Source organism: Dromaius novaehollandiae, chromosome W, assembly GCF_036370855.1.
Source record: "Dromaius novaehollandiae isolate bDroNov1 chromosome W, bDroNov1.hap1, whole genome shotgun sequence".
In the NCBI taxonomy this organism is placed as follows: domain Eukaryota; kingdom Metazoa; phylum Chordata; class Aves; order Casuariiformes; family Dromaiidae; genus Dromaius; species Dromaius novaehollandiae.
In genome coordinates, this window is record NC_088130.1 from 51,643,537 (window position 1) to 51,715,625 (window position 72,089).

At 39.5% G+C, this 72,089-nt stretch overlaps 2 protein-coding genes and 1 long non-coding RNA gene across 3 annotated transcripts; 1 reads left to right on the forward strand and 2 right to left on the reverse strand.

Annotated features, from left to right (window-relative positions):
* Positions 1 to 7,404: 7,404 nt before the first annotated feature.
* On the reverse strand, positions 7,405 to 30,940 carry LOC135324451 (sorting nexin-18-like). Its single transcript, XM_064500861.1, has 2 exons — positions 28,990 to 30,940; positions 7,405 to 9,840 (listed from the first exon to the last, which is right to left on the reverse strand). Exons 1-2 carry the CDS (start codon positions 30,557 to 30,559, stop codon positions 9,587 to 9,589), a joined length of 1,824 nt encoding a protein of 607 aa, XP_064356931.1. The 5' UTR covers positions 30,560 to 30,940; the 3' UTR covers positions 7,405 to 9,586.
* On the forward strand, positions 30,920 to 35,015 carry LOC112995753 (uncharacterized). Its single transcript, XR_010385829.1, has 3 exons — positions 30,920 to 31,193; positions 32,050 to 32,168; positions 32,568 to 35,015. It is a non-coding gene; the product is annotated as an uncharacterized LOC112995753 (long non-coding RNA).
* Positions 35,016 to 47,261: 12,246 nt separating this feature from the next.
* On the reverse strand, positions 47,262 to 49,375 carry LOC135324263 (heat shock protein beta-3-like). Its single transcript, XM_064500148.1, has one exon. The coding sequence runs from the start codon at positions 48,008 to 48,010 to the stop codon at positions 47,561 to 47,563; it is 450 nt and encodes a 149-aa protein (XP_064356218.1). The 5' UTR covers positions 48,011 to 49,375; the 3' UTR covers positions 47,262 to 47,560.
* Positions 49,376 to 72,089: the final 22,714 nt, after the last annotated feature.

Genomic DNA, 72,089 nt, shown 5'->3' on the forward strand with positions numbered 1-72,089 from the left:
CAGGACTGAGTGGTGGCTGAATAGGGTATTTTAAGTACATAGTTTGGGAATTAGGTGCCTAAGTGCCTCTTTGAACATAGTCCCAAACATTCGAGTTCTGCAGCTCCCCGTAGCAACCTGTACGGCTGGCTTGCAACACGTCACTATTTTGTAATTTGGAACACACCTCTGCTGTGGGTTGCTTGGTGTTGGTTTCATCCAAACATTAGGGCCCTGAGACAGATTTAAAAAAAAAAAAAAAAAAAAAAAAAAACTAGGTTATCTCCCTTCTTATTGCCGCAGATTAGGTTCTGTTCATCTTCAGACTACTTTCTAATGACAAACCTTTGAGCAGGAATTAAAAATAAATCAATAAAGAGTTCAAATTTGTCACTGAACCAATATCTCAATGACAATTATTCACAAGAGGAAGAAAAAGCACCATATAGGTAAAATCTTGAAAAAGGGTTTCATGAATGATTAATATAAGGTCTAAAAATGTAGCCCACCAAATTAGAGTAAAAAAGTGAATGTAGAAATGATGCGTGTTAAAATTACAATAAAGTGGAGCTGCTACAGACCGAACGTGCCTGTCATTCCAATAATAAGGAAATAGTTGGGTCACCTCTGCCCACAAATGCAGAGCTAAGTCTGCCACACGCAGCCAGCTCCACAGACGCCAGCTCCTGGCTGCCGCTGTACCTCCACCCGCCCGCGGTGCGCGCTCTCCCCGCCGGGGCACTCCTCCCGTGGCAGCGTGCTTGCTGACCGCTGCTGCGAGGGGGCAGCTTGGTAAAGGGCTGCTACAGCCGCGGTGCAGCATGTCGGGTGGGAAGGGCAGGACTCGTGCCACCATGCCCCGCGGCGCAGGCCGTGCAGTACTGGAGTCATAGCAATGCTGAGGAGCACAAAGGAATGAATGGCATGTGCTGCGTGACAGCTACCTTTCCCCCCAAACACACACACACACTTCCTGTGGTTTTGAGACAGACATGTAGATACGCGGCTACAGATCCTATTGGGTATCTGATCCAGACTAGAGAAGTCTTAGCCTAAAATACCAGCTTAAAATAGATGTGAAGTGTGAGAAAAAGTGCTTGGATTTTGTAAAGGTCACAGAATGTATGGCAAACTATTTTGGGGCTTTTCTACACAGGAATTATTCTGAATAGCTAACATGTGCTAGTTAAGTATGTGAATTAAGAATATTAAGCTACATACCTCCCTATGGGAACACTGGACATTCTTGTTCAGAATTAAAGTAAACTTAATTTGATCTGCTTTAATTTATTAGCCAAGTAAATTAAGCTAAATGGAAATAACATTAATTGTGAATGAGAACATCTGCACAAGGCTTTAATATGGTTTAGCTAATCTACTTTAGAACTAATTTGGATGAATTTTCTTGAGTCTCCAAGTAGACAACTGTTTAAGGCTAGAGCCTGTAAAGACTGCAGATCCTGTAGTCCTATCTTTAAAGTGCCTGGCTTGTGGCGTGAACCTCTGTGTGATTTGGCTCCCTACACACTTTGTACACACAGTCCCAAGGAGACAAGCAAAAGGACACGTCGAACTAGCCCCTGGCACAAGGAGCACTGAGCTCATGCGAAGCACTGCCCTCTCTGGAGCTTACGTGTTTCCTTCACGGCTTCAGAAGAATGTTTTCATAACATTGAGGTCTACAGCCTGGAGTCCTCTTTTGCAGGCGGGCACCTTCTGTATTTCCTTTGAAGAAGGGCATAAAGCTCAGCCTCTTCAGATCACGGTGGGAGTGCCACCTACCTTTTACATACTGCACTGGCTAGCAGCTAAGCAGTTTCACCCACACAACAGGGAATCTAAGCTCCTTCAGCCTCAGAGGTTCAAGCAGATATATCCCAGCACCAAGTGTCTGCTGCAATCAAAGTATTAGCTAGGGCACTTCCTTCTTGCTGCCTGCAAGTGCAGCAGAGTGCAAAGGGAGATTGGGAAATGGCAGCATGACCCTGAGGCCTATTGCGCAGGGCATTTACTGGTCATGGTTCTGGTTCCCACGGCTGTTCCTGTATTTTACACCAAGCAGTTATTTGATAATGTTTTTGAAGGAGAAAGCAGCCACAACTGCCTTCTGCAGGAAGCCTCACCCTTTGGATGGGCACTGATGATTTCGGAGCAGCCCAGAGCAGTCCAGAGTTCCCAGCTTCCTTGTCTGGCCTTCAGCAAACAACTCCCCAGTCGGTCATCTGCTTGGACCACAAGGACAGAGAAAATCACTTCCTCCTTCCTGTCTTCCCACCCTAACAAGTTCTAGTCGAGCTTTTCTTGCCACCTTGGTACACCAAGCACTGTTCCACCCTGCAGAGCTTGCCCTTCCTCTGGCTGCTTTTGTCAGCAGTCACATTTCTCTCCTCCCCACCCCCAGGCATGGGGACGCACGTTGCTCAACCCCTCTGGCCAAACACACTTCAGCTATGGTTCAAAGTGTGAGCAATGGATTCTTAAACCGCGACGTGTCCGTCCATGGGGCACGCTTCAGCAATGTGTACGCTTTGTGTACGGACACCTAAGCCTGGAAAATTACCTACTGAAGAAATTGCAAGACCAAACAATTGTTGTTGCTTACGTCCACCTGGAAGAAAAGACAGGCAGAATGGGAAAACGGCTCAAGCAACCAAACCACTGCACAGTGAGCCACCTTGCTATTCAGGGTTTAACTTGCACCATTTCGGTCTCATCTTCAATCTGACTTTCATGCCACTCAAAAATCAGTTTAAAAGCATACTGACACATTGTTTAGCTTAATCAGAGCAGCGAGCTAGCACATTTTACCAAACAACTTTTGAATATATGTTGCTTACAGAACATTTCAAACTGTCTCAGACTTTGTCTGTACTTTGATCACAAAGCGAGTCCCAGGCAGACAGTGGGAAAAGGAAAAGGAAAAAAAAAAGAAAATGTGTACATAAATCTTTGAAATTAAAGACTCTGCTAAATAAAGTAATTGAACTTGGGTAGATAGACTTTAGGCTCTCAACACTATTTTTCTTTTAATTGTATGAAGTGAAATTTACCAACGATAGATAAAAATTGGCACAAAACGGACACGGCAGAATTTGAAACCGCAGCATGGGCCTCAATTTCTATGACTTAACAACTAGAGTAGTCCTCCTGTCTGCAACATTTCTTTGAGCAAAGCAAAATGACAGGAGTTGGATATGGCAGAATTCTTCCAGGAGGACACCTCAGGAGCCTAATGCTTTCGATTTTGCAAGTGAAATTTTGCAACATTCCTGGTATGCTTGCTACCACATTAGAACGCCTGACAAACTGAAACCAGCATTTGTGCCTCTTGCCCTTCATCAGCTGAAGAGGCTTCGTGGTGATAGGGCCGGTTAGGATAGAGAGATACGGATGAGAACCCTTTGAGCTCGGACAAGGAACTGAACCTGGCCTCCTACCATTCTGATCTGTGAGACAGTGCTTAAAAAAAGGGTGGGTGTGCCTACTTTTCTCATACAACTTTTATTAAAAGGACAGACCCTTGCATTTTTTTTCCAAAGGGAAAATCTTAAAAAAAAAATACCATGAAGGGAACTAATACCAAGCATGAGAAATCTAGCCACTCTAACTCATTATGAATGAAACTTTATACTATCTCATCCATTTTATTTTATTATGTATTTGTGTTATTCTCCTCAAACACAGCATTATTTTGTCAATAAAAAACTAGCTGTCAGTGTCAATCATACAGATCAAAAGAGAAAAAAAGACTGAAATTAAAAATTCCTGATTTTATCTTCTGACAGAAAATGTTTTCATGCTCCTTGGAAAACACTATTTAAAACTAAAAACAGTGAAAAAAAGTTCCTTCAGATTCCTTATTTTATATGATAATTTCATATTCTCTAAAATAAGAGTGGATTTTTATTAAAGTTATAGAAAAGCTCTTTTTGACAGGGATCTTTAAAATTCTGCATCTTAAATTAAATTATAAATTAGAAAAAGCAAAGGAACACTATAGACTGAATGTTGCCTGGATTGACTACAGGATTTAATTTAGATTCACAGAGCCTGATATTCCTCCCAGTGGAGTCGGGTGAAATAAATTCCCCTTGATTTCAAAGAGGAACAAAATTAAGTGCTTAGTCTTAAATGTAGTTGCAAAGTGTCACATCTATCAGAAGGTTGGTACTGGAAATGTCTTTTAACTTTAGAAAATAAGAACTTTTTTACCACATCTAACAGTATTATGTATTGAAATTAACTGAAGGCATGCCTCAGCTCTGCCACTGACTGCAAGTCTGAAATAGGCTGAAATTACATCACTTGTATAATTACACAGTTTATGTTTTAGTGTATAGTAGCTACTATCCTGTATTGTATTACATTGAAAAATTACTAAATTACAAAAATAGTACCTCAAATATTAGGAAATGTCAGAATTAACGCAGACCAGGCAATTTATCTCAGCTTCCTTGTGAATACATCTCATGAATGGACTCCAATCACACAATCAGATATTATTTTTCTTTTTTTCCTTTATCCCTTTCAGTTCAGTGAATGAATAGTAACTGAGTGAGCCCTCTCCAGAGGCTTGTTTTGCTTCACTGCTCTGCACATGGCCCCATACTTTATTTCCCAAATAATATTCACGCCTCATTTGGAAGACAGAGTATTAATTTCCTTATGATTTTTTTTTTTTTAATCTCAATAATGCAATGTCTGAAAACTCTATTTAAGGAGTTTATATTCACAACATTCCAGAAAGATGAGCTGGTTTTATTATTCCCCTTTTGCATCTGATAGATTAGAACTCTGTTTTAATATCTGGTGGTCAACTTAAAATCATGAATTCCTGTTTTTTTCAGAGAACTTTGCATTTTGTAGCTGTTCAAAGCAGAACTTCCATAGCCTTCACCAAAACCATGAATGCCCAGCACTTCTTCAAATTGGGTCCTGGGTCTTAATGCAAGCCTACATAAAATGAAAAGTACACTCTTAATGCAAATTATTTGTCTTGTGTGGCTTATATTGCTCAGAAGAACTTGGGTACAGGCAGGGACAGACTCTAGTTCTCTGAGCACCACCCAACAGGCTGAGTGAGCTACCTCTTTGGTCTACACACTGCCCTTTTTTCTCACCATGTACAGTCCAGCCGATGCAGTAAATGAAGTATGGATTATACAGACAACACTCTCACTGATGAATCCTACTAACTAGTAGACCTATATAGCCTGTGCACTGAAGCAGGCAGGGAAATGTTGGGAAAACAGTATGTGGTCATGTATCATGGTGTGCCTAGACATAGTAGTTATACTGGCAACTTTAATTCTGAAATTTCCTAGCTTTTTTTTACTAAATTGTCAACTTCAGTATTCTTTAACATAGTCTTTCCTTGTGCATAACTTCCTAAATCAATTCCCTCTTTCCTTGCTCCCTCCTTCTCAAAAAACCCCAGATAATACAGCACAAGGAACTCTGCTGACACCCATATAACTACACCATAGAGCTGCATTACGCCGTCTCTGCCAGTCCTTAAATCTACAGTTCATCAGCAAGTTTAAAGCCTTTTAACTGCCATACCAGACCTTTGATCCTTGAGCCAAGAAAGCAGTCGATAATGAGGGAAACAAAAAGTCGCCATCCTTACCACTAGAGGAAGTTAAGTTACCATTTTGCATCTGCTTATTAGAGCTATTTTAGTGACACTGATGCTTTGGAAGCCCAAGGTCTAATCAGGTACAGGCTTTTGTAGTCAAAGGGTGTCTGTTCCAGCCCTTTTCTGATCTTTGTCCCTACGTGGTCCTCCTCCTTGCTTTAGCTGTCAGGCCCCACTTGAGACAGCTTGTTCTTTCCTCTCATGTCCTCAGACAACATCTTCGCTCAGTTTCTGGTCTGCGAGATTCTGCCACTTCTGGATGAAGGGAAAAACAGAGAAATCTCACCTAGCTTCAGCTGATGAAGATCAAAACCTGCCTGGAGCAAATAGAAGCTACAGAAAATTTATACATCAAACTTCAGCACAGTAGGGCTAGAGAAGCTGTTAGTTTAACTTGGAAGTATTTGGAAGCAACTCAGGAGAATTTTCACAGGAAGTGCAGGAGGCATATCTCAGGATGCAAAAGGTAAAAATTCCGCCAAATTCCAAGTCCTTGTTCCAAAGTATGAAAGAACTAGAGCTTTTCAACAAAACCATTTAAAGATATCAAGACAGAAAAGAAACATTTTTTCTGACTTCATTCTTAGAAATAGCAGAACAACTCTCATTTAAGTTTCCCAAAAGAATTCAGGCTGGAGCAGACAACCAGCATGAAAGATGTGAGCTAGAATAGAGAAGGTCTGGCAAAATAATGAGCTACTGCAAATAAAATCTTGGAATTCACCACAAAGATACTCGTGCCTTATAAAACACTGTACATGCTTTCACTGTATGCAATTCATTAATATTTTCTAAAAGCATATCAATTTTTTATGCAACATATTGAAATCAATTTTATATGCAACATTTTGAAAAAATTCTGAAATTCTTTGGTGCTTGAGTGTTGCATCATCACATAACTTTCCTACTGATCTCTCTAAGCTGGGTTGTCCATGATACACTCCTAAATAAAGTGTACATGCCATTTGACCCTGAAGCTGGCAGAGAGAAACTAGAAAATATGCAAAAGTCATCAAGCGAGGCAACTGTCTTCTATGCAATCATAATACAACAAAAGGGCTAGGGAACAAACTGATCTAATCATTTTAGCAGGTTGTTAATTATTAAATCGAGAAACTACAAGTTAGTTAGAGACATTCACACTCCATTTGCTGGTCATTTTAAGTAGATATATTCCACTTATGAGTTTATTCTACAGTTTTCCATTGGATTCAACATTTTCACAGAAACCAGTACCTCGGTGGGTCTGCCCTGCAGCTTTCAAGAGTTCATCCTTCCTCTCTCTCAACAAGCATACCAGATACTTATTATCATCAATGCAAAAACTGTTAAGCATCTAAAACAAGTTACAGGAACGGTACAAAACAAAGGCATTTAACATTAAGCTATGGAGCTAAATTGCTCTCCCCATTTACTGATTTTACGAGAGTCTTGTTAGATTTCATTTGATGCATTTGGAGTGCCACATGATTTGCATTCGCCTTACTGCAGAGTATATCTGGACCTCAGACCACACCATCCAGTAATCAGTCAGTCATGAGTGGCCAACATAATACTTGTTCCGAATAAAATTAAAACTATAGTTCCCAAGTACTGCTCCTATCTCAGGTTAACTCCAGCTCCCTATAAGGAGTGGAGGAAAAAAAAGAAAGAATGCTCATATGGATGCACATTTGAAACTTTTCAAACTCTGAAACAATTCACATCCAGGATTCCAGTCAAGCTTTGTTTGTAAATCACATTTAACAAATTTAAAACGCCACGCCAAAAATTGACAAATGAGAAAGTAAGGTGAAGGCCATGACAGTTTATTTGGGAAAACTGTACCTGTCTGATAATGCTGTATGTATACATATCGCAACTTAATTTCCCCCGGACATGTACATTTCATTAATACTAACCTCCTAAAATGCTTCAGCTGGACCAAGATCAATTTCTGAACAGGTCTTAACACCTCCATGTAGAATGAATTTGATTGTAGTCTGACCTAATTACTGCAAAGATATTTAATAAAACAATACCTGGCTTAAGCAAACACAAGCCATGGAAACCAGCTCAGCACTAGCTCATGACCATCTCAAATAACTAAACTATGTACAGGAAGTTGGAGTACTATACGGGAAGGACTACTGTGGGAAGCAGTGAGTTTTGAATGTAGAATGAGACATCATGAGGAAAATAAAGAGTGAGTCAGCCCTAGGACCATGGTCCGTATTTTATTTCCTCTATGTTGTTTTTTGCAACATTCTTTTAATAGCTTGCAAACGCTTGCCAGCTTGCTTTCCTCATTGATTGTCCTTTCTTCTACAAATACTGTTTTTTCCACTTCATCATTTTGTATTTTTTCTCTGGGTACATATTAGCAGCACTGCTATATGCAAAGTGCTCAAAATGGTAATCTCAAAGCATTTTGGGATGAATCTTAAAAACGAAAGTACTTTCTTAAATTTATTCCTTTAGAACAGTGGTTGTGGGGTTAAGCTAGAGAAATTGACATTATCTAGTGGCAGAGCTGTACATTTCTGAGATACAGGGGAGGAATGATTCATACTTGAATGTAACTATCACTTAACTTCATCTTCCAGGCTTTTGTTTGTGTAAGCTACCTGTGATTAATTTAATTAAAAACAAAAAAGTAAACATTTTGCTTCCTTGGAAGGTTTTGTTATTTTTGTTTAAGAGAAAAAAGATAGGATAAATAAAAACTCTCTCTCATACTGACCTATAAGAAGGGAACCAATAGGTTAAACACAAACTTCAGACTTAATTCAAGGAAAGTAAGTCAGAAAACTCTTTAAAAAGATAGTGTTTACGTATATAAATGCACCCTGCTTGTCAAAAATATTTATATAAAAATTAAGACAATTGTTAATTCTTGAGTGTTATGAACATAGAAATGCCACCTGTTTTCCAAGTCAGTTCAGTCAAGACTGATTTCAGATCATTTATGTTGCTGAACATCCCTGAAAATCTGTAACTTAGTAAACTAATGAATCACAGTGGAGTCTCAGTTCAGTCAACCGGCAATGTAGATGCAAGTCTGAAATTAAACTGGATCAGCAACTGAACAATTAGCAGATCATTTGAAACGTAAAAAAAATGTTTTAGCCATTTAGCTTGCATTCATATCCCCTTGATAAACATAATTTTCTATTTGGCTAGCTCTTCAAATTTTCACTTGCACTGATGTTTTGTATCACAAAACCTCTCAATATAATATTCTTTCAGGAAAGGGGATTTAGTGGTGTTGTATTTTTGTATATGTGCTTGACATCCTAGTACATGTAACAAGTAGTCTCCATTTTCAGGGAAAATGTGAATTGATTTTAAAATCTCCTTTTTGAGACGTTTGTTGAAAGACAGAACTTGCTGTGCAAACTAGATGGCAGCTGATTTTTTCCAGTCAATATGAGGTTTCATAATCAGTTCCTGTCATAGGCATCAACCCTTCATTCATTCGATCTTAAAAATGTGACTTACTAAAAGAGGAAAAATAGAGTCTAAAGGCACAGAATCACATAGCTGCTCTAGTAGGAGTCTGTAAACAGAGAATTGTTTGAATTTAGGAAATCCAAATCTAGGAGAGTAAAAAGGCATCTGAAGCAGGCTTTTCTCTAGCCAGCTTCCTTAAAGACCCAAACCGTTTTGAGGTCTACAAAGTATGCACTAAAATACCATACTTCAAAAAGCAATAAGGCAAATAGTATACTCATTATTTCAAAAAAGTTACAATGGTAGTGTCGGCATACACAGTATAACTTAGTTACAATGCGTGGTACTGTTTCTACTACATAGCCATATAACTGTTTCTTTCTACATAATCAGATTAAACTGGGATTCCAGGTGAACACAAAACCAATCTTGTACCACCATCTACCACTGGCAATATTTCTTTAACAGCAGCAATGTTTGCTCTGCTACTGAAGTCATTTTCATATTGAGGAAAGTTCACAGATCAAAGTTCAGAGATTAAACACTGTCATACTTGTGAAGAGCTTCTTCTAACTTTTGTGTCACTTTTTGAAAAAAGAGTATTTGCTGTTGCAAGAAATGTTGCATCTGTGATTTAAAGTCCCTCACACGAATTTTGTGGAAATGATTAATTTCTGCTAGGGTTGCAAAAGAAATAATGTTACAGCGTTCTTGAATGCCCTCAGCTTTTTGGAGCTCCATCTTCCCTTCTTCCACATGCCGCTTACTCTCCTTTACCTTGGTAAGGGCTCCTGTGTAAAGAACAAAATAAAACAGTTGAACTGTGAGGACAATGTGAACTTTACTATATTTTAACAAGTGATTTAATAGATATACACACACACACATATATATACACTAAGATGTTTTTACAACTACAGTACTAAAATCTGTAGCATAAAAATTTCACCACTCTGGATATTACGTTTGGAAAAATCCAGAGCAATGATTAGCTGCACAGATAATTAGCTGTTAATAAGATTAGCTGCCAAAGATTACATTACCCAAGAATATGTAACCTAAATCACATTCATAAATTTTTTGTAGGAAAGCATAAAGAGTTGACATAAAGGTGACATATAAGCAAGTAAGCTTTAACAGATAAAACAGGCCTGTAAAAGAGAAGCCACTCAAATTACATTCTAACTATATGGAGGCTGAATGATTATGCCATGGAACATAAAACAGAGAGCAACTGTAGAACTGACTTGTCCAGGACTTAAATTTACCAGAACAGAGTGAAGAGCATGACCCTGACGACTGCAGATCTCAGTTGTAGTCATGGGTTTTCACTGATAGCAATACACTCTAAAAGATCTTAATAATAATGCTGAAAAGCAATAAAAGCTTTTTCAGAGTAAAAAATCACAGAATAGTGAATGTGGTCAAAAAAAAAAACCCAATTTTTTTAAAGAAAGATCTAGCTTGCAAAAGCTAGTAAAGGACAACATTTGTATTTCACAATCTTAAAAATCAGATGGTGTCCTTTAGAGAATGACTGATAAATATACAAGCGGTGGAAAACATTAAAGCCCTAGAAAACTAGTCAGATGGATTTAAGCCTACGTAAACACCATAAAAGTAACCTCATACAGAAACCTGACTTTCAATAATGTGAGACATCAAAATAAGATCTCAATACACAAAATCTGACACACTGTGCTTTTACATTCCAGATACCCCCAAATTAGTCCCTTAGTACTACAGAATCTAGAAGCTTATTTCAAAGTTATAGAAGTCGAGGTGGAGATAACACAGTCCTGTAGGAGCTCGAAGAAAAATAGAGCAAAAGAACTGATAGCCTTCCTCCTCCTCCAAATAGCTAATTAAAGCACACACTTCTTGCAAAACAGAAGAGTGCCAAAACCAGGCTCAAATACTGACATAGAATACTAAGTTGTGTCCTAGACATTCATTTTCATGGACCCAATTTCCCCAAATTGAGGAACTCCATAAATATTACATAAATATTTTATTCATATAACTAAAGACAGTCATACCAATACTGCTTTTATCTTCTCACAAAATTTTAGTCTTATGACATTTTTCACAGACTTTATGATCACACTAAAGTTACTCGTTCCTTCACCTATTTGTAATGTCTTAAATAACTCTGTCCTTTCATATTACACTTTGTATCACACAAGTGACTACACTTCAGTGACAGTCCTCCCCTTACATTTCCTTGAAGAAACGCTTTTCTGTGCTCCCTACCATCAGCAGAAAGTAGCCTGCAAGCTAACAGAGAAGCCTCTCTGCCTATATATCTTTAAGGGGGACAATCTCCTATCTATCTGCTGGGAGAGAAATCTTGTCAGCCTGAAACCACACATGTAGTAAACAGCATTAAACAGTAAGAATACAGTCTATCTATCAACGGTAATATTATCTATCTTCCATTCTTTCCTTGCTGGACTTTTTAATCTGCCATGGTGAATACTCCTTCCCCAAGCAACCTGACACACACACTCTGCAATTTCGAGTTGCTGCAGTGGAACAGGATCCTGCGCGCAGCTACTTTGGGGGTTGCTGCACGCAGCAATGTAGGAGGGCAGCCGGGGAGCACAGGCACCGCTCAGGGCTTTGCATTCAAAGGCGTTTGGCATCCCACTAGGTAGAGCACGTCATCTTTTGTCCTGTCTCTGATGTCTCACCAGGGAACGAGTCAGAACTGAGGATGAATGTATGCTCACACTAGAGCCAAGTTAAATACCAGATGATACGGTAGACTTGGGGAGCAAAGTTTGTTTCATTTTTGTAATGGAGTAGGGGCTGGTGTCTTATAAATAAACTCTGGAATTCCTAAAATCAGAGATGCATGCATGAATTTTCTTCATTAAATATCTAATGATTACTTTTTAATTGGGGGGCACGTGGGCTGTTTTTCTTTTATTTTAATAACCAACACTTGGAAAATATACCCTCTGTTATCAGTACTTCTCTACTCTTAAACTCATGTTCTTTTTCTCCTTAATTTGCATTTAGGCTGCACTCTACGTGGCAACTTCTCTGTTTGCAGTCCCGGTATAAGCTCTCAGCCAAGAGCTTAAGAAATTCCTCTCTGTGGTGACGTACGTGCAGAAAGACCATATGGACCCCCGCCCCCTTATTTTTTTTTTTAACTGTGGCAGTAATGTTACTAACAAAATAAGTGTAAAGCGAAGACTGCGTTCCGGCTCTGAAGGCAGCGCGCCGAGCAGTTAGAGAGGCCGAGGGCAGGCGCTGTCGCCGGCCGCAGCGAGCGGCACCGCCTGACGCAGAGCTGCACCTTCCCCGCGTGGCACCTACCGCTTGGCACCGGCTGCTGCAGCCGACTGACCTCATCATCTCCAGCCTGGCCCAAAAAAACACAACCGAGAAACCTTTCCACATGCAGCACAGCAAGCAACGGGACGCAAGTCTGTGCCAGAAGATCTCTATTTTCTCCTTTAAAGAGCGAGGAGTCTGTGAGGCAGAGCGTGCTCTGAAAAATCTCTGTTAACTCCCACTTGCTCAAGAAGGACACTTCTTTCAACAAACAAAAGCAGTCTTAGTAAAAATTTTCTCTACATTTTGTTTGCATTGCAAGAATCCATGCAGAACTATGAAAAACTGAAAATTGGGACTTACTGGAAGCCAGATGGAGTTGATTAAATAAATATGACAACTCTTTAGTTCTGGTGTGGGGAAACAGCTTTAAATGTTATTTCTAAGATGACCAAACTGGAAAAAAAAATACTGGAACTTACAGCATCAGCAGCTGAAAGTGTAATTAAATTTCTTGGCCTGTACAATCTTTGAATTATTTTACATCTTTAAAAACTATATATTAACAAACATGAAAACCCTCCATAGTAGAAATATTATGCATTATGCCTTTTGCTGACATTAAAGATGCATAATTAAGAAAAGGAATCCAGAGGGAAAACTTGCAAGCATGAATACTGTTGTGTTAATGCATATGGATTCATGCTGACACTATAATGGAACTGCCCTTAAAATCTAGGTAGGTTACAACTGGAGGTCAGCAATGTATGACATGAGTTTATACTTACGCTTAAGCATGAACTCGATTGCTTTTTGAAGTACCTCCAAAATCAGTGTTGAATTATTAGCAAAACTATGTTAAAGTAACAGAGGAAAAATTTTGGCTTGTTTTTAGGGTAAAAAAAACCCTTCCCAAAACACACAGAAAAAAAAATCCCATTTATCTTATTTTAAAAAGGAAAGTAAATCATTTGTTCTAAAATACCATTTGTAATTTGCTCAGCATCTATTTCAATATGTCTTGGCAAAAAGTGTTGTTAGTTTGCACAGCTTTGCAAATAGCTTTACTAACAATAACATAACATTTTTCATCTCAAATTTTCTCAGAGTATGTCTTTGTAGCCCACAACCTTTTTATTTGAATCTGTATGAGCAAAGCTCTGAGTCTCAGCAGAGATTCCTTGCCTTCAGGGGTGCAAGAATCCAAGCACAGGCAAGGGCAGGATTGTTTGAGGCTTGTGACACTGATACATTGTTATTTCTCCCTTTCAGCAGTGATTTGCAACCCTATTTTCCCCAAAACTGGGGGAATTAGAAGCTTTAGAGAACACAGGTCAAATAATTTTAAAATTACAGAAAAATTAAAGACCTGTTTTTAAACTCAGCAGGTCACACGTTTCTAATTGCAAAAGAGAGAAGGACAGGGCAAGGGAAGAGGGGCGAAAAGAGTAGCTCCTACTGTGCATCCCTGCCCAAAAATGAAGGTATTGGTCAGAGATGTCTGGGTGGGGTAAGTGTCCCATGGTAACCCAACACCTCCTGACCCACAACTTGTAACCCTTCTCACCACAGCCTGTATACCATAAAACCTCACCCTCCACACATTTTCCCCTCATCGCCACTAATCCATCCATTGCCGCCAGTACCTAATTCAAAGTCTTCACTCCTGGCTCTGCCCCAAATCCCTATATTCCTCTGCAATGCCAAACTCCTCACCCTCCCCTTGAAGCCCCCTCTTACCCCTCCAGCCCTGCTGCTGCCCTCGCAGGCTGCTGAAGCTGCCCCCCCAGCCTAACTACACCTGCTGGTTTCTGATTTTAAGGATCCTAACTTATCAAATATCAGTTTAGACAATCAAAAGAGCAAGACATATTTCAAGGAAAATTATGGTAGCCCTAGAAAAAGCTAAAACACATTTTAAGGAAAAGAAACAGAAGCAGCCTCCTCCCAATGCATATTAGTTTAAGGAAATCTGCTAAATACATGTCTGGGATAAATATCCAAGAAAGCACTGTTCCAAGAGTGATGGAACACACGCACACAGACACACACGTGCGTGCGCATATGTGTGTGTGTTTTAATTCCAGCTCTAAAGACTCTGTAAAAACTTGCCTCTGCATTTAAAGCTTCCAGTCCAACAAAAAAGACCGTTAGGAGATCTGGTTCCACTAATTAGGACTAGCTTTCAAGCAGCAAAGAGGGCCTGGATCAAAAATGCTCAAAAAGCTGCCCTATATCAATTTCTGTTTTTAAAGGTGGGGAAAAGCAGATGCAAATGCTGTTTTTCATTGTCCAAAGCCTGATGTTAAACAGACATTGATGCTCACTGAATACTGTCAAAGGCTTAAGAGAAACACATAGGTTTCAGTGCTTGTTTTGATCTATGCAATTAGACAATGCAAAATTATGTAAACACATTTAATATGGGACATTCATAATACAATGCCAGCAGCCAAGAAGACATGGACAATGTAAAATTCCTGAAAGAAATAAATACTTCCAATCTGTGAAATACACAATATGAATGACAACTTAAATAGGTGTTGAGGAGTTATCAGGAAAAGAGAAAAAAAGAGTGTATAGAGCCAATAAACTGGCAGGCCTTGCAAACATATGAGGCTGCAACAAGGCTGAAAGAGTCAAATATCTTAAAAAAAAAAAAAAATCCTGAACTTGCAAGCACTCAGGTTCGGGGTAAACAATGCATTTTCCTATCACTTGCAGTTTTTTTACTACTACGAATGCTTTAAGAGGGTGTGAACAGTTAACTAAGAGTGGGTTTGAATCTGCTCTTGACCTTGTGCTCACTTTCCCCCTGCACTGTAAGTACACATATGAACACGAAACTCACGCGAATGCATGCGTGTCACCAAGCTCTCCGTTCTGCATGTGGAATGGATTGCATCCAGTTGCATGATATGATCAGTCGACCAGCAGTGACCCTGCACTGGTTCTTCACATGTTCAGCAGGGATGTCACAAGCTCAAGTTGCGGCCCGCAACGTGACAGGAAAGCAAACGTCACGGGGCTCAGCTCCCGAAGACCTGCAACCACGACTGCTCTTCACCCAACTCCTGCATCTCATTCAAAGCCAAATCTCCCCTGCACCTGCCAGCATGGGCAATCAGTAGCCAAATAACGGTAGTAACTTTTAAAAGCGTACCAACCAACCTCACACTGCCACGTGTCCACCCCTCCTCAGTGCAGCACCTCAACATCAGCTTTGGAGTTTGGCATACAGCAGTCAAGAGCAAAACTTCAGCTGCATCTTAAGTTAGTAATACAAATAAAGACAAGCCTAGAACTAGGAAATTCACTGGGGCAAGAGCCCCTTTTTGCTCTGCATTCGTACAGCATGTAGTACAATGGACATCTGTCCCATGGGTGGGCTTGCTGGATTCTTAAAAAACAAAAGCAGTAATGAGCAATACTGTTTATAACTGCATCATTCTTTTCTGAAATACATCTGAGAAAGTACTGCAACAGCAGTGATTTGACCGCGTACAGCAACATTGCGTATGGGGAGGAATATGGGATCAAACACAAATGAGTGAGCTCAACACCTTCTCTAAAAGACAGTGCAACAGTAGCAAGTATCCTTTGAAGTGACACAGGTCTGCAATTCACAGTCACCCACTAAGTCACGAATATAGCAACATCTTCAGTATGTTAGTCCAAAATAATGAACTTCAAAATTCACCTAGCTTGTAAAAGCCAACAAGTTAATTTTTTAAGATCCTATAATCTAATGCTTTTATGACTGCAGTTACTCGAGTATTTCTTTCACTTTGGTGATGAATTGTGCTAAAACAGAGCAAATAGATTTCTTTCACTAATAGCCAGATAACAGAAATATATGCAAAACTATTATGATTATTATAACACTATTTCTTTTAGCAAATACCCATGTTTTTGTTATTGTTAACACCTCAACTTAAAGATTTCAAAATAACTGCAAAGGGAATGAAAGGAGACATGGGAGAAAAAAGAGGGAAGTTAGTCCTGCAGGTCCCCAAGATACATTACAAAAATTTTCTGGAATACATTTTTAATGGAACTTGGGGAAGGGGGGGGTGGGAGGAGGAGTGAACTAAGTTCAGTGCCAGCCAAGCAGTACGGCCTGCATCTCACGTGACAGCTTTTGCCTTTCACTAACTGGCTTCGGCAGGGACAGAAGGGACGTGTTTGCTGCCTGACGCACTGCTGAAGTCACTATTTGCACGGTGGGCAAGAAGCAGCAGTGCTTCCACAGGATGGGAAGGTGACACGTGCCAGTCGGTTGCTCCAAACACGCTAGTGCACCAACAACCTAAGAGACATTTGTAAATGACACAGAGAAAGACAGTAGCTGTAAATGACAAAATGGAAAACGTCTGAGGAGGGTGATCGTTCTGGCCTTTGTATCAGTGGAAAGCATGGCAAAAACAAAGAACACCACATTCTTGAATGTCTCCTTTGAGTCCGCTAGCCAATACGCGTCAGTTAGACAGCCTCCCCGAAGGATTTGTGTCAAAGTACAAAGGTTCCTCTGAAAGACTGCTCCCTCGCAAGGGAAGTAAACTAGAGTCAGAAAACATTGTGCTCTTTAAAGAAACTCAAAGTTCAACAGAGAATATCTTTCAACAGCTACAACTGAGGAATCTGGAGAAAATAAAAATACCTGTGTAATAAATAATTTTTATCTTTGCACAGTCAGCAAACTACAAAATAAAATTCGGTGCATTACTTCTTACAAGGAAGTAAAATAACTTGCATTTCCATGCCATTAAGCTGTCCCTCATATTCAATATTTTAAATATGCAGGCCTAACAGTAGGCTTCTGTGGTGTGTCTTTTAAAACATGCTACTCAATATTCAAGGGAGAACTTTGAACTCTAATGACTCCCTTTGCTTTACCTTTATTTTGAGACATCATCTCTAACATTAGACACCATCTCTAAAAGGAAGGGAGAAAACAATATACTCAGTACGTTGCTTTTGGTGAGTTACACAAAAGGATAGAAAAGCAGAAATGTAATTAGAAATATGTTTACTCTTTCCTTATCAAGGAATCTAATGCTAGGCTCATTTAACCACAACTCTTTGCTTAAAATTTTGAAGAGGCAAACCCTGGGTAGCCCATGTGCATACAGCCACAGGTCTGACTTACCATCATTCTCAAAAGAACACTGGAGGAAGAAACAACATTATCTCTAATCCAGCGTAACTGCAGACTGCTGCCAAAACAAGCCAGTCGACATGGCCCTCCCACCAACACCGTATCTAGCAAAGATGTTGTTACAGGATGACTCAAGTGATTAATCCAATAAAAAACTACACTTGGCCTGGAGGGGAGGGAGACGGCGGTTTAGTTTTATCAATGGCTTAGCTATTTAATCTGACCCAGCCCAAGGCTACACAATTATTAGATCCAACACAAGGGAAGTAGCAGAACCACCACACCAGACTATATGTAACGCAAAATCATACCCTGAACTCTTCTATGCAATGCATGACTGCAATCATTACAATTTAAGTGTCATCTTCCCCTATAAGCAAACACTGATTTTTGGCCATCCTTAAACATCAAGAACATTCTTTGTAAAAGAGATTTTAGAAACCAGAGGGTAGGTTTTCCTCAATCATAGTCCGCTACTTATCTTCAGGAATTTCAAATTGTTTCTATAGGAACAAATAAATTGCATTCCATGGTTAGCACAAGAATTTAAGCGACTTCTACCCATGTTTTAAGGCTACATTAGGAATTTCAAACCATTTATAAGGAAAAAAAACAAAAGAAATTTCTAGTTCTTGTGGTTGCAATGAAACTCTACTAAGCAGAACAGTGAACTCAAGGTTGTGTTTTCTGCTACATTCTACAGGGAGTCAACTAGAAGCTTCCTAAAACAGAACTAGCCATAATTTTCTTCAAAAAGCTACATAGTAGTCCAGAAGTAGCATCAACAATTGAAAAGTACATCAATTATTTTGCTGCTGCTACTCACACTGCTCAGTACTAACAAATAGTCCAAATCAGGTTTAATCAACAAACAAGTTCTAGACTTATATTCTACTCATCTTTGCTATATGAAAATGTTAGCTAATTCATATGCTATTGTGAAATTTCACATGTATTAACTGTAATGTATAGTACTTCAAAGTGACCAAGACAGAAGCTGCAGCACAATGGGAAAGCATCAGTATAAAAATATATTAGCTCTGGTTAGTTGTACTGCTTGACCAATTCCTTCCTCCCCTGCCCATAAAAGACAAAAAAACAACATCTCTCTCCCAATTCAAAGTAAAACTATAAAATTGCATGTAACAGAATGGAGATTTCACTCTGTTGACAGATGATTTGCGAAGAATGCAATGAGCAAAGATTAACAGAACAAGCCTACGCTAAGTTAAGATTCTGCAAATTCTTTACATTTTTGGCCAAGATACAGAATGGAAAGCAACATAATGGGAATTTTCCTGAAATTAAAAACAGAAGGCCTCCCTAGTAGAGACTTAACTGTATAAAAGAAATATCATAGTGAAAAAGTATCAGCACAGTAACTAAAGAAAGAACAACTCACTACTCTAAAATCTGGTTTTAGAGTTTTAAACAGAAAAAAACCAAGTGATCTTCAACCTCAAAGACAAAAAGCAGTAGTGCCTTGTCTCTTCTGAAAATGCCAACAAAATAGAACCTCCAAAACCAGGATTTCTAATTCAATGATCATGTTCTCCTTGACAGTGGAAATGCAGTTTAAGAAAGTTCTGTTTTTCAGAGTGAAAGTAAGTTTGAAACACAAAAATAAAACAAATGAAACTGCACCTTCTTTAGTATATACAGGATTTTTATACAGATATGTGAAAATGGCTATAATGTTTTCAGAATCTGCAGCAATTAAAAATACAACAGCAATTATTGCAAAATACTACAGTAATTAAAAAGCTTTATTTCTTATTATTTCTTTCCGATTGCTCAAAACACTATTAGAATAAAATAATACTATCCTAAAAATCTACACTCCTAAATTACAGTGCTGTGCTAACATTTAGGTTAACATTGATTGACTGCTGGATGATTAATGTTAGGTAGAATTGCTTACGCTTCCAGTTATCCTCTTGCAAAGCCCACTGAAAGCTTTTACTGAAACCACCAGTCCAAAATAAAATCACTTTCTAATCTAAACAATCCAGAGATCATGAAAAAATAAAACAGTCTTTGCCAGAGATTTCAGAAACTTGACAAGTTCTAATCACATTTACTCATTTTAACAAAGATATTAATTTAACTCATATATATCTGATTAACAGTGGTGCTAGAATGCAGTGTCAAATGGCACTCAACTTTAAAGAACTATCAGTGTTAATGAATACTGTACGTGTTTAACTGCAATCCCATTCTTTTTATAATCCCACATTTTAAATCTGATTAGATGCATTGTACCTACAACAGCAAGTTGGTGTGCATACACATAAGAAGAGCATACTTGGCCAATTTACTTTTCCACAGCGACAAGGACTTTTATCAGACCTCTACACGTTCAGAGTCTCCAAAATGTTTATGCTGCTGAAAAATATTTAAATTAACACACCGGCAATGTGCATTTCAGCTCTAAAGTCCCAAAGATCAATCCACCAGGTCTGGCATGCAGCACCTCCAATAAGAATGTATCACTAGGCTAATTCCAATGCTATGCAAGCAACAAGCCACAGTTTGCCCGTAAAGCAGCTAATGCTTGTATGTGAGAGCAAGACGTCGAACTAACGAAAGAAATTCTAGAGAATTATCAGCCTATTTCACCTACTGCTCAGCATAACGCCATTAACAAAGCAAAAAAACCCTATACTGCTACGTAACCATATGTGAAAACAGTGCAAAATCCGTTGGAAGTTTTCCATTCAAACGTCAAATGCAGTGATTTTAAAAGAAACATCTATCTTTAGGTGTCCTGGATAGAGACAGTGCTTTCCGCAAACAAACTGCCTTATCCTAGCCACTACAGCGCATATTTGAACTGCATTAATGAGTAATTCTACTGACTTTACGTGTACCTATAGCGATGCCTGAAGGGAGGCCCGTCAGGAATAACTTGATCTCCTAAAAATGAACAGAATAACAAAAGACCCATAGTCCAGCTAGGTTACGTACATTGTTTTCCATGGTCATAAACACAGCATTCTGCATCACAGCCCGAGAGGCAAACATTAGATAATGCTAGTTTTGTCCAGTGCTAGGATAGCCTGTACTCCTCAGCACGCACAGGCACAATTTAAGGAGTTTATCTCTGACAACACTTTAGTTGATGCTACAGACTGGGGGTACAGAAGACAGTGGAACTTAAATTAGGTCTGGGTATCAGAAATGCAGTATATGTGCCTATTTGTCAGAAATACAGTATATTTGTCATTTGAAAATCACGTCATGCTGAACTGTCTCAGGGTGGATACTCCTGAAAATTTAAGCCAGTGCAATTTGTAGAAGTACCAAGATGAAAATTTTCAGTGATTTCAAGTACTTCTTACTAGCTTACATTTAAGTGTGGCACCAAACAGACTGGCCTCTGCCTCTGATAAACATGTTATGTTTTCTTTCATATCTTCTCCTGCCTCCTACGATAGAAATGCTTGGCGAAAGAAAAGAAAGGAGGTGAGTATCTCTGTACAACCAGAATGCAAACCTGTTTGTTTGTAACAGCAGCATTTCGTCTCTTCCTAGGCTCAACTGGCTCTTACAAAACATCTTTGTTCTTCCAGAATTTAAGTTGGTCTATTACAGTTTAAATGCCATAGGCTGTTCTAAACACTAGTTCCTCCCATTCGGGATGTGAAGAACAGGTACTTTTCTGTCAGAATGATGCTACAGTTTTTTAACAGCTTTTATAAATGCTACATTCATAATGCCTACTTCAAGAAACAACATAAATCAGAAATGAGGCTGTGTATGCATGATATAAATTAATTTTCAGTAAAACTGGTTAACAGCATATGAGCACAAATGTCTCCTCTAGATCTACAGAAGATGAGTATAAGTCATTGCCAAAATGAATGTAAGCATCATTATATCAAATGATAGCTTCTTCAAAATCTTCTTGAGTTTCACCAGATGTAGATGGACAGGAGAAGACAGGTAACACTGCAGCAGACACTGCTATCCCATCACCAAAAGAAGCAAGTACAGATGGAGAGTCCACCTACTCATATACCCCTACTTTACCAAGATGCTGTGAAAGAGCTGCTTTTGGATGCTGCTCTCTGCATAGGTTGAACGAAGCAAAAAAAGTGCACAATTTATGGCATTTTTTTGTCCACTGTCATCTGCTTAAGCAGCAGAGGAGCAAATATAATGTGCATAGGCCTAACTTCTGTGTAAATTTATATGAAAAAAGTCAAGATCCAAAAATTTACATAATGAGAGAAATGCAGATACTGCTCCACTTTTTCCCTAATGCACTTCAAATGCTCTCTCTTGGAAGTCTGAACACTGCAGTATCTGAGGAGGGACAACAGGAAGTAGACTCCTTGTTGTAGTAAAAATATCTAAGGTAAAACAACATCAGTGGGACCAATTAAAATATATTTTATAGTACTTTAAAAGCAGAACATGTGAACACTACAATGTTATAAAACATTATAATGCTATATAGAGATTACAAATTATATAATATATAAAATAATGTTACAGTATAATAAAGGCAGAAGAGAATCGTCTGCCTTTCAAGGAGAAAGAGACTGCATTTGAGCCTACCTAGAACTGCAAGCAATTGGAAAATGTAGTGTGATTACCATGAAATTTGGTAGACTGGGTCTTTCTTCAGTATACTGTAAGCTAGCTGCATATTCATGCATAATTTAAATGTATGCCCTCCATTACCAATTTCAGAAAAACATTCATTCCAAAATTTTAAATGCACTTTCTACTATGGGGTTTTTTTTGTTTAAATCATCATGGCCTTCAGGAAAGATATTAACAGATTGTGTAGAAAGCATTTGCCATTTATTTGCTCCAGTCTGTTGATAAGACTAATGTTTTGGGGACTAAGCCAAACGTGATTTAATTTTTTTATTAGAACTTTGAATAGGGTGCTATTTGAACTGGGCAAGTTAAAGTAGGTAAGGTACCAGCTGGATAGGTTTATACAGTCTGCACACATTAACGTGGCATTTTAACTGTTCAAACACAGAATCTAACAGTAAAGTCATGGAAAGATGTTGGAAAGGTGGAAATGTATCCTTGTATGAAAGGTGACTTGCAAAATAGAAAAAATTGGCCAGCTTGTTTGTTTTTGATAATGTGCTTTCAAAGACTTGAAAGAGTTCCAGACGTTACTTTCCGTTTTCAGTCTACCAATTCTTGCCTTCCCAATTCTGATGGCAGGTTTTTTAGCATGACCTGGAGTCCTCTCAACCGTAAGGGCAGGACAGTGGCTCCTTTACCGCCCCCGATTCTTCAGAAACTTCAAGCTGAAAAACAGTCTTCGAAATAAAAATTACTTCCTCTTTCTAGGGAAATCATTTTTACTTCCTTAGTATCTGCACTGTCCTACTACTCTCTAGCTGTTCACCAGGTTTACGCAATAGGCAGAGCCTTAATGCCTAAAGTGAACAAGGTGAACTTAAAAGAAGTACTTGTTCTTACAAGAGCTGAGAACTGTATTTCCTGTGATCAAAACTAAAGGTGTGAGCTCTGATCGAAACATTTCCAGCCTGTTAGTATTTATAGGGGCAGCCTGAATGGACTCTGGTGTGCAGTAATGCACGTGACCTCTCCCACAAGAGGAACAGTTATATCCTTCCTCTAAGCCACCTGTTTTTGAAAAATTCACTGCAGTTTTATCATTTATGAAAACTCTCTCCCTCATCAAATGTGTATGAAATCTGCTAAGATGTTCCAAGAAGTAACAGGACCCAGAAGCGCATCATGACTGCATAAATCTGATTCCCTCAGAAAACTAATCTAAGGAGAGATTAGGGGGAAGGGGAGAAGAGAAAAAGGGAAAAAAAGTACTTTAAGGAAACCCATGCATCTTTTAGGCTTTCTTCATGCAGACAGGACACAGAAGCTCGAATTTTTCTTACTGCTTAATCTTTTTCAAATAAGGCCATTGCCCAATTTTAGTCTTACTCATTGTTGCTCTTTTTGTGATTTACACACACTTACCCCCAAGGAAGCTATAATTTATTAAAGCTACTAAATAAGGGGATGCTCTCACAGCTTAGCCATCTGAAAGTCTCAGTTACCTTAAGGTTACCTTCACTGGTAACCTGAACACACTACTGGGCGTTTCAGTAGCAAGCAGACAAATCGTACGTCATCCCTGCAACAGCAACGGGAAGCTGAGAGAGCAAGAAATACAACGAGCATCCTAGAGTAATCCATCCCTGCTCATCAAAGTCCTTAAACAGATGAAACGTAGGTACCCATCTCTTTTTACTGACTACAGTGGTCATCTGGCTAAGATTACGTGCCTAGCTTTTAGACAGTAAATTTAGCTGAGCTGAATCCCATGCAAAGTATATGTATTTGAGGGCCAAAGGGAAAAAGAAGCGGGGGGAAGGGGAGAGTAAAAAATTGGGGATGGAGAGAACATGAGCTCACAACAAATTTAGGAGGCTAGAAAAGAAGCAAGAGAGAAAAGCCCTGCTCTTACAGTGTGATAGAAAATTTTAGGTATGAATTTTGAGCAGTCTAACTCACTCACGAACACACATACCCCTCTTTTTCCCCCTCAGGAATCAGGGAAAATGTTACAGGGAGTTCCAGTGGTGTTCAGGGCTGGGTTTTACTGATGCTTGAAATTTTGATACATTACCAACTGGAACATGTTTTCAGCTATAATTTTGTAAGATAGTCTAAAAACAAACTCTGGACATTCTTTAAAGCCAATGTCCAGAATTAAGTTTGCTTCAGGCAAATAAGACTATTTGCCTTATTTTCCTTTTCTGAAACAGTGATCAAGAAGTAAAAGAATCATTCTGTTTCTTTTTTTTTTAATCTAATTCTTTTAAATCTTGGAGTGTAGAGGAAGTCAATTGCTGCCTACATCTTAGAAAACATTTAAACCACTTTTTCAAATCTGTTTTGCAAAAATCATAACCGAAGTTTACTAGCATTAACATCATCATGATAAGACAAAGAAGAATTCTGGAAAGCAGAGATGAAACATTAAGTTAACCAGTATTTCTTCCACTTTCAGAAGTCATAAGAGACCTCAGTAACTCCTCAAATATAACTCGAAAAGAAAAAAAAATTTCTCCACTCTAACTAAGCAAATATCAAGACTAGATAGCCACAGACAAGCATGAACTACAATACTAGCATATATTATCTCAAATTCTCACACATGCATAAGTTTCCTGAACCTGAGCTTGCATGGGCCTGCAATGAGCATTTTATGTTGCAGACTACGGAAGTCAGAAGATCTCATCAGCAGAGTGAAGCCCTAGCAATTAATATTTAGGAACTATTCTGCCAAGAATGCACAGGGAATTTCCACAAGTATTCCTCAGTAACACAGAAAAAGGCATTCTCCATTACATATGGAGATGGGAAACTGCTTTTCCTCTCAAACTTAAAGCAATTGAATCTAATATTTCTTGGAAGATACACCACTTCTGCCAAAGAAAACGACAAACAAAAGCATAGCTTAGTTTTAGCGTACTAAACTTAATCTTCCTCTTCAACAAATGTACTGCCAGAGGCCAAAGAAAACTAAGCACAAGTATATTTCTGTCTAAAATATTTGGATCCTCCATTCTAGAAAACAGGTATGCACAAGAATACTTTCATGTAAGCACTTTAGAAACTCTTCCCTAAGAGGGGTTGAGGGCTAGATTCATAAAGGTTTTTGAGTGCTTAGATGCTCAGAGCTACCATTCTGCTGTTGTCTACCCTTACAGATGTCATTTTCCCCCCAAGTGCTCAGTTTTCAAAATAAAACCTATAAAAGAACAACCAGTTTTCACAAAATCCATGTCTTGGAACCGAAATGCTTGGTGACAGTCTCAGTGAGACTCTCAAATGAAGTATTTCCAGACAGAAATGTGGGATTCCCAACTCAACGTGTTCTTCACTGTAGGTCTCAATCCAATGGATCTTCTCAGACATGGACTGGAGTGCACACAATACCAGATAAGACCTCTCACAAAGCACAGCCAAGCTGGTACTCAACTGGAATGTGGGACAACAAAGTTCAAATCCTTCTTTCGCCTCTTCTGGAGCAGGAACCTTAACTTTTTCTCACCTCAGAAGATTTCTTAAACACTGGGTACTCAAAGGAGGCAGAAAGAGGCGAATCTTTAGAAATCTCCTATTGAAATTATTGTCACTTCATAAAATATTGACAGTAAACATAAGACCAGAAACAGTTTCAAAATATACCCACAGTCTACTGATTATGATGTTTATATTTATATAATTGACCAAAATGCCAATCCCTTTCCAAACATTTCAGATCATGTATGATGTCCTCAACACAAGAGGCGGAAAAACCTGCACCCCAGAAAAATTAAAAGCACAGTGGTTAACACACACTCCTGCCAATATATGGACAAAGCAACAGTGAGCTTTATGTTTCTGGTTTGTAATTCTAGGAGAATAGATTATGTCCAAAAGGTGTAAAATTTTTGTCTCCAGCTCAGAGATTCTTCGGCATTCTTTTTGCAGAAGAAACGTTGCAGAAATGATTCAAAAACCCCACATGTGCAGACTTCTCAATTCATACCACAAAACACACTTGAACCAACTTGTATATTACTCAGATTTTAATCTCGATTCAAACAGGAGTCCTTACGTCTAATCTCAAATCCCAAATCGCATTAAGCAGCTGTCCACCTGCAGCAGAACAAACCCATAACAAGACAAGGCAGTCTAATATTACACTTGCTTGCATATTAGACAAGTCAGTGTCATATTCCACCCACAGATTTGGGTAAATCTTAGGCACAGCCAGCCTTATTTTCTGGTGTTTCTCAGGATGAGGGAATGTAGAAATGCAGGGTAGAAAAGAACTGGGCTTTTCATCCCAAATGGACAATGCATTTGCAGTATGTAGAAAGAAAATGGAGAAGTACTCATAACTTCAGAGTTTATCTTTTTACAAGCCATGCCCCTTGTGTCAACCAGGCCACTATTTCTACTCCTCTAAGGGCACTTTTGGGTCATTTTATTACAAGAAGTTGTACAATAGAAGATAAAACACTGAAAGACACTCGAACTCTGTTTTTCAGATGATCTATTATCACCAACAGATTTTTGTTTGGTCTATAGAAATAACAATAATTCTCAAATACTGGCAACTTTCCCAGATTGTAAGTTTAAAGGAGTTCTATTATGTTGTAAGAACACCAAGCAGTTCATATTTTCAGTTGAAGTTTACCATTTGGAATTGAAAAGTTATACCTTGTTATTAGTAGCTCTTAAGAATAGTAAAACAGTGATATACCGGGGGGAAAAATGATCTTCCCCTCAGTTTTCTTCCAGTTTGCCTATTCTGTAAAAAAGGAAGAAGAGGAAGACGGGGATGAAGAGGAAGAAGAGGAAGGAGAGGAAGCAAAAAAAAAAAAAAGTAACCTAGCTCTAACCCTATTCCTTTGATGCATATGGCCATTCAAAAGACCAAGTAGATCTCTCAAGCCTATGTCATTTTCTGAACACAAGTAAGTACCAGGCATAACACTCGACTGAAAAAAGTGCTAGCCTCGAGGTGCTGGAACATTAACACATGTACACAGACTCACTGTTCTCCAACCACTTTCAGAACAGCATTCTGCCACAAAATCTACTCCACTTGTGTGCCACGCTCATGCATTTCTCTAGTGGAAGCTCATTTAGAAGAACTTTCCCCAGTTCATCAAGGTAAATCCTACCAGTAAGTGCAAACTAAAACAAAACTAAAGAAGAAGCAAAGACAAACAAGTTGAAGGAAATACTGGTTGAGTCAACCACACATGTTCTTATTCCCAATCTTCTTCTCAAAGTAAAGTCTCCAAAAATACTACAGGGAAGAACTCTATATAGTCTTAAAGCTTTAAGATATATTATTTAAATAGCATATGCTACCTGCTGTTTTATTTCAGCTAATAAAAATCCTTCCCCTTAATTTTTCCCAGATTATAAATAATCTATTAGTTGACAGCTCACTTTGAAATTCTCTGCTCCTAAACATGAGATATTGCCAAGGTCACCCTTCTCTCCAAATTTAAAATATTTGAAAGTTGCTATCAGAACACAATACCGCACCAGCTAAAAGAACAACTCAAAGGTTAGATTACATGTTCCCATTTTCTCTTCAAAATAACATTACAATTTTCAAAGTTTTCACTGAATTCTCAAGATTCTACAGGAGAATGAAAATCTGAATTTGATGTATGTAATTTTTTATGAAAAACATACTTTCTTACATAACAACAAATTTGGCACTTTACTTTGCACTTTATACCAGCTCTAGCTCCTCAGATTTTCCCGGCAATAATGCACACTTTCTGAAAGCTGTTTTTTTCAAACTGTTTTGCTCTAAATGCAAAATCCTTGAAAATGTCTCAAAAGTGAAAAAATGACTGATTCACTGTGGTTGACAATTCAAGCGCTGCCACTTAGGATACAGAACAACAGTTATTAATCTCTAAAAAAATTTCCAGAGAAGAAGCTCCTGTATTTTCTTTGTTTTATAACTGCTAAACACAGCATTTTCTGTGCAGCATGTGTGATGCCTTCTCGGTCACTTTCACAGCTGTAATCCCCACAAGCCTCTGATCTTCAAGTTGAAAATCATAGGTAAGGAGTGTAACAGCAAAGGGATATATGAATCAAAGTGTTAACTTTGCAGCAGCAAAATCACCTACACATATTTAGCATTACAAACTTCTGCTTATCTGAACAAATGTCACCAGTTACATAGCAGACGATTCTCTCATTACTGGAGATGCTTTCTCTCCAGCGGATCACAAAGTGGCACACAAATAGCAATCAGAACCCGAGAAACGTGCTTCAGCCAGAAAGCTGCAGCAAGGTTAACAGATGAGCAACACCTTTTATGATAATAAGAGGATAAACAATTCCTACTTAGTACACTGTGGCAGGCTATTATCCTTACAAAGGCATTAAAAGTGTTTAGTGCATGGCCAAAGAGACAAAAGCCAGCTGCTTTAAACCTCTCATCTGAATCTCTTACACTGCAAAATGCACATAATACAATGTTATGAGGCTAAACCCCAGACAAGATGGACAATTGGAATATCTTCAGATTACTCCATATTTAATATCTACTAGATCAGAGATTTAAGACCTAATATCTAAGATCTAACGTATATAAAACAGTAATACATGTTTACATGCCACTTCATTTGTAAACAAGCTCTTTAATCTTTAATATATCTGTAGTATAGGCAGATATGGTTTCCTTTATATATATATACGCATATGTATATATATACACACACACAGCCAAACTTGGTAACCTCTAGCCAATAACATTCCCAACAAATGGCACAGAAAGAAAATTGTCAGTGTTGTGGGGTTTTTTGGTATTTTTAGCATCAGTTTACCTGAATTAACACTGAAATATTTAGCCCAAGCCCAGCAAGCCATACACAGAACAAATTCAGCCCCTGGTTCCTCCAGCTGTGTGGATACCACTAATAAGTAAAATATTATCGTTTCAGAAGACACATAAGGGTGTTACCTTTTTGGACGTGGATGATGTCTGGGAAGTTGGCCAAATGCCCCTGATACAGCGCTAGCAAGTCCATCACAGGATCTAGATCCTGTCGGGGCTGATCTGCAAAGAGGTCCCCAATGGCGTCGTAGGCTTCCCCAGTGAAGGCTATGGCTTGGTTGAGGCCTGCCGAAAAGGCCTGCTGGTCCAGCTCAAAGGCCTGACTGAGGCACTTAAAGGAGTGCCCTACCTTCTGGTACTCCTTCTTGAAACCAGTGACCTGTTTGCGGGCGAACTCGTTGGCCGTGTGATTGAGCTGCAGGGCACTCTCATCCATCTTCTTCGTGAAGGCTTTGAAGCCATCCACCTGGCTTTCCACCTCCTGCAAGTCCAGGCCGGCCCCAGGGCCAGTAGGGACACTGATAGTCAGGAAAAAGTTGGCACCCACCATCTCGTCTTTCTCAGCCTTGCGCTTGCCTTGTTTCCAGGCCTTCTCATCTGTGCTGGGACAGGTGAGGAAGTGCTGGAAGGCGTCGCACTGGGCCAGTACGGGGTGGCTGCACATGTGGTCCATCCACCAGGCCAGGCCTTTGCGGCGTTTGGAGATGAAGTCCTCCTCGAAGCGGCCGGTGGCCTGCTTCTCAGGCAAGTGGGGCACGGAAATGACGGGGAACTTCTCGGCCAGGCGCCCGTAGAGCCAGTCGAAGTGCTTGTAGCGGCGGTGCACCTGCTGCCCCGTGTGGCTGGGCACCAGCTTGTAGGCGATGTAGCTCTTCATGCCCTTGAACTTGGTCTGCTTGGTGGGGTCCTCGATGGAGCACTGGAAGGGGTAGGGGTTCTCCTGCCACTCGGGGCCCCGGGGGCCCAGCACCACGCACAGCTTGTCCCCGTCCTTCACGAAGCCCGACGCCTCGCCCAGCACGAAGGCCTCACCGCCGGACTTGACGAAGGTGGAGAAGCGGTTGAGGTTGCGGCTCACTGTGGCTGAGCTCTTGGCGCCGCCGCCGCCGGGCGGGTGCGGGTGGCCGGCCGGGTGGCCGCCGCCGCCACGGGACCCCAGCGACAGCTCAGACCGCGTCGACAGGCGGTAGCGGCCCGAGGCGCCGCCGCCGCCCGCCGCCTCGTAGTCGGGGTAGGAGCTGCCCAGGGCGCCGGGCTCGTCCGCCACCGTGGAGCTGTCGTCCCAGTCGTCGTCCCAGTCGTCATCGCTGCCCTGGCTGGGCTGGTAGGAGCCGCCGTAGGGCGCCGGCGCGAAGGGGTACCCGGCGGCGGGCGGCAGCGCGAAGGGCTCGGGCGCCGCGGGCGCCGCGGGCTGCTGCGTCGCCGGCTTGAAGGCGGCGGGCGACGGCAGCGGCTCGAAGCCGCCGGCGGGGACGTTGGCGTAGCGGGCGGGCGGCGGCGGCTCGGCGGCGGGGGCGCGGATCACCTGCACGTAGGAGGCCGGGAAGAGGCCGCGGTCGCCGCGGCTGTTGACGCCCTCCAGCCAGCCCTCGATGTCCTGCTCGCTGCAGAGGCTCAGCACCTCGTGCTCCCGCAGCGAGATCTCCCCCGGGTTCTCCGACCTGAAGTCGTACAGCGCCCGCGCCCGCAGCGCCATGGCCCCGCCGCCCCAGCCCGCCGCCCCGGGGGCTCCCGCCGCCGCCCCCTCCGCCCGCCGCCGGCTCCCCCCGCCCGCCGCCGCCGCCGGGGCTGCGGCAGGGGAGCGCCGCGGCCGCCCCCGCCTCCCGCCGCTGCCGCTGCCGGGCGCTGCTGCGGCGGCCCCGCGGCCGGGTGCGCTGCGCTGCGCCGCGCTGCGCCGCGGCCGGCTCCGAGCGCCGGCGTCCCCCCGGCGGGCGAGGCAGCGCGCAGCGGGCGGCGGGGACCGTCCCACGTCGCCAGTTTCGCTAATCCAGAGCCGAGAGGCAGGACGGAGGAGCCGAGCGCAGAGCGGCCGCCCCCATCGATGGGCCCGGCCCCTCCGCCGCCGCCCCCTGCTGTCCGGCCCGGCGCCGCAGCGCCGCGGGCCGCCCGGGCCCGCCGGGGGGACGTGCGGGGCGGGGACGTGCGGGGCGGGCCGCCTCGGCCGCCGCGCCGGGCCCGGGGGGTCGCTGGGCCCCGCGGCCGGGCTGCGGGTTTCTGCGGCAGGCCACGCTCGCCGGGCGGGAGCACGTGCGCGGAGCGCACGGAAATCAAGTTAAAAGTGGTGCCCGTGTCCGCCCTGCCCTCCGCAGCCTCTCCCGTCGCCCAGGAAGGTGCCCCCACAGCGCTCCGAAATAAATGCCAGAAAGCCCGGGTGCTAGGGCCGAGGCACAGCAGAGAGCGCCACGTTTTGGCGCGGTCCCGGTGGGGAGACGTGGGCCGAGGGCCCGTGTCGCCGAGGGGCCCCGCCGTGCTGCGCGGCCTCCCCAGCACCGCGGCCGGCGGCGTCGCCCGCAGCCGGGCACCAGGCCCGGGCCCATGGCCCGGCCCAAGCCCATGGCCCGGCCCAAGCCCATCGCCCGGCCCAGGCCCATGGCCCGGCCCGCGCCGGGGCACCCCGGGGCGGCAGCGGCCGCCTGGCTGGTTTTAAGCCTGTGCCAAACTGCGGAAAGTAAATGCCACAGCGACTCTGTGGCTAAAACTCTTCTGCTTCTCCCAGAGGCGACTGGTAATGGTTTAAGGTGCTTTGAATCGCGACTGCGTGTCTTCCATGGAAGGGCTTCACATTCCTGTGGAAGCTGTGCCTTTTCTGATTCGGGGCATTATTTCTTGCTCCGCTAAGGTTGCCAACGGACTGAACTGAAATAACAGAATGTGGCTGAAATTGTTTATTTAAATTATGAACAGAAATAGACAAAAGCACAGTTATAATTTTGTAACATTTCCTCATTGCAAAACCAAACTGCAGCGTTATGGATGTTTCATACTAAGTTCTAAATGTTGTAATACTTAAAACTTTCATCTTTTTAATTAAATCTATTGATTAATTTTTCGTAAGTCTACTAGTTTTCTGCTGTGACAGTGACTCAAATACATGATTACTTATGATCCCCATCAAGGGTGTTTCAGTATTTCTCCAGGTTTAGCTGGAATCCAAGTTCCTGATTGCTTTCTTCTTCCTGAGTGTAGCACTGCTTGGTCAGCGTTTTGGTGAGCGTTCTTGCCCCTGATTAGAGAAGAAGTTCTCTGAGGACATGGTGCCTTTTTGGTTTCCAATTCTTCATGTGATCCTGTCAGCATCCTGCCAGGTACTAAGTTCTTGCTTATTTCTCTGACTTAGTTCAAAGTGTGTATTACTTTGTAAAGGTCTTTGTGCCAAATAATTCGTCTTAATTTGGGAGTGATGTCATGGATTGCTACAAGACCTGATGCTTTTTTTCACTGCTGTTTTTAATGTTGTTTGATACCTGGGGAGGGGGGGGTCTTTTCTTCTTCTGAGCTTGATTTCTCCAGCATTAATGCATATGTTATCACATTTCTTTTTCTGTCGTTGTTTGGCCAGTTCACTTTTAACATTTTTCTAATGTATCAGCTCATCCCAGCTTAATATGTTAGCCCAGAATTCCTTCACTGCTTCGCTGGAAATCTCTTTTAATTGATCAATACTAGTAGTGCTTAGAGAGCCACATATTTCATCATGTACCCAGGTCCTCGATGGCCACCTGAGTGGAACATGTTCATGCTTGTATCATCTGTGCCACCAACTCCAAATCCAAGTGCTAAATTTGCAGAAGCAAGTTCACAGAGAAAGCATCCACCTCAGTGATAAAGCAAGAAGCATCAGTCTCCTCTTGGTGGAGAGTTGGCACCTGCCCAGGATTCTGCAGCTGAAGACCTTGACTTCAGACATCTCTCTGTCAAGGCTTCTGGATTTTCCCTGCCAGCTCACATGGTATTGCGGAGAGCACAGCGACCTGGCCTTGGCACTGTTAATCCTCCCTGCAGGCTCTGAAGTGTCCTGAAGCCCTGCATCAGCACTTGTCCATGCTCTTAGAACTGTATAAGTTCTTTTTATATTAAAGCTAGTGATTTTTATCCTTCTGCCACTGCAGTCAGTGTGAGAAGCACTGCCTTCAATGCAGACATGCTCTCTTTGGCCAAATACAGGCATTTCCATATGGTGTATGATCCAAGATCCAGCATGCTGCCTTTGACCCATGTGGCCATCTTAGAATAAGGATTAAAATCCCAACAGGAGGTAGATCTGCATTAATTTAACCTCCATCTTAGATTCCATCCCAAATTTTGACTACCACAAATCAGGATTAGTCATCAGAGTTTTATATTCCTTCCAAAGTTACTCTTAATATTGATCATAATTTTGTCTGGGCAGTTTTTTGCATTCATTTGAATCCTCCCTTGTTTTTTTATTACAGTAAGGAGAAAAAATTACTTCCTGATCTGCCTTTGCTGTACCGTTCATTATTTTATGTGCATTTTATTGAATCTTATTCAACTCCTTTCCCAAACTTTTCAGTCCCTATTCATCTTAATTTTAATGCCCTTAATCATTATTGTTGTTTTCTCTGAAACAGTCTTTTCACATGAAGTACTGGAAATAATGCTGATCTACTTGATTTGTGGGGATAGATGCATTTTGAATCTGCCTTCATTTAATGATCTAGAGTGATGAACAGATGCCTTCTTCAGCTGCAAGGACAGCTCAAGAATTGAATTGTGCTGCCTCAAGTGGTGAGGAGTTGTGCCAGTGCCTGTGTCATGGGTAGGGAAGGAAGAAATGACAAAGTTGAGCTGGGGACCTGATTACTTCCTTGGGTGCAATAGTAGTGATGACAGCTGTCCTGCTTTCCCCTAGATCCCCTTCAGTGGATTGCCATTCTAACATTTGTGTAATGAGTACTGGCTCATCATTTCTCTCCCCAGAAGACACAAAGGTGTGAAGTTCAAAAGGTGTAAAATCTGCTAAGATGGGAACTTTAAGGCATAAAATCTGTACAGCTAATGACAATAATATTTCCTAAATACAAAAGTGTAAACTAGTGAAGTATTTACTCTCTCAAATGTTCCAGTTTTACTTTGAGGCTTTAACAAAAGTTAAGTTACATGAAATTAAATCATGTTTTTTCAGGAATTAACACAAGCAATAAGGCAAAATTATGAAAGGAAAAAATGTATTATTTTATTTCCCTGGTGAACCAAACTGCAATGGGAACTTGGAACAATAACCAGTTTGAAATTATGTTATCCATTTCTCCCCCATCAGTGAGCCAACTCTGATTATTATTGTGTGTAGGCATTTTGTTGTGGATTTTAAAATAAACATTTTTTAAAACTCAGGAAAAGATTTATTTTCAACAAAATCAACCTGGAAAATTAGAGACTACCCTAAAAAAGATATTAAAAGAGTTTGAGGAAGCCAGCTTCTTGGGCCATCTGTAACCATCTACAGTGCCAAGTTGATCTGGAGTGATCGAACTTTTTTTCTTGCTGTTCAGACCACCAGAGGCAAGGATTTCAAAGCAAGAAGAGCACGTACTGATTTATGGCATTTCAGCTGGACAAAATATGTTTTTGAAGACTTTCTTTGGTAGGAAATTTCTACCATCTTCATCGGGAATTAAATTTTCAGAGTCAATGTAAATGTTATTCTGAAGCTATTGAGATTGATAGTCTGCAATCCAGTGAGAAATGTTTATTGTTCAGTATGTTCCTGTGAATTTGTAATTTTGGCGGTGAAACTGAAAGCTAGACTAAAGCTAAATGCACACAGATGTCTAAGGACTGATATCTCATCGATTTCATTTGGAATTAGACATCTCAAGTCCTCTGAGAATCTGCGCTGAAAGGTGTTTGAAAGCATGTGAGTTATTTTTTTGTGCAGGTGCAGTTTATAATTGAAAATTTGGGAACATGAAGGGAAAAGGTAAAGATTCAAGTGATTACAATCCTTAGGCTATCTTGAATTAGGAAAAAGTGAATGAGACTCTGCAACCAACAATAATAAAAAGTATCTATCAACCCCTAACTTTTTCCTTCCAGCCCAAAAATGTATCTGACTTCATTTTGGTAGTTTTCCTCTATGTTATGAATTTGATGCTTTAAGTAAGAAAAAAAATAAAGTGATTTTCCCATGAGTTAAGATAAAGCTCTGATTATATTTAGTCTTTCCACTGTCACCATTATGAAAATCACTTCATGGGACCCTGAAGAAACCATATGTTTGGTATCCATGATATTGGATCATTTCATAGTAGGAAACACACTGAATAGTATTTTGTGCAAGCAAATGGCTACAGATAGGCCAATTATCATCAGTATAATTTCTAAGAGTGAACTAAATCTAATGCTCACTCAGTATGTGGTTTTTATTGTTATTTTTTATTTTGTTACCCTAGATGATTTTGTTTTGCTGTCTGTACTGGCTCATCATAACTAGAAATGACTGGATTTTTTTTTAAATTGTAGGGATGGGTACTAAATTCCACTTAAAAGATGGATGAACTGATTTTCTTTCCTTCCATTTTTACATCATCTGTAATTGTAATCTCTTGCTCAGAATCACAGAAGGACTTCATCTCGTAGAGCAGCAGTTAGGCATGCCTAAGAGGTCTTCCCCTAGAGGGCACCAAATGATTTCAAACACAAAAGTTTCCAGACTAAAGGAAATTAAGGGCTTTGAACTAGCAAAGGAATGAAGTAAATGCAAGAAATGTGACAAATCTGTTATTGCAGGTTTTTTTCATTTGAAGCTTCTAAAAGATTGAATATTATTAATGTAAAATTTTTGTAAAGTTGTATTTGAAAACGAGAGACAATTTTCGGGTATCAGAAATGGAGACACTTTAAAATGTGCTACGGAATTTAGAAAAAAATGCCATGGGATTTAGGAGAAAACAAAATATTTTTCAAACAGGAACATACATTAAGCAGAAATTGCAAAGCTTTTTTCAAAAGAGAATATTAAAATTAAAGACAACTGAGCAGAAACACCGATGTTGTTGTTTGACCTCTGTAATACATATTAGTTATCTCAGTCCCAGTCTGTGTAATAGATGATCGTTGCTCAGAAATTCTCAACCGTCCACTTAATATTGCTTGGAATGCATGTCTGTCTCCCTTCCCTGGCTGAAGAGCTAATGTTTCACAACCGTCTAAGGATACTGTCAAGATAAATCCATTAACATTTATGTAGTTTTTCAGTGCTGTGGCAATTGGGGCCATGTGCTAGACAGACATTCTGGATGGTGCTGAGTGTCTTTGGTTGTTACAGATGTATGGGCACAGGTCAACTGCCAGTCCTTGATGTGCATACAGACCAAATTCCCCTCCTAAAATTAAAGAATAAGACACATTAGCAAAAGAGGACACGAGTCAGCTGTGCTTTAGATAAACTGCACAAGCCTTTGAGCAGTAATTTTAGTTTTCTTGTATGTTGCAATCGAATACCTTTCATGAAGACAAAGATGCTATTAAAAAACAAGGCTGCAAACTAAATGGGGAACTGGTAAGGAAATCCAGTTAAGACCAACATTATGTCCATGTGTCATATACATGTGGCATGAAAATAAAGTGATGAATAAAGTATAGTGGAGCAACAATGAAGGACTGAGAATTCAATCATTTCCAACATCTCTGTCTGCAGCTCACAGAAAAGCTGCAGAAAGGACTTCCTTAGTAGGATCTGTGCCTATGTTAGCCCTGGCCAGTCCCCTCAGGGGTTTATCAGAGTAAATAAACGCCGCTAGGCTCTGAAAATCTGAGTGATGTGAGTCCTATGCACTGGTGAAGATCACAGCAACCCTGAAGTTGCTCTGACCCCGTGCAGAGAGGTGGCAGGCAGGGGCTGGCCTCAGGATGAAGCACTAGAATAACCGGCAGCTCCTCGGTTGTATCTGTCAACTAATCAGTATGGTTGAGTCTTAATTTAAGCTTATGGGTCCATGTCTGGTAGGAGTATGAGCCAAGGTATTAAGTTTTTGCTGTGCATCATGGGATCTTATGGAAGTGACATTGCAATCTCAGCCTGGAGACAAGAATGAACTTTCAGTAGCAACAGACCAGTTTTGATGGGACTTTGACATCAGGCTGAAGTATCTTCCATTCTCACAATGCTTGCACTTAAGCTGAGACAGTGTGTTCTGCTAGCATGAGGCACTGATGTTACATTTTGAGTAAGTGAGACTGCTGTCCTATCTGCTAAAAGAAGATTTTAGCTTGCGTTGGCCCTTGGAGACATGTGATAAAGAAAAGGATGGACAGAGAAGTGTTCATATGGTCTGTGTTAGCCCAAGAGAGGAGGAGTTCTGAGAAGCTCTATGAGAGAAAACAACAATAAGTTACTCTGCAGTAAATATTTCAGCTTCTTGGTTTTCAGGGAGGGTTTTTTGTTTTGCTGGTCTTTCAGCAAATGTAAAAGCCTGCAAAGGATAAGGTGGTGAAGAAAATTCCTGTTGTCCTTGGTTTCAGCTAGGTACTGTTGAGAAGGTGAAGGGTGAGAAGTCCGTATCATAGATGGTGCAATCTGTCACTTTCATTATTGAACTCTGTTTCAGAAAGGATTTCAGTGCTGGAGACATACCGGGCACCCCATACCATTAGTGAAATGTTAGAGATGATAATTTTCCAGTAGTGACAGTGTCATAACCTGCCTATGGTCATTCTGTGTACTTTTTAAAGAATGTTTTATTAGCTACCCATAAACACAGAACTATATTCCTATAAGTGAATTATTTACATTTTAAATTTATTATTATAAAAGGCCAAGTGAAAGTGAAAATGTAAAAATTAAGAAGATGATAGCAAGCAATACAAATCATCAGTTATGAGAAAAAGCTAAAGGTATATTAAAAGTCCTATAGCCAGTGGGACAGCAGGCAGAAATTCTTTGCTTCAGAAATAAACAAAATCCTAAGAATGGTTTAGATGAGTATGGCATGAAGATGACAAAATTGTCAATTGTGAGTCAGGAAAGATATTAAATATATTCAATATATTCCAGTATTGAATAAATATTTCAGCTCTATATGAAAAAATGATATTCACAGCTTCTGATGACAATGAATTCCTTTGTATTCTATTAGTAAATAACAGGACGTTTTGCAGCAGGTATTAAACATTTATAACTTTGTAACACTAAGTAACTCACAACATCAAGATAATAAAAACACCCGCTGAGAGCTCTCTGGACTGTTGCTTTTGCTTTCTGGATAAATCTTACAACACTGGGCAAATCTGAGAGGGCTAGAGAAAACCTGCTTCTTGTTTCCGGTAATTAACACCTGAACAATTTATGGAGGTGTGTGGTGGGTTTTCCATCGACTGAAGTCTTTAAATACAGATTTGATTTAAAGATTTGTCTTACTTAAATCCATGTTCTTGTTCAAACATATCATGGGCTTCATGAGAAATTAGCAGGTGAGATGATGTGGGCTCTGTTGTTCAGAGGATCACACTGGGGATTATCATTGATCCTTCTGGCCTTTAAACCTATAAACCTGGGAACCTTAACTCTGCCTCCGCACTGTATCCATTTCAGGCTGACGTTTCTGGGTTTCAGCTAGAGTCCTTCTACAACTTTTGAGAACAAGATTAGGTAAAAATGCCTTCATGCGTATTATCTACCTATCTATATATATATAGAAGGGAACTGGTGTAAGTGGTAGGAGGATCAGTCACTGATATCAGAAAATACTGTTTGACTGAAATCAAGACATCTGCAGAAAATGATCTTCAACACGTTTCCTAGCGTAAATATATTTCAGAGTAAAAGTCTTAAAATTGTTGAGATGCTTTAACTTTTTCAAAATGAAAATTTCATTTTTTTATGAAACTAGATGCTTTTTTTCTGCTACTAGAAGTTTAAAACAACTTTTTGTCACTGATCCTGAATATTTGAAATTACTGAAATGAGACATTTTATTAATCAAACCAGAGTTTCCTCCACTTTTGGGTTCATGTCTACATTTTTTTCTCCTTACGCAAAACAAATATCTCAAATTTCTGTGGGATGGGAAAAACTGTTTGCCTCCTCCCTTTCCTACTTCCTATTGTCACAGCAATTATTGCTACAGTATGAACATGTAGCAAATTTGCCTCAGTTCCCTTAGTGCCGCTAGAAATCATAAGCCCTATGCTGTCTTTATAAACGCTGTTGAACTGTGTGTGCTGTACATGTTGTTTTGCCACAGATAATTTTTACTCTTTCCCAGATGTCAGAGGAAGTGACTTGGATTTCTGCTTCTAATAGAGCTCGGTTTGACTTTTGACAAACATGGACATCAAAGGATGTCTTCAGATGCGTTCAGTCAACAGCTATGAGTTAAACAGTATTAGTTCTTGTGGCCAAGCTGAGTGGCCAGAAGACATTTCCTAATGATCAGGTACAGTTTAAATGGAAAAAAAAAATGCAGCTTTATATATAGAAACCACAGTGAGAGGGTTAGACATTATTTTAAACAGAAGTGGCCCTGTCGATAGCTAACTAAGGGTTTGAATAGTTGTGAGTTTCTCCAGGTTCAGTCTACAGTGGAATTACAGAGGTAAGAATACACATTTTCAATTCTCTTTCTCTCTCTCTCTGTTTCCTTCTTGTCTCATCTTCTGCTCCATCACAAGGTTATGCAGGCTGTGCACTTCCTTTTCTGGAAATCTGAGTTATAAATTGCTTTATGTGTCTTCCTCCAGGAAGCCAAGAGCAGTTGTTCTTCCTGATTAGGAGACAGGTGCTGGTGGATGTTTGATTTTATTCTTATAACTTCTTCCTTTGGAGCCTAACCCACCTATTTCATTAGCTTTAAACTCCAAGGTGAAATTATAGTTTCCTGTAAAAAATATTTTCCTACACAAATCAATTGTACTGATTAATTTGTTTCTGAAATGCAGATCTCTTCTGTCCCTTTGACCTGAGGACCCTATGATCAAGTGCAAAATTTTCCTGACCAGGCTCTTTTTATCCAGATTAGATCAATCTTTTAAAAGGCAAATTAGGGATTTAAGAATGCATAGGAATTCCATGATGGTAAGAAAGTGACAGAGAAGAACAAGATGACCACCTTAAACAATTCTTTTAAGTAAAATCCTGCTGGAGAGCTGTGTCATCTTATTTTATAAAGGTAATCACATGAAAGAGCAAGGAATGGCAAAGGTTCTGCCTGTTCATATGTTGTGCTCCTTGCAACCTGTGCTGGATTATCTGTTCAGAATGTGCTTTTCTTCTCTACTATAAACAGTTAGGTAGTAGATCTCCAACAAACTCTTGCAGAGTGTACACTTTCAAGTTCAGAGAGGCTGTAGTTTCCAAACATGTAACCTATTAATGATTTTCATGTGGCTGTCTATGCTTGAGAATTGCAGACTTAAATTCTACTTTGCAGACTTAAATATCTACTTTCTCTGCTAATAATAAAAATCTTCATTTAGCCATAATTGTCAAAATTCTTCTGTAACCCTGTTAGTTAAAAATATTGCATAACTGCGTCATGCCTCAGCCCCTTCCCCCTATTGTGAAGGTGCAAAGGGGTTCCTCTAGGGGAATCTCCCAACAGCATAGTAGTCATGAAATTGTGTTCATTAAGACAGTCAAGAAATCAGAAGTTGCCTGTTGAAGGAGGGATGGTGTGCAACTGAGTGGTCTCAATATAGCTATAAAGTCTCTTGACATCACAGCCTAGGTCTAAATAATCTATTTTTCCTTTTATTTTAATTGGTGTAAGTCATAACTGCTTCCATGGCAACTGTGGAAGTGTGAAATTTAGTGAAAAGAATAATGAGGCTCAGTTGGGCCTAATTTTTCATTTCTGCCTGGCTCTTTCCCCCCACGCCTGGCATTTACCTCTGATCATAGAAAAATTGTCTTGCAGGAGCACTGTGATGTGAGCGCTGTGTCATGCAGGGGCAGTGCCTGCATTAATCACGGCAAAATAAGCCTGACATAACCTTTGAGTTTGTATCCTCTCCTGCTGTCCTACTGGTGGAGCCCCTCCACAGTGAGCATTTCAGGCATGAAAAGGAACTCGAACAGGGTGTGCAGGTTTGATCACTTGTCCCCACTTTTTGTGCTCCTTTTTTGAAAGAAATAGCTTGACTTTGTACCTTTGTGCTGGATTATTTTGTCCTAATATGTTTTATTGAGAGATTAATGAAATCTTAATAACTTTTTCAAAATCAGTACAGATTTACGGATAAAGTGTAATATGGAAATATATTCTATGTTTATACAGGAGCTTACTGCCATCTAGTCAACTTCCTGCAAAATATTGTTCTTCTGCTAAACTTTGTTGTTGGTTTTGGTATTTCAGTTCCACATTAAACTGAAGAATAAGAAAAATAAGCACACCTTTTAACTTTGGGCTGACTGCCTTGTGAAAAAGTCCAAGATAAATATTGATATAGATAGCATGATAGAATGAGTCTCAACACTCATTTTTCTGTAGATATTTGCCTCAGTCCCTAATCTGCATTGAGTCCACATCACTTTCATTCTGTGACCGAGCCCTTGGGCTGTAAATATATCAAGGCAGACATTGCACCTGCATCTTGTACAGTGCAGACTGATCATGACATGAAGACTTGGAGAATGATGACAGAGTTACAAAAATATATTTGAAATACTTTTAAAATGAATAGAACTTTCACCACAGCAGGTAGCTCTTGAATTTCTGGCTTTTTTTTACAAGAGAGTGTAAGTATTATGTTTCCATTTGTCAAACCATGCTCTGCAAATCATTTGCCTTCATTAATTTTTCATTTTAACTCTGATGTAATGTTATCACCTTTAGTTAAGAAGTAGACGAATTTAAATCCAACATCCAAACTCAGAATCAGTTTGTTCACACACAAAAGCTATGCCTGATTTTAATTCCTACACCACTGCACTCCTGCAGCATCTGTGGAACCGTTATCTCCAGTATTCAGGCTGAGTGGAGAGTGAGCCATCCCACAGAATGAGGAGTGGAACAAACAATAGAGAAGTTATTGACTCTGGACCCCAAAGCCTGTGCTGATCCAGCCTCGATGCCTCTGTGCATTGCTCCCCAGGCTCTTCTTGTGCAGTGTCACACAAACACAGGGAAACACTTGTGTCCAACGCTAAGTCCAGGCTAACGACCACTGCTATAGTGAAACCAGCTGGGTGTTTCTGCACCGTGCTTCCCAAGCTCCCCCATTTCTAGAAGCCCTGTTTGGACACATGAATTAGCTGCATCCATAGTGTGATACAAGAGAGCCAGATGCCGGACAGACTGGGAGGCAGTATGGTGGCATCTGAATGAGCAAGTCTTGTTGTACCAAACCAGTTCCATGCAGAGCCAACAAGAGGGATGGCTGCACATGCTGAATAGCTTACTGTGATCCAGTAGATCACCTAGAGGTAATGAGGACTGGACTGTATTAATTTTGGAATGGCTGGTTTAGATAGGGCAATGGCACTTTAAAACCCTCATGTCATCTAACTCTGCTACGAGCAGGTGAAACTAATATGTTAATTGAAAAATACTGGAGATTCTACTATGGTATCTCTGCATACATGATGAAAATGTAGAATTACTGCATGGGAAAATTAGGGGGATGTGCAAGTGGAAAGAAATACAGCTGAAGATAGTAAGTGGCTTATTCTTTCATTTTAGCACACCAAGGATTTAGTCCATGTGTGGTATTCCTTTTTTGTTAACAACCTAAATTTTTTAGTTAAAACCATTTTGAAATGCTCTTCTCAGTTCTTTAAAAATGCTTACTTTATAAAAAAGTTAAATGTTTCTTATAGCAGGTTGTGACCACAAGGTGGGCAAGAGAGAGTCAGATACTGGTGAAGAGAGACAAAGTTCATGAAGGGTTAAACAGGATAGGTTTAATAACAGACTTTTACACACCAAGCTGCTCAGGGAGCCCCAGGAGCCACGCGGGGAGGTCACGGATGGGAGGCTGCTGGACACAGAGCTCGGATGCCCAGGCGGGGCTCTCCTTGTTGCATCCCAAGGACCCCCTTTTATCTACTAGAACTATTTCCTTATCTCAGCTGTGCTAACCTTGAGAAACGACTGTCTGGGAAGCAGCCAGACATTGCTGACAAAACGGAACATGCCTGCCTGGCCCTGATGGGAATTTGGACAGTGAGTAACTTCACACACTGGGCCTGCTACCGCATGCTCTGCCAGTCACTGACTCCTCACCAGATCTTCCACAGGTGTTCTCACTACACAGGTTTAAATATTATGCTTTAAAATCTGAAAATATATAAATACATACTCTGAAACAGTTTAGGATTTTTCCTGTTCCCTGTTCCTGTCTGAGACATCTTTGGTGGGCTTCCTTGCTCACTATGCGCCCAGGCCTACCCTGTCCTACAATTTTCTGTCACCTCTCTCTACACAGACCTGCCTGCTGCCTCTGCTGTATTAGCTTGCAGGGCTTGGGAAAGACATGCCTCATCAGCAGAACCATGGCAATCACCAGGGTTGGGGGTAGCCCAAAGCACAGTAAACAAAACGAAAAAAAAATAGAAATTTTAATTGATTCTCTCATTTGCATCAATCCTACTCACTGCAAGAGGTGATTAGACATACTCCCCCCGGAAACCCTGTCATCAACATCGTTACTGTGTGGTTACAGAGTATATCTTTTCAAGGACACTTGTGGGGCTATAGTCTGCAGTGGAGGAGAGTGCTGAGCTCCCCAGGCTAGTGTTAACCTGAGCGGTGAGTCCTCAGCTGCAGTGTCGCAATTCTCCTGTCTCTCCATCTGAGAAAGTATTTTTGATAAGGGAGGACTTTTTTGCTTGTGCACAGCAATGGACAGTCCAGGCTTTCTGGACCTGAGCTGGCAAACAGGGACAACGCTTCTGACTCCGGGGTTAGCACGAGTGGGGCCAGTTCAGCTATTTCTGTTTGATTTAATGCACAAGACTAAGTCTTTAGACTTATCCCTGTGCTCACAGTGCAGGGCCGTTGAGATGCTGTCCGCCAGACGATAGGGGCCAGCCGTTGTCTGGTAGTGGGCAAAGACAAAGGTCACTGTCTCTTTCAGACAAGAGGAGGTGCAACCCATATTCACAGAAATATCCCTATTCCCATTTAAAGCCAAATCTTGTAGCCTTACTCAAATGAAAAACACTGTTTGATGGATTTTTTTTCCTGACTGTGAATTGAGTAAGGAATACAAGACTTGCCCCTCTTAAAAGGAATTTTGCCATCATGGTACAACGGCAGTTTCTTTTCCACTTTTCCAATATCCAGGGCTGACGCGGAGTGTTAACTGAGTGAGTAATGAGTGTCGTGTCTGCCTCAGTTCACTGCACTGCAAGTATCAGATTGTGCAGGGAGATCTCAAATGCCATGGATACAGCAGATGCTATATAAAGGCAACTAAGTCCAGGGAATTTGTGGGCTTTCTGCCCACAGGGATCACACAGAATCACATGTTTGTGACCTTGCTTTTGGAGACTAGTGCTGATATTGAGACATTTTCTTCTGCTATGAAAGCATTTTTATAGTGCTTTGATTCATGCATGAAATCATCTTTATCCATTTGGAGGAGCAGTCCGATCGGTTACAAAGGTAATCCTTCACTGGCGGGAGCTGAGAGGGCTCAGTAACACCGGCTCTGCAGTGCTTACAGCAGCACATGCTGCTTATTCCGGGCCAGGATTTTGTAGACATCCAATATGAGGGCTCTTAATTTAATCATGTCAGCATTTCTTAAACCTGTCTCAGGATGTTGCTGTTCAGAAATCCTTTGCTGTTTATAAAATTCTCATTCTGCTGTCCATAAGCAATATTAACAACTTGCTCTGTGTTATTTACATTCAGTACTAATCAGATTATAACAGTAAAACATCAGATATAATATGTGAAAATAACGTCACAAACAGTTCAGAAATGCTCGGCCAAGTACTTTCAGGCTGTTCTGGTAAACATTTAGAAATCATTTATCCAAAAATGTTCAAAAAACTACCACTAAAAAGTGACAGAGACGCCTTCTTCTGTCACGCTTAGTGCTAAAATAGAGTAAATGAGTGGCAGATATATATTCTAGCATGATCACAAGTACACAAACACCCTGGTGCTGGCACAAGGCCCACAAGCAAGTTCTCATTCATGAAGAACCACAGATTCACACTTTTGTAAAGCTCTGGGTACTAGAGATTGGGAAGGTAAAATATGCCTGGGTGTATCCTTGATGTGTTTAGGTCAGTATATTCCACTGGCTTCTGACTGACAATGTTGTTAGCAAGTACTGAAGAATCAGGAACAGAGTAATGTGAAGAGACCTACCCAATGTCAAATTCTCTAGCAAGTTTTTTGAGACAGGCCTGTGTATATATAAGCAGAGCTGTGTGTAACCATGGTGTTTACATATATAGAACACATTACATGATTTTGGCTGTCTGGTCTAGTTCCTTGCCAAGTTTCCAGTAGTTTAATCATGGTCTAATTTAAAATAATTAAATCAGTCATGGTTTTGTAAAAGTGCTTTTTCATCTCCAGGGATATGAATACCATCACCACAATATATTTTATATAGATCTATTTTTTTTAATGGTCAGATTTACAAAATTATCTCTAAATAAAAATCACCAAAGCATTGATGATTCTGAATTAATGATTCTGAACCATATCTGAACTATCTATACTTGTGCTATCAGGTGATATGGAAACCACGGGTCTAAACAGGCAAGTTTTTCTGAAGCTGCCATTTAAAGTTTAAATCCAAGTCTGTATCTAGAATTCCCAATTTTTAATCAGTTATGTGTTCCATCAGGTTCCTGACTGAGGAAGCTTCTTGGCCTAGGAGTGTTTGGAATCTAGCTCTAATCTTCTATCTTGAGCATACTCTTATTTTCTTAAACCAGTACATAAATTAAACAAAGGCAACATGGAGGAAAAGTGTGGGTTGAGTGGAAATGTAGGGACATATGTTTTATATTTAGTTTGGTTTGTTAGAAAATATTCATTTCTTGACTTCTGCTCTATTCACAAAGCAAAATAATTGTACATTATGGAAATTTACAATCCAGAACCGGATTCCGCATTTCTTCTATAAATTCTTGGGAGTTTTAGTACAAATAAGAAATAAAATGGAAGGGTTGTACTACCCCTGTTTCTTAAAGTCAATTGCTTTCAAATGCCTTCAAGCCTAAAGAATAACAATATAATCCTTTCTAGTGGCTGGACATGTGCATAAGTACAAGCCTAGGGCTTTCATTTTAAACTAAAGGAACTCCGGCTTCAGCCAGTGAGAGTCAGAGTTATGTTCATCAGATTTTTTTTTTTTTATATTCTTAAAATTGTGTTTGTATTCAATTTCATTTGAATATGTTTTTAATTTGTCCAAACAGCAGATGGCTATCATAAAGAGTCTGTATTTAACTTGGCACTTTCCATTCCGCATTCCTTTACTATTCATAGCACAGCAGTCATACTTATCTTCAGTTCACATAAAAGAAGGCAGTTGGATTTGCAGCTGCAGGTCTCCTCAAACGTTTGAGTATTTACAAACTCATTTAGAGCATTTTTTTCTTTTTTTTATGTTGAGAAGACCAGACACAAGGTATAGTGGGCAGATTATTTTTTCAGCTCTACCAGCCTTTTGAAATGAGAGAAACTGGGACAGAAATTAAACCTGTGTTTGTAGTACAGAACCCCCACACTTAAAATTAGATCTTTGTCGAGCCCATGCTGATGTAGGGAGAGTGGGGCTACGTGTATACAGCAGCATTTGCTCTTGAGGACACAGTTGTAGGATCGTGGCCTAAACTGTCAAGCGACATGAGGAATAAACTATTCAACTGATTGACCAACAAACTACCTAAAGTGTGTAATAATGAAGGCATCCATACTATATTAATGCTTTTTGATTAGCAGAGCTTCATAAGGAAGAATTTGGTCCTTTTGAGTATTTATTCATAAGCAATATATTTTTTCTTTAGTTGCTGATAGATAGCAGAATACGTTAAACAAAAACAATTTTCTGAATGTCTTTGAAATTTTTCTTTCAAATTAGTGTCTTTGCCAGAAAGCATGCTTACTTTCTTACTTATAACTACTTACTGTGTTTTCAAACAAATATAGTCAGTGATTATTCTGTTATTTTATAGTTTCAAACATACAACACACTTTTAGAAAGAAATCTCTCAAAACGTATTTTGTATACAAAGTTCAGCTGTGGAAATAGTTTTTTTTCTTGATAGTATCCTTCAGCTTGTGTGCTTTTCCAGAGCCTAAGGAAGGAAAATTTAACCTGAAGTATTAATCAATTGAAAACAGCATTTTTCTTATGTAAATTAAATTTTCATAAAATTTACAACCTGTCTACTGCTTCTTTAATGATTCATCCCATGAATTTATATTAAAAATGCTTATTCCTTAAAAACAATTCCTGCTTAACAGAACTCTTAAATGTGATTTATTTTCAGTATCTTATCAAATAGATTTTTTTTCTCTTGCTACTCTAAATTTTCTACTGTTCAGAAAGCCTCACTTTCCAGCACATGTGTAGCTGGAGGCAAGCAGTCTGTTTTCACACCAAACAATAAATTCAGCATACTGAGAAATATATACAAAGATTTTCCTTATTTGTAATATAAATACAGCCACATGCTTGACTACATTCTACAGCATTGCTTGAGTTACAGTATTTTGTTACATTAAGAATAATTTTGTCTCACCGAGAAACTATTCACAAGAATTTAGTTCTTTCCCACCGAGTTCTTCATTTCAACAACCAAAATGCCATCATGGCAGAAAAGAGCAGACAGATCTTTGTTCTCCACTCCATCGGGCAATTTGTATTGTCTAGTAAAGCTTCGGGATATGAAACCGTGTTCGTCCATCCTGGGTCCGTGTTGAGCTTTGATCAGCAGCCAGCCTTCGAAAGTCTGAATAATGATATCTTCAGGGCGGAACTGCACAACATCCAGTAAGACCTGAAAGCGGGTGTTTTCCTCCTCCTGGTCGCGCGTCCCGGCCCCAGCTGCACTTTCTGTGATTCGCCTTCTGCTGCTCAGCGCAGCTGTGGAAGGGCCCGGCAAAGCGTACAGGGAGTGATCCAGTTTGAACGCTTCTGGCTCTTGGACTGCAAACTCTTCTTGATAACGCACAGGAGTTTCCACCCAGTGTCTTATAACTGTTTCTTCCATTGCTGAGGCAGACAGATACGCAGCTGCTGCCTTCGCGTCGCTTAGGGGAAGCTGCAGAGGCAGACCAAGCTCCCCCCAGTCGTATGCCTTGCCTGCAGACTACTTTATCAGTCGATGCAGCCTTTCACTTTTAGCACAGGCTGAGCGTAGCACTTACTAGGACGTGCTCCAGTGCCATGAGACTTGCTTCATCTTTTATCCACTAACAATAGAGCACTATTTATAGTGCTTGGGTCTTGAGTTGCTTTGACAATTTTCACATGTACAAATTTCAAGCATAAATAGTAAAAGCGATATTTTAATGCACCTCTGATTACTCTTGCAATATTGTGCTGTTTGTCATTATGAATAATGAGTAGACAAATAAATGTGAAAGGTTCTTTGATTTAAAAGGAAGTTTAATGATACTATTTTTCCAAGGGATGAATTGTAACAGTTATAAACTATATTTCTTCTAAATGTAATACAAAAATTACTGAGGGAAGGAATTTAATTACCTTGATAGTATGAACAGAGTGAATTTCAGCTTAAGTGAACTGTAAAGCTATCAAGTGCATTGTGACACAGGTAGTGCTCAGGTGAAATATGGGAAAGAGAGGAGGGCAACGTCACGGTCCCTTCCCAGAGGGGGGCTGAACAGCTGGCTCTGCAATCTCAGGGACCTACAAGCACAGCAGAGCCTTCCTGAGTGCGTCAGGGAGCCAAGCTCAAGAGCACAGGCAGAATTATAGCGAAAGCTCATGTTTCACAGCTTCCAAGGGAGGGCAGAGCTATTTTTCCTTGAAGTGATGTTAAGAAACCTCCAAATCCCTAATGGTATTCCGTTGTCCCAGTAGCCTTCCTCTTCTGGGGCTTAACAGCTTGAATCTGTGATCCAGTCTAGCACGTGTGTTTGGGGAACAGGACTGATGTCCTCAAAGGCTATCTGTGGAGTAACAACCTCCTTGCTACCCTGTGGTCTGAGGGCGAATAATGCCTGGAATGTGTTAAGAGTTTGGTTAACAAGACCAAAGAGAAAAGTGCAGCTGATGTGGGAAAAGCATTTCCAAATTTTAGTATGTTTGCTAGAAAATTCCTGTAGCAGGGCTCAGTAATGGGAAGCAAAACGCACGATGGCAACTCACAGAGAAATTGTTTATTCCCCTCAGTTGCACTAATGCTGGAAATAATCAACAAGATACTTTTCTTCTTATTTTGGCGGCTTTTTCTCATCACAGCTCTCTCCCTCTCTTCTTGTCTTTACATCTTGCATTATCATGAAAATGGCAAGCCAGTTTACATGGGATCTTTGGTTGCTAATGAACTGCAACCTCACAAAGAAACAGGCAGTCAAATTTCAATAGTTATCATCAGAAATAAACTTCTGTACTGACTGGATAACAGAGCAGGATTACTGGGTATATCTATAATTAAGGTTTGAAGGCTGCTGTTTTATTTTAGGCACATGAAGGTGGCTTTGCAAGGTAAGGAAATTACCAAAGGTAGATCAAAAGTTCAAGTTACCTTAGATCAATGGCCATTTGATTAATGGAGTATTGTGGGAAAGGTGAGAGTATGCTACTTCATTTAACTATTGGGTCTTTTCTTATCCAATTGTCCAGCAGAAATAATTTTAAAATGCAGTTCTGAATGCATGGTTTGCTAAAATAGCGATAAAAATAACCTGGAACATCGCCCATTATCTGTTCAGCAGCTGTTTTCTGTTTTGCAAGCCAATGATTCACTTGATGGGGAAACTTTAACCTTAAAGTGAAGCAGTATGCCTAGCTGGTTGTTCTTCAGCAGACTGAACAAATGCTCTGCTTTTAGAAATTGCTAGGGTTATTGCTGTCCCTATTTAGTTCTCTGATGATAGTCTGACTTACTTTACTCCAGCTTTGCACTTCATTAATAAATATACTGTGCAGTAATACTGCATTCTCTTGGTTTTTCATTTAACCATTCCCAGCTTCTCCAGAAAAGGTAAAGTTGTCTATGTGAGGTTCACACATACACTTTAAATGAAGAGAAACCATGTCAGTACAGCTCACTGCGAGAAAGCCGTTTGTTCCCAGCGACAGTTGTGTTAGTTTTTCTCTTTTGAATGTCTATGTTAGGCATACTTGGTACTGTGTATCTGGCCTAATTAGTACGAAAGATGCTTTGAATTCCCTTTAAATTCATGCCTTATGCAAGGCTTTGCTTATAGGATCCCTTTCTATGCTGCAGGAGAAGGAATTTGAAAGATTTTGATAATATAACCGTGTAGCTTCGGCAGAGCAAAAGGGCTCCTTTCTGCTCTCTTATCCTGGTCTCTCCTAAGTCTCATGCTCCTTTACCCTCTGTTTTCCGCCTAAGGGCTAAGGAATTAATTTCATCTTTTGAATTTATTTGTTGCTAGCAAGGAGAATATGTCAACTGGAAAAGCAAAATGCACTTGAAATGTAAACATCCCAGCAATTTAGAATATATTTTCAGGCTTTCAAATTTAAATATGCACATGAAGCTGCAGTACTGAGGAACTTTGGAAGTCTGATGTTTATGATATGTTCTTCAAATAAGCTTAGCAAGCTTCAGTCAAACAATGTATTAAAAAAAAACTGATTATGGAGGTCGTATTAAGTCTTAAACATATCATCTCGTAAAAGGACATTTCCGCTCTCTGGTGTGTGAGGCTGGTATTGCACACTTGGTCTGTTAATGTTACTGCATAGCTTAATTTTCTTTACCCAGAGTGATTAAGCTCTGATTATCATAGAGCCATGCAGCTGTGAGACACTAAATTCCCACTGAGAGTAAATGGGAAAGGAGGGTTCAGTCTACCGATGGACTTCAGGCATGGCACTGGTGAGCGATGCCGTACCTGCATTTAGGGCTCTTTTTCCCCGCAGCTGACTGCCCCGCACGGTGGTGGAAGCGTAGGCCATGCATTGAAAGAGGCAGTGTCCAGAAAATCGAGGTGGAAACTGCCTAAATCAGACAGTGGGAGTGTTAGAGAGTCAGTCCCTCTCTTTTGCAGAGCCCGGACACTCCCAAGGGAAGACTTTAATAGCCAAACTTCAGGCTTTTATGGAAATGGAGAAGGAATGAATCCCTCATTCCCTCCTGCTATTAGCCTGGAATAATTTGGGACTCATTGGGCCACAATAAGAAAACAGGAGAGTAAAACTGGGGCTGATACCAGGGACTGTGACATTCACCACTCTGTAGGCTATTTGACCCCATTTTTTATTTTAACTATTTTCTTTAATAGGAATTTGATGACATTATGTAGAAGCAATATTATATAATACATAGATATAAAAGTAATAGCTGATATAAATGAAATATTATAGATCAGATATTAAGATTATAATATATAGAAATATTATTTCATTTAATGTTTAATACAATGATGCACGTATCTTATAAACAATATGTGCACAAAATTGAGGCAAAAAATTTGAAATTACCAAGCTCATGTAGCATTTGATTAGTTGAAACAGGAAGAGGATCAATGTCCCTAATTGTTAGCTCCATACCTTAAATTTCTCTTGTTTTCTTTCCCAAGCAGGGTAGGCAGTGAGTCCTTACTGCTTGCCCCATGACATGCTCCTGGGTGCAGAAAAACGGGAAACCATTGAATGATTTGGGAAAGATTGCAAAATTATTCTTTGCAAAATTGCTTTGAAGTGAGACAGTTAATTATAGTTGCCTTGCACAGTCAATCTTTGCCTTCTCTTGCTGATAACACACATTTATGGTCTCAACATCTTTCTGGATTTTTTGAAAGAAAAACTTTTGGTCCATCGGCAATTTACAAAAAGCTGTGTATGAGTAACACACTGCTAGTATAAATGTGTCACACCGACATCTTGTGGTGAGACAGAAAACTAGCTAATAAAAGAAAAATTCAATTCACAAGCTGTCTGCTGTGTTAATACCAGATATCATTACACGTCTCCGAAATCCTTGTATGGAAAGACAAATCAAAGGAAACAAAAGCCCCAAGACTAACTTACAACAAGACATTTCCTGCTTTCAGCCAACAAGCTGCTTCTTCAGTAGCTTTTTGGGGGAATACATATTTGATTCATGTTGAAATCACGGAAAATATAGAAAGCAGTCATCCTGTTAAAGCTGCGACTAAAGAAAAACTGTAAGGTGCACAAACTCTCATGAGAACAGCAAACTTTTGATTCATATCTTAAAGAAATACAGATATCCTGCTTGACAGAAGTTTGTTAAAATAATGGATTGCACTGTTGCAATTCTCTGCATGCTTGATTTCTCAAGGAGTAGCTATTTCAGCTATCACTGAAACGCAGTAACTACTGAAAGGGGGGAAAATGCAAAAAAAAATTGCAGGATGAAGTGAACAAGAACTCTTCTAGCATAAGCTAACAGGCTAAATTCAAACGACAGCCATGTAATTACTCAAATGCATTTAGGCAGAACATTGCAACTAATCTTACCAAAACCACTGAACAATACCACCCATGACCTACCTGACATGTCATTCAAAAGAGATGCTGTCCCTTCAAACTTGGGAATACCTAAGAAACATAAGGAAGAGCAGGACTTAGTGGGTTGTAAGAGTGCTGACTATGTTACACCCACTATGGGAGCTGAAGTTTTGTAGTGATACTGAAAAGACGCCCAGCAAAATAAAATGTGGGTGGGAGTGAGACTTGAGGTGGCACATATGGAAACTGGATGGTAAAAAAATTGGAGCTATTTTCTGCACAGTATTTAATATATTTCTGTAGAGCCAGAAAATTATTGTCTCCTCCCAGTGTCACTTTGAGTCCACTGCTTCTTAGAGCTATAAATTGTCCTTTTACCTGGACTGTTAGATCTAGATATATGTAAGCTCTGAAGCATTTAAAAATGTAATCACAACTACTGCCAGTGGCTAATCAGAAGATACTGGGTGTTTTATTTTAGAGAAATATTGAGCTCTTTTTCAGTTAGTGTCTCTAGTCACACAGTGTTTATGTTGGACAATGATTCACAACATAACTCTTACTGCAGCAAGACTTTATGCCCTGTTATAAAACATCTTGCAGGTTACAAGGGCTCTTTTTTTTACACAGCCAATACCTGAAGGAAGGCTTCGGTCTGTGGGTCATGTCCTTCACAACCTGGAAAGGCTGGGTTTGTCCAGTCTCTTGGAAAATCTCTTCAGGGCACTGATGCTCACTCATAACTGTAAACTCAACCTCCTAGTTTTAGGGGCTTGTTAATCAGGGCAAAGCTAATTTGTTTTGGTTGTAAATAATTATATGTTTTTGCACTAAGAATCAAGTCTTTGCTCCTATATTAGGGAGCTATGTAAGAAATATAGGTAAGTATAAAAAGGAGTATCATTGTGACACATTACATCTATTGTTACAAGACTTCTGTTTGATGGGTTGAGATGATAGAGGGGAAGATAAAGGATGAGGATGAGGGATGGTAGGAACACAGCAACTTCTTCGGAGCAACACATTTATAGACACCCAACGGACTCAGAATGCATCTTGTATAAGAACGATTTCAAAAATTCAAGTTGTTATTATAATTTTAAAATAACTTTGAAGTGTTATCATGGAAATCTTAAATATTTGCTTTGTTATTCATGTGGCTGCTTTTCTAAATATTTTTATGCCTGTTATGGGCAAATGCATCTGTGCCTCACAAATGCTTGATGAAGTGCTATAAAAAGCAAACTATATGATTTTATTGAGTGATAGTAATCTGTTCACTTCTTGCACACAGATGAACAGTAGAGAGGAAATGAACAATTAAAAGAGAATAATGTGCCCAAGGGCTTGAGAGCTCTGTTTTGCCACTGGAAGGTAGGATCTACTGCACTCTTGGTGTATAAACAGTCTTATTTTTCACCAGTTAAAAATTAACCAGTGTTCCAAGAAGAATGCTAATTTTCAGCTTTCCTCCTCCTCCTCTCCCTCATTGAAGTCTTTGCTTGAGTGTTGATAGGAATAACTCAAGGCAGTTAAGTACAATAAGACTGGTTTATTTATTTTGGACCTGTTTAAGCTTCATAGCAAGTGCTCACTTGCTTCACTAGAATGTGAAACTCTGACTTCATGGAACAGATCTTCAGGTTTGCATGTTTTGAGGTTCAACACTGTTAAAAATAATAGAAATACTGAGAACCTCACCTGTGAAGTTTTAGGAATAGGAATATTTTTGCAGTTTGCAATTAGGTACTTTCTAAGGCTTCCAGGGGTAAGAGCTGGAAAATCTAGGACCTAAATTACACACAAAACACACTAACCTGATATTAGCACAAAGGAAAACTGATCTCATTTTTAATGACGTTTCACCTGAGAACAAGATTAAGACAGAAGTTAAATAGCTAGAGTAAACTGAATAACTATGGCGTAGTGAAGCTCGGAATATGTCTGTCAAAATATTTATTTGGAGGAAAATAATTAAACTTGCTAACTGAATTTTGAGATTTAAACTTTTCATTATGTTGAAGTGTTAGAAGGGACTAAGGGTATACCTGAACACACGTCGTTGCTCAGCTACCATGGAAATACTGTATTATGACATGAGTGCTAGAGCTAAGACTGAACAGCTACTTTATAGAAGATAAATTCCCATTCATTTAGGAATTTTAGAGCTATGGGAAATGCTTTCTAAGCATTTGCTGGCATTGAGATATCAGCTGGATGGCCCTTGATATGAAGATAGCTTGTTGCTTTAGCTAATGTGGCTTTGGCACTGGATGCTTTTTGAAGGTAAATTAAGCCCCTGGTTTAAAGCATCCTGCACTTCTGCATCCTGTATCCTTTTGACCGGGTCTTGCAGGCAAAACTGGAACCAGTCCTGTGAGATTCTTCTTTAACACCATGAAGCCACAAAAATTTCTCCAAAATGCCACTACATGGGTCATCTACCACCATGCATCACCAAGATCGCTAAGTTCCCAAGGGTCAAGCAAAGAATCCCAGATCACTGAGTCCAAAACTCATTCGGGCTGAGAGCTCACATGATTGCCATCCAGGCCAACGAAAGTCTGTCTCCTGTGTCAGACCTGTTATTTGCTTCAGTGTTGCAGGGAAAGCAATATTCTCATACTATTTGATTAATTTACAGACTTTGGGGATGTCTGGACGGTTGCCTTTTTTGTAGATTGAGTTTTTAGTGAAGTCTAAGAACTTAATTTTGACATATATGAACCACATAATTCTTTTATCTCCATTGGAGTTGTGCATAGTGTATATCAGTGCAGAATATAAGTCCTTGATTTTAAAATTATCATCCATATTAGTTCTGAAACGACATGGTCTTTCATAGTATAGGTTCAGCTCAGAAGATAGCACTTTCCCCTGGGCCAGACTTCTCTTTAATATCAAAGATTAAGCTTCCTATGCATCTTAATTTACAAGACTTGGACAGTTATGTTATTCCACAGACTTGAGTTAAGAGTAGTTAACACTTTAAAGAAGTGTTATGTCTGAAACTCAAAACTGCTACTTCTACTTCGAGCTTCTGTTCATATATTTTAATGTTTGAAAAATCTGAAAACACATTTTCTGACCTGCTTTGTACACTTGCATATGTGCAGAGATCCCATCAATGTCAAACCACACCACATAGACTTGAAAAAAAAAAAAAGAAAGAAAGATGAGAGATTTTGTCTCTCCTTAGAAAAATCATATCACGAAACAAAAATACTGGCAGAATCTCACTCAGTCTTTACCATATCCCCTAACATACAACTCTATCCTACCCTTTGACATCCAGCCAAATGAGTTAGAGTGGTGTTGCATTTTGCAGCAGTTCCAAACGTATTCAATTATATGGACAATGACAGATGGAAGGAAGAAGAAGTTAGAAGCAGAGGATGAGGGTGAAAGACATAATGGATAAGAGGAATGTTCTGAAACAGGAAATTTGATTACTAATGCACAAGCAAGCTCTCACTCAGCAAAATATACTGGGCCAAAGGCAGCTGGATACTGAACAACGAGTGATTGCTTGTCGAGTTCACCAACTCCCTGTTCACATTGCTATTCCCACAGAATTCAGTGGGGATATCAAAGAAGTAGAGGCTGCAAGATCCAACCGTGTTCTAGCAACAAGCGAGGAGAGAAAGAACCACTGGACAGTTTCAGAGGGACTCCACAGTCTCTTACTGCTATTCATTTTCTGGAATTTTGCTGTGGAAACAAAATAGCGAGGAAAACAATAACAGGATTAAGAACAATGAGAGACTACTAAGTCACATACCAGTGGTTTACAGCCGATGGCATTTTTTTCACTGGAGCAGTGTTCAATTTCTTTTTTTGCAATGGTTTTGCATTTTAATGCATGTGTACAACATTTTAGGGTTAAGCACATCTGACCTAAAAGAGGCTTGCTAGTCCCTCCCTGGGAGGTAAAGTAGCAGGCTCCACTTTGATATTGTTTGTCTGTTTCTTGTTTTCACTTTGGTTCTCCCACCTGCATCTGTGTAACTTCTTGGCGAGCGGTCTGCTTTCTGCTCAGCAACAAGAATTAGTGCCTGCAGGTGCCAAACCAGGCTTCATACTTCCTGGGCATTTGAAGCAATAAAGAATAACAGCAATCAGTGAGCAAACAGTAGTAATGAGCTCTTTTATGGTCTATAATTCTGGGAGGGATAATGTGCAAAGATTGCATAGCAATAGAGATGTTTGGGACCAACCTACAAATGACCAGTAATCCAGTAATCCTGTCATCCTGTGCAGCATTCTCTAGGGACAGTTACTTAAATTATGCAAGGGAACTCTGCTATTTAAAAAGATCATATTGATTTTTACGTTCTTCTTATTTTACTTGTTCCCAGAGATCTGTCAGCGATCTGTCCTGACAATACTCTAGCAAAGATACCAAACTACTTTGCAAGCCTGAAAAATGTTGTTATTCTGTTGCTGTTCTACACTCTGATTATGTAAAAACTTTAAATTAATTTCTTCTCAGCAGCTGTTGAATTTCTTTAAAGTCTTTGAAGTCATTTTGCACACTGATAATAATTTAATTTTCCTGATTTAAAACGTCCAGCTTTATTTTGCACATTTTATTTTATTTTTAACCATATTCAGTGAGAGACTAGTGTGAAGCAAGTATCTAAATACCTAAGTAACATGGTTACAAATGATGCTACACATAAATTATACATCAGATGCACAACCACTTGCAAAACTCAGCCTCACTTGGACATGCAAAAGGCATTAGTGGTTTCCAAAGCGAAGATGCTGCAGTTACTCATCTTCAAGATCTTGTTACACTTAACGTCCACATCTCCCATGTTTGAGTGAGGTCATTAAGGGATGGCTTTCTGCCTCAAAATTGGCTGCCAGAGAAGACTGGTACTTGTCAGCTATGCCTTTTGTACAAAATAATTTTGTATAACCTGCATTTACAGACTCACTAGATTCATCCCTTATGTTATCGGATAAAAAGAGCACGTACTGGTCATGTCTGAGGAACATTGCTGAAGAAATTCTTGCAAGGATTGGTGCCAGGCTGAAGGCATAAGTAACGCTCATGTAGACATAGATATTTGAGCCAATGAAGACAGAGGACATTCCTCAAGACTGCGTGAAAACCAGAGGACAATTGCTGGCGCGTAATCTCTCTATGCTGTGTTTGCTGGAATGTGACTCTAGTACTTTAAACAGCAAGGACAGTGAAGGCACAAATCCACCATGATTTTTTGGTGGACACCTCTCAGACCTGTTTAGGATATAGCTCCAACCATTTTTCTTTTCCTATTGCAAATTAATCTCTGTGTCCCAACTGCTCTCCATAAATCTGGTTTAGCTATATATTCTTATAGGTAGCAAAACAGTCTGATTTCATGCAGCGTGTGTTCCTAAAGTAAAATGTGGATTTTGCAAAATGGAGCAGAGAGGTAGGAATCTCCCAAGAACAGTTCATCCCTTGCTAATATGGGTGACACCCCCCCCCCCCCCCCCCCGCTGAAGCTGCACTTACCTTCTTTAACTCTACAGGAAAGCTGAATATCAGCATAGACATCCAAATTTTAGGTGCTAAGATTAGGTAGGATGAACTTCACTACGACAACAAAGGGAAAAGCTGAGATGAGCAAGGCAAGGAGCCCAGTCGGCTCTTCACAACAGGACAGTCTCTCTGCTAATGCTTTGTTTCAGTCTTTTGCTGAAAGAAAGCCAAACCCCGTGCAGGTATTACCTCCAGATGTGGGGAGAAAGGCTAGCAGAACTACCCGGCTTCATTAGCTCACTCTTTGTTCAACTACAACAGGCCTGACTGCAGCAGTGTAAGGCACTCAGAGCTGTACCTGAGGATAATATTAAACGCAGTCTGGCTATGTTGCTACTCAATGCTAAATATTACAGAATCTTGGCGGTCTTATATTAGGTACCCAAAATCAATAGACACTTTGACCTTTATCTTTCTGTGCCTCGTTCCTGCTTCTGAGTGACAGTGATAATAATATTCTCTCAGCTTGAAGGATTGTTGTGAAAATGAACTAATTAATATTTGTGAAGCATTCAGCTAGTATCATACGTGTGCCAAAACAATCAATAATTCTGTCCTCAAGATCTGACAAGTGGTAAGTAAATAATACATGGGTCCACACACAGCAGTAATAAGAGTAAAAAAAAAAAAAAAGAAAATTGAATATTGAAAAAGACAGCAGTCAAGGGGAAAATATATAGTGAAGTTATATAATTAGAGAACAAGTTGTAATAGATGTGCACAGACAGACTGAATGAACCTTGTATAAGAAAGAAAGCTTAAATCTGTCATTTTCTCTGTTTTAAAGTGACTGACTTCAACAGTGTTTTTAATGTTGTTTTTTCGAATGTTTACTGTGGTGTAGCCATGCTTTCTTGTTAGGTTGCTGTTCCTCTCATTGCCTCTCAGCCTAATACATAATTTACTATGATGGTCTGAAATGTGTAGAAAGCATAAAATCTCATTTGAAAAATCATTCAGACGGTCATGTAAAGCTATCTGAAATGAAATTAGAAGCGACCCACCCATGCTGCAATTCCTTTCCACCCCTCCTCCATGAGAATTACATCTGTGTCAGCTGATGTGGTATTGAAACAGCTTGACAGTTCCCTGCCTGGAGTCCAAATCCACTGGGTATGTTCTGCTCATTATCGCAGCTGAGATAAACCAGAACTACTTAGTTTGTAGCAGGAATAATATCAGGAAAGGTAGATGGGACCTGGCAGGACCTAGGTTAAATTGTCTCTATTGGAAGTTTTGATTTGTATCCCACTGAAATTATTGGGAATTTTACCAATATCTGTTTGCGTGTATTAATAAGTCTTAGACCTCTGAAAGCTATGTATTGAAGAGGGAACATGTGAAAAACTTGTCTGACTCACTGCATTAATTTTGCTCAAGTCTTGTTCAGTTCTGAGACGCTACATTAATATGCATGAGAAATTGCTGAACAGGGTGAAAAAGAAGAATTAGCGATTGATACTAATCAGGATCATCTGCTCTAAATCCAAATGCACTGTGCTTTATTTGCTCACAATATATGTAGTTATACTTCAAAATATTCTCCCAGTCTTTGGTTATCTCAGTACCACCATTTGTGATTCTTCATGTGTTCAGAGTAGTATCTGTCCTTAGCCTAGTGCTAGTTTAAAGCTCCCACCCACACAGTAAATTGCCTGAGTGGAAATAGTGCTTTTCAAAGAGTTCAAGTCCACTGTCATATTGGTTTGTTTGTGTATCACTGACTGCACTGTAGCTGAGCTTCTCAGGTGTGCACGATTTTATTGCCTGACATGTTTGCAGTGTTACTATGTTTGTGCTGTCCAGATGGTTATCACTGGCTGGCTTTATAACTTACAAACTCGATTTATAACGCAGTTGCCATGGCATGAACAAGAGGGGATGGCTGGATTTGTGGTGAAGGCACTGACTTGGGAGGTGAGAAATCCAGTCTTGGTTTTTGGCTCTCCTGCAAGGTTTTCTTTATGATTTCTGGCAAACCATAGCCTTTCTGTTCCACTTCCATAGAGTAGCGGGAAAGTATCAGGATCCCAACCCTATATAGATTATCAGTCTTTTCAGGAGAGACATTATCTCCTAATGCATGTATGCAGAAACTCTTCTACAGAGATAGGATAACATATGAAGCCTTTAGAAAAAAATACAGTGCAAACAAGGATCATAAGATTTGTGAAGTATGAAGGTGTTTTACTAAGGACAAAGATGAGTTTACTATGAATACACCTTTAATATTCACAATGAAACCAAAGAAGAGCTCATCAGCTCATGTATCAGAAGTGGACATCCTGGAGGGATAAGCCCTCTCCTCCCGTCTAAGTCACTTGCTGCATGGTGTGTGATAGCACAGCCATTGTGTACTGCCACCAGTGCTATAGTCCTGCGCAAAATAGTAATGCAACTGAAGATACAAGGTAGAGCAAGGAGAAAGTGCATGTATAGAAAGTAAAAAAGGATAGAGTCAGCAAAATTTGTCAGATAAACATATTCAACAGAAAAAAGATGCATTCAGCAAATCTGCCTTTTGCGACTATTGATAAAGTAAATGTAATTGTATTCCTGTCCTGTTGTGTGGCTGATGCACTTGCTTTTGTTTTATTCACCAGCAGAATATTATTCTGGAAAGAAAACCCAACCCGTTCTGGGCTTTTCACATTATAATGCTGTTAATGCATCTTATCTACAAAGCGCTTTTACGGGATGAAGTTGATGGAGCTCAATTTATAATTAACAGTTGTAGGTTCACCTTTCAGACCTCTCTTGGACAAAGTTCATATTGAAATCGAATTTTTCATGTGTGAGAACCGAAAAGGAGCAAAAGGGCAAACAGATTAAATATCTGTTTTTATAATACCTGTACTTTGAAAAGAGAAAAAAACCCTCTCAGAAACTTGTTGGACAGAAATTTGAAAAAAAACCTATAGTGATAACAATCTGAATAAGTGAGATAAGTGGCTGTAATTTTAAATGTACTAAACTGCATATGTGAAAAATGTTGTTGAGAATATTTATGGATAATTGCAAGCATACCTGCACAACAGTAAATGTAATGACTGAGTTAAATTTCCTTTACATTGTCTTAGAATCTCAGATGTCAGGTATAGCCCTCACCACCTTCTGTAGCAATGGTTGAGGTATAATATTGTCAGAAGCAGGAAAATCGCTTATAATGCATATTTTATATACTGCTCACTCTATAGACACTATAACTCACACTGACACCATACATGATAATAGGATAGACAATGAAGGTTTAAAAAGCAAAGTGCAGATACATATATGAGACTTGGTAAGTCCAGAGTGAAAGAAAATGCAAACCTATTCATATGAAGTGTGCCTGGATGTTATTATGAGTGTGAGAATGCAGGTATACCAAATTCAGACCACACAAGTAATTAAAAAGGAGCTTTAGTTCTAGTTTCTGTCAAAAAAACACACAAGCTGAACTTCAGATAAGCAATTGTGACCAAAAAAAATTAGTATAAATAAGTAGTTAGTTACATACACTTTGTTGGCTAGTTTTCTGTCACAGGAGATTTAAAGATTTTCCTATTGTACTCTAACTATTACCAACCCACTTGAAACTGAGAGTTGTTTGGAAGCTTTCATTATCTCCCCAGATATCCTTTATAATTGTAAAAATGCCTCTTTCCTGTTTTTTTAACTCAGATCTGGAAAGATAAGGATTTTCAAATGGTCATTGATTTAAGAATTCTTGAAAAATATAGCTCAAAGCAGAGATTCACTCTTGATTTACACAGGCTTCTGTTGCCATAAAATAGACTGTAGATACTGGAAAATCTCTACTCCATCTCATTAACCAATAAGAAGTTACAGTAATTTAGGGCTTAATCCAAGGCTAATTGAAGTCAACAGGAGTCTGTTTATGTCTTCAGAATGAATGCTCAAAAAGTTACTACCTTTTCTGCTTGCTTTCTCTCCAAAAAGTGTGCATAAAAAATCCGGCTATTTCCTTCCTTTTTGTAACATGAGGTTGCCCTGATGTTTTTATGGATAACATGCAAGGCAATCAGAACTTAGAAGAGCGATCTGGGAATACACAGGTTTCACAGTCACTCAAGTCAAAACTGCTATAATCCACTTTCATAGGCAATGGGGGCTTTTTTGATAGCATTAACTCCTGGGCAAAGGTTTTCAGATTCCTCACCATCTTCTCAAGAGATTCTCATTATATAATATTGGACCAGATAAAAATGACAAACATCTATTAAACACTTATTAAACACACTATGATTTTAATTATCTTTATGAAAACCTTAGATATTTATACGTAAGGGCAATTCTTGATACAGGAAAACAGTACTGAGAATAAGCATTAGCAACGGGCTTTCTTCATTTTCAAGTCTTTAACTAAAAAACAGAAGCATAGCTGAGTGTGTGTAGTTTAGTACAGCAGCTTCAGTATAAGTTGTAGCTGGCTTACAAGGAACTTCAATTAAAGCAGACAGTGTGACCATAATTTGAAGAGTGTACAAAAAAAAGTGTGTTTTATCCAGGACTACCGTAAGTATAGCTGGTATAAAACCCATGATTTTCATCCTTTAACTATACACCTGTGATTTCCCATATATCATAATGTGTAGCAGTAGTTAGTCATTTAGGGTTTGTATAAAATAAGGACATTATGAAAGAAGTGAGTATTCTGCCTATTCTTAGCTTGTAATTACATTTTACTATAAAATATATGGAATTGGATTCGTTCCTGAGTTTCTGCAAGTCTTAAGGCCTATTTTATGGTGCAGACCTTTTGCAAAAAGTCTGTCAGGTGGGAATGTTATCCTGATAGAAAACTGGCCACAAACTTCCCATCCTGAGGTCCCAAAGAAGGCTAGTGGAGCCTGAAAAGTGAGAGGTAGTGGTGAGGAAGGCTAAGAGATGCACTGATTCAAGGCAATCCACTTGTGACCTCCAGCAGCATAGTTTTTTTAGGGTTCCCTGATGATATTTAAAATCAACCCTTTGGCAATCCCTTTAAAGTCCCTTTGAATCCTTTTGGTTAGAAAACATTAAATGTCCTTACCTTTAATCTAATAATACACCATGTTTTAAAATATAATGGCTACTTGTGATTATCTCAGACACAACCAGTTAACACAGATCTGCCCTTGCTCATAGTAAGGGCAAATTTACACTTAATATAATTGTCAATTAATATCTTTTTTAATTTGGTACATCTTGCTAGCATAAACAAGCCTATGACAGCAGATCACAGTCTGTTCTTCCTGGACTGAATCCTTCCATGCCAATGAATACTCTTCTGTTCTCTGAGGCAAAAAAGCAGTTCTCCCTTTGTTAACTGGCAATAAGCCTCAGTCCATGATTTTGTATGATGAAATCATTATATATGGTTCACACCCTTAACAGATCTAAATGTCATAGTTAATATACTACAGAGTTACAACTAGCTTTGCCTCTAGCTGTTTTCTACACCTAATTTTGCAGAGCACACATATGCAGAAATAAATTGTTTAAATAGCATAATGCTGCACAGCTGGTTCAGTCAATAACATCCTTAACTCTTGCTATGCAAGATTTTTCCCCAAAGGATTATATGCAGTTTACCAGAATTATTATTTTGCCTGGTTTGGGAGAGGAAGAAATATTTCTGAAAAAATGGTATTCTGGAGGGAGCAGTAAAGAAAAACATATGTATATATTGTTATATGTTCTGGCAGCTGATGGGGGCATCTTAAAACTGCTATACAAATACCACCAGCATCCAAATAACTCTGCAGAGTAGCAATGGCAATAAAGGCTTTATTGAACTTCCTCTACATACCCAAGGAAAATGTTGACAGCGCTAATCATTTGTTTTTTACCTAGTGAAATCAGCTGAAGTCAGTAGAAGCTTTTCTCACCAATTTCAGTGGCAATGGGCAAGTTCAACTTCCAGGCATAGCCAAAGTAAACAATTGTGTGTGACCTTGCTGCCTGTTTTGCAAGATCTCTGGGAATCAAATTTGCTGTGGGGGGAGTTGGAGGGTATTAGTTTTGGGCTGCTAGTGCAAGGACTGGCCACCAACCCCAGGAACAACTACTTGTCCTTTTATTTCTGGCAATCCCTTTCCTAATCTGTCTATGCAGAATCAGATGTTTTTCGTGGGGAGGATGAGAGTAGACAGCCATTGAATGGGATGAAGAAGGAAGTTGCAAGGAAGAGGGCTCTAGGTCCTAAGGAGGATTTGGAGTGGATTATCAAGGGAGGAGAGGCTACTGTGAAGTGGGGAGGCTGAGGGACTTGCCCTGTATCCTGTCACCTGCGGGCATGATAGCTAGTGAGCGTGTGCAGAGATGCCACAAAGCCCCAGAACTTCGCTGATTCTTCTCCTTCCTTTTTTTGCTGTAATCTCAGTCCTTTCCACAGCCCCTGCCTGCCTCTCTCTGTTTCCAGCCATCCTTCCCAATCAAAATCCCTTAAACTCACTCCTAGTTCCTCTTTCCCTCTTTTGAATCAGCTCTTAAAAACAAAACCCTCCAATACACTTGCTGAGTCCTGCCAACTTCCTTGCTACACCACAGCAGAATGCGATATTGATTTTTTTAATTAATTACTGATCAATCTTCAGTTTCTCAGACTCAGGCAATCCTTTCTCTTAACTCCCTGCAGCTGCCTACTCTGGCCTGGGGACTAAAATGTTAGTTGTAGTCCCTTCCATGGAATTCTGCAAGTCAATGGATTTGAACAAGCAGAACCCCAGTACACAGTATCTCAGTTTATCCCAGTACCTATCTGTTGCCATATTACTATGTATAAAGGATACAGAGGCCCCATTGTATGCTGCTCTCATCTGTCCTCACTCTTGGACACAGGATTCCAGTCATTTTGGAACAATATTACTGGAAGGATCCTCTGGGCACAAAACAAGATATAGTACAGAGAGCTGTCAGAGAAACAGCATTTCAGGGTCAACTGGCTGTCTCCCAAATCATGGTGTTTTGTTATCTCTCATTGCAAACTCCTCCACGGATACAGTAACAGCCTTGGATCTGGTAATGTTAGCTAGGTTCGAAGGTGAAATATGTATTCCACAAATACACAGGCTACATGGTCATTTTTGAAGGGCTAAACATATCTTTTGACTGATCTACTAGCTGTCTGCCTAGCTGTAAAAATGAATGCATAAGGCCTATGCAAAATTCATTTCAATTACTGGGAAGACCTCTGAACGAAACCCATTACATGAAGGTCTGGTAGCTAGCTTTTCTATTAAAAGCAGTAGCAACACTTCTATTGTACTTTATTGGGAATGTGAGCAGGATCTTCAAGTCAAGCACTTAGACCTTTGTGAACAGGGGATTGGATTTTCTGCTTTTCCTGAGACCAGAGGGTCTAGATTTGCAAGAACAGAAGGATAAATGGAATATGTTTGTTCTCATTATTGCTATAATATATCAAGACTATGCTGACAATGCAAATACTGTTTGATGTTTCTAAATATTTTTCTGCATGTGATTTCACAATGGCATCCATTCTCATTTTTTGGAGATCATCCATTTCACATGAGGATCCTTTGTCATTTACATTCACATTATTGGAATAATTCCCTAAAGATCTGTGACTCTGGATCTAAAATAAATAAAGTGAGAATTTGACCTGTGGATTTCCAAGAGGAAGATCAATAATCCCAAAATTAAGAAGACTCTAGTTAATATTCTGATTCTATAAAACATTTGAACTAAGGTCATTTTGACTTACTGGTAATTGAAGCACATACTTATGCATCTGCTAAATAAACTTTTATAAGGTGGTATGTTTAACAGCCTGCTGCACCGAAGCTTAGATATTCACCATAACCTTGGCAAAGAGAAGAGAGAAGCTTTTTTCAACATAAACTATCATACCTTTCCCATGAAAGTGGGAAAAAGTTATATTTCAGTATTGCAACCACTGTATATGAATCACAGCATTCGTAGAGTAGCCAGCAACCAGCCAAACTGCTTTATGGAGAAAGCAATATACCTGCTCCTGAATACATCCAATGAATATTATATTCCACATGTGCAAAGCTTGCAAGAACAGTTTATGGGAAGGTGGAGGTGGTAATACAGATATTTAATTGGAAGCTCCTAAACCCAGAAGGCACGGTGCTTCAAAAACATTTGGATTACCTTCAGTTTACATTATTCCTGCAATACAAATGCCATTGAGGTTTGTGTGTGCGAGCTGCTTTTGGAAACCAAGGGAACAAATGAGTGATTTAGAAATGCAAGTTATTTATTAATAGCCCCAGTACAGAGGCACTAGTGGAGCTGAAAAAGAAACAACACTTGCTGTTAAATAAATCTGACAGACGTAGATTCTCAACTGATATTGTTCAAGGCTTGTTAGAATTTCTCGAGGTCCTGGTATCTACAGTTCAGATTTTGCTATCAGTCTTATGCTCTGATATTGGTTCTTAATCTTGTGCCAGACATATGTTGATATATGTGCCCTGTCATTAATTATATACTTATATTCAGGCATATGTGGCAAACCACTTAAGCACACTTCAGTCAGTAGGACTTTAGAATGTGCTTTAAAGAAAAAGAACTCCCAAGGGTAAGCCACACAGCAAAAGGCAGGTTTAATTATAACTTGTGTTCACATGTCTGTATAGCTTAAATTAGCTAACATGAATAACAGTGAAAACATTGCTTTTGCATGAACTAGTAATTGGAACTCAAACTCTCTAAGGCATATGTTCCTGCATCCTCATTTCTCTTCTTAGCTATGTTACCTAGATTAGGCTAACACACTGCTATGGTATCTTCCTTTCTGCTATAAAGGTATACCTACTGTACCAACAAAGTATTTCTTACTCATTTTGAGTATTTATTTTATTGTTTTTGCTAAAAGGGGTTTTGCTTTTCATTTAAGATTCAAAAACAAAGTCAAAATATGGAAACTTCAGCCACTAGGATTTTGTAGCTGGCCTTCATCATTTCCAGGGAGAGGTCATTTCCACTGACAGCTACAATGCTTTGCTGAGCATATTCTCAATACATGTTATATATAGTTGTCCAGGTTTGCAGTTGCACTGGCTTCTTTACAAGATGTGACTGTTAAGGAAGAGGTGCAGCTGGAGTATAAAAGGTGGGTTAACATATTGAATATAAATATAAAATACTAGGTCATAAGCAAAATCCAATATCTTTTGTTTCTGAATTGCCTTTTCTTTCTATTGCTTTGAGATTTCATATTTCTTCTCACCAATCCAGATGTACCATTATTGAATCCTGCTCTTTTACAGTGAAGAGAAGGACTAGGAACAGCTAGACAAATGTTCCAAGCCTGCACACAGCTTTATTTGAGGCACTTTATTTGAGGTTTCCTTTTGACAGGAAAACTGGGGGGTGCTGTTATTTTTCGAGTATAATGCAAGTGTTGTGTAGGTCATCAGGTATATTGTCTTTTACTAGTGCAATGGTATTTTTCACACTTTCATGAGGCTCTGGTTTGAATAGTTCTGTTAAACAATCTGAAGACTCTCCTAAGACCAAATAAGACGATGAAGGCCCTAAGAGCCTGACCCAGAAACAGTCGGTGTTGCAGCCTGAAAAGTACTTTCCCTCTGATGTTCTTAATGGTAAATATGGAACACAAGTGTACTACTCACCTAACAGACTTCTCATCGCATTGTCCAAATCAAAGCAAAAGACTACGGATTAAATGTTCCAGCATGTTAAAGGAGATATTTTCATGTTAATGCTAGAACAAAGTCTATAAATAATGTTACCACATTGTGTCCATTTATTTATTTAGTAAAAAGGTAAAACAATCAACATAAAAAGGAAGAGATAAACATTTGAATACCCTGTAAACAATCTTCATTCTAGAAACAAATCTGTAACAAACCTTAGTCTGAACTGTAATCTGCATAAAAAGTACCAGACTGAGGGCACAAAAATCCAGAGGTTCCAGTCATCCCAGAAGGGCAAACATTATGTGGAACACGACTAGAATTATTGTTGTTTGCCTCCTCATCTATTCTCAGCAGGCACATGAAGGTACAACTTCTGGTCCATCTACTGAAGATATTGACACAGTGCCCAGAACAGTAGAGATTTCGGGGAGCGGCTTGCAACCATGTCTTTTCTTTTTTTACAAATCTTCATGGCACTTTGCTATAGGAAAATGCTATTTTATATATTTTTCAGAAAAGAAACCAAGCAAAGAAAAGTCAAACACTGTCAGGTTTGTACAAGAAGAAACTGAACGACAAAGTAAATCTCAGGTTTCCAAATTCCACACGGTTTGTTAAGCACAGAACCCCTGCTACCAAGGGGATATTCACTGTCTCTGCTCACTTAGCCCTCAAACTCAGCTACTAATTCAAACAAGGTTGCCAATTTAAAAGTAGGACACTGTTAACTACTGTTTTTACTGCTGTTGAATCACCTTTCATTGAAGAACCATGAAATGAAAAGTGAGTCCACAATACTACCAACCTGTGCAACTTCATGACTTAGAAATGAAAACACATCATATATAATTGCCAGTCTACATAGCAGAATAATTTATTTACTGATCTATTCACATTTCTATATGTGAATCTTCTTGCATTACTTTATTAACAGTAACATTTTTGGGGTGCAGGGGTAAATAAATAAATTATGTAAAATTAACTGCAATATTACAATTACTTTATTGATATCCCCTAGGCTTAAAATCTTCACTGTTCATTGAAATTACACTAGATTTACTTCAGTGCAACTATACTTGGAACCTGTTTCTACTTTTGACCTTTGGTCACCATTAGCCTTTGCCTTTAGACTTCCTATTTATTTTGCTAATAAGATTACCTAAAAGGCAGACAATACTTTCAGGAAACAAGAAAATGAGGATACCAGGTCAAAAATCCTTTCCAAATATTCTTGCTTTCTTTCATAGCCACGTGTTCCTCTGCAGAAGGAATACCTAACTGTAGCACAGGCAGTGACCACAATGCCAGAAGGTAACAAAGCACCAGAGCACAGAGAAAAAGGAAGAGGAGGAGATTTTTCATTGAGAGGTTCTACTTCTCCTATAGTGCATTTACTTGGTCTGTAGTTATCTCTGCATGTTGACATTTGTCACTAAGTCAGATAAGGAGCTGCAAATCGCTTTGAGTTTTATTTACTTATAGCTGTTTCTCCCTTCCCCGGTGACATTTACATAAGCTTGTTTAAAAGCAGGCTCTAAGTCACTTACTGAAATTAGAGCTGCAAATCCCACTACTGACTGCTGTTGGCCTCTATATAATACTCAAACTCTCCTTACCAAAAAAAAAAAAAAAAAAAAAAAAAAAAGAACCACACACAAAAACCTCTACTTCTATGTACAGTTCTTCCTTTTTCTATTTTCCTGCTCCTCTGGATTTTTCTAGGATATTATTTTGGTGACAACTGGCCACACACATTTACTGTTAAAATTTGTATTTTGGAACTTATTACCATCAGAATATGCATATCTTTCCTTCAGCAGTTTTGAAGCTGGTGAACCTCAGTATTCCTTTAACTAATTTTACTTTGTAACTTTAGCTTCTTGTCTGTTACCTCAGTGAAGTAGGAGACTTTTATCACATCATTTGTCTTTTTGAACTAAATACAGTTTGTGTCTTTCAAGGTGTTTAACTCCAAACTTTTAGCTGCACCAAACAAAGGCATTTTCTAGCATTGGTAGTGTTTTCGTAACTGAATAAGTATCCTGAGTCAGTAATCCATATTTTTATGTGATGTTTTTCTTTAGAGATATTTATTCTTCCACGAGTAAGGATGTGGTATTAACATGAAGCTACATATCTTGTAATGTGTATATATGTTGTAATGCTTTGCTCTCCTGCTGCTAACTATCCTGTGACTTGCAAAGATGAGGAGCATTTGTGTATTCCCTGTACAACAGACTCATATCATGGAAATCTAAATGTACAAATATAAAATAGTATAAGTAAGCTAGTCTCTTTCAGTACTTTCACAAATATTGAATGCTTTAGCTTTGCTTCTCAATTAGAAAAACAGAGCAATACTTATTCTGTAATTCAGCTTCTTAAACAGAGCTCTCTGGGCACCTTACATCAGTAAAAATTAAGGATTAGTACAACTACCTACTCACTAATAAACAGAAATCAGTTGCCTTTTACCTAAGATTATTAAAAGGTAAGGCAATTGGGGAAGGGGTGAAGAAACAAATGCACAATCCACTTTCTTCTCTTCATGAATGAAATTATCCCTAACGTGGTAAAGTGGTTTAGACTCAGTTGCTGATATACCGCTAAGTTTCAGCTTTAGGGCACCTCTAATAAAACATCTGGTGTTCAAGTCATCCAAATCATGATGGAGGAACACCGGTCATACTGTTTCTGTGTACCACTTTTGTTGAATGAATAGTACTGCTTTCTACAGCACTTCTCTTCAAGTACTATCTTTGCCTGAATCTGTTTAACTACTGAAACCAGAAATCAAAGCGGTATGACTATAAGATAAACTACTGTATACCTGTCCCTCAAGTTGCTTTCCAAGATGATGCTTGCTGGACAACTGGTATCTATATGGCTGACTATGCAATTCTGAAAAACATCTGTTAATTCTGCTCAGGTATGTTTGGAAGTATGTATATCCATTGGTATCATCACTCCTTTATGGTTTAAATTCCCATTTTTCCCAGTATCTACTAATGAACAAGCAAATTTTATGACAATCTTCCCTTCAGAATTTGTTGACTGCTAGTGTTATAAAACCTTGAGCTTAGCAGATGGTGACCACAGGTTAAAATCTTCAAACTCATTAAATTGCATTGACGTAAACAATAGATGATTAAATGATGTGCTCAGCACTTTTCAGGGTCAAACCTAAGTTATAAACACTCCTAGATGGATTCATTTTCATACGAGCTTTCTGGTCTTATATGACAAGAAATATTTTTTGCCACAGGGTTCAAGTAAACACACACTTGTGCTTCTGTGAAGATGTTTACCTCTCTTTTTGGAAGCAGAGTTATTATCTAATAGCTGTGATGTGAGGTTTTGCTCTATTAAAAAACTTTGATCTTTTCACTTCTATCTTTATGCATTATTTCCTGCTGACAAGCTTCTTCGTGAAGACAGCTAGCACTGCATTTGCTATACACTGCAATATAAAATCTTACTTCTTTCTAGATGCAAGAAGTCCTATAGGACTTGCTCATGATTATTACGCTGCTGAAGTGTTTCTATGTAGGCTAGAAGGCAGTTGTATTACAGCACTTGTATTCTGGTTACGTTATGCTATTGTTCAATGATAATCTTCATTTTATGTCATAGAATGAATGAGCCATAAGGCTACGTATCAAATAAATAATCTTTTGTTTACAGTGAACACAATGACTAATATATAAGTCGAGGCTTAGCTTCTCTCTTTATCAGATTTGTGTGGTTTGCAGTGTATACAAGAAAAAATTTTTATTTTGTAAACTGATGCTCTAGTCAGCTCATGAACACTTGTTTATAAGCTAGAAAGAAAATTACACATATAAAACTGTCATTTGTGAATGAGCATTTTTCCTGCATATATAAAAACATCACATCTTCATAAGTAGATTTAAGATACCAGAATCATACAAAACAAAGAGGTCTGCCAGTCCATTCTCTCCTAGCCAGAACAATGCTAACTAAACCATTCCTGAGAAATGTTTACCTAACCCATGCCCACTCATGGAAATTCTACTAATTCTGGTAGTGATCTCTTTCAGTGTTTGATTAGCCTTACCATTAAAGTGTCTTCCAGTATCCGACCTAATCTCCCCTGCTGCAATGCAAGCCAATCACTCTGTTTCCCACCACCATGTCCTCTTCACAGCAACTTTTTACATATGGATTCTATTTTCACCCTTGATTGGCTCTAAAAGAAGGAATTGCCAGCCCTTTCCCATTACTCCAATAGGCCACTTTTCCAAAATCTCTGCTTGTTCTTGATGGTATCCTTTAGATTCTCTTCAACTCACCCTTCATTTAGAGCAGTGTCCAAAGGCAGTGATTCTTAGAGTGATGTATTACTGCTGCTAAAAAGAAGAAAAAGGGTTTTAAGGATTCAGGGGAAATCACTGCAAAATGTAATAAATAAATAAATCACACACTATGACAGAAGAAGAAAGATAAAAATCTGAGTT

Bases quoted from the DNA above. Each gene is read 5' to 3' on its own strand.
- LOC135324451 (XM_064500861.1), bottom strand. From the start codon at position 30,559: ATGGCGCTGCGGGCGCGGGCGCTGTACGACTTCAGGTCGGAGAACCCG. The intron at 9,841-28,989 runs GTAACACCCTTA...TTCTTTACACAG, and splicing joins CATCATCCACGTCCAAAAAG to GAGCCCTTACCAAGGTAAAG.
- LOC135324263 (XM_064500148.1), bottom strand. From the start codon at position 48,010: ATGGAAGAAACAGTTATAAGACACTGGGTGGAAACTCCTGTGCGTTAT.